The sequence below is a fragment of the Cololabis saira genome, chromosome 15 (genome assembly GCF_033807715.1).
Source record: "Cololabis saira isolate AMF1-May2022 chromosome 15, fColSai1.1, whole genome shotgun sequence".
NCBI lineage: Eukaryota > Metazoa > Chordata > Actinopteri > Beloniformes > Belonidae > Cololabis > Cololabis saira.
In genome coordinates, this window is record NC_084601.1 from 35,528,247 (window position 1) to 35,589,194 (window position 60,948).

Consider the following 60,948-nt stretch of genomic DNA (forward strand, 5'->3'; position numbering starts at 1 on the left):
CCAGTATTCACTCTATGTTAGATGTTTTGGAACATTACCACACTGACCTGCTTGGTAAGTATGAGGTCAGTATGCCGTTCACAGACAGCGATTCTTTAACTAAAAGCAGTCGCAAAAGCAACAAACTTGACCACAAACCACTTGCTGGACGGGTAACTTGACTAAAACACATAGAAGAGTGATTAGCAGTCCCTCCAGATAGACTGAAACTTTCGACTCTTACACCATATTTCGTAGTGTAGGATGTACCTTACATCTTCCTCACAGCTGCTAATACAGCGTACGTGGTACAGTAACTTTCTCATAGCTGCTAATACCAGATACAGAAGCTCATGGAGGGTCACACTCTTGGGGACCATGGTGACACGTTCTTATCTTATCTAAACGTGAGATGCTTCCTCTCTTATCTCAGCCTCTGCCCGTTATCTGCTCTCTATACGTCTTTACATGGCATTGATCCGGCCCTGGACTCGCTCCCAAGATCCCCACCGGGAATTACACGGTTCTGTACACTCAGGAAACTGTACTTTGTGTGTCCCCTTCATGAACTCCTTTCCTGTCCTCGTATTAACTTTTTCAGGCCTTACTGCATTTTTAAGCTTGTAATATTGTGTGAGCCTAGTTACACTTATATATTCTTTATAATGCATTTGTGAGATTAAATACACTTCTATGCTACTTGAAATAAGATGCCTCCACACTTGTGGCAACCATATAAGAAACACTTAAATACATGAGAACCACACTCTAATATGAGTCTTTTGTTAGTAATCACATCTCTAAAAATCATCGTTATGGTTTTTGCATTAATATCTGTCATACTAATCCAAAATCTGCCACTGCACACGTGAAACATGTACTTTACCTTCAGGAAAAAGGTTTTTGGAGCATTCTTGTGGCGTAAATGTGTATATACTAATATGACACCCATATACATTTTAAAATGAATTTATAATATGATTTCATCTTATTTTAAGGGTTCTGTGGCCCAATATATAAAACCTTACCACATGTTCAGCATGTGAATATCTGTGGATATCGTTTTATCCGTTTGCAATTTCTATCTAAATTTGACTAATTGTTCAGTGCTGATTTGTATTGGTTAAAAGCATTTTATTGCAATAAAGGTCTGAAATACTTTAATCAATCATCATAGAATTTTTAACAGCAAAAATGCAATTTACTTGCACATTCTGACTTTTTAAGATTGAATGCTTCAGCGTTTGGTTTCAGAAAGATTCTACAATGACAACACACACTTAAATGAAAGCGTCAGCATAATCTCTATAAAATATAAAAGTGATTTTCATGAAGGTTTGGCATGTTGTGTAGCAACCAATCAATTCAAAACGTCACTGCTAGTCGCACTAGTAGTGGAAATTGCTTTTACTTACCTTTTCAGCTCCGACTTTAAGAGCTCTGTCGATGATCTGATCAAAGTCATCTGGCAGAAAAACACAATTCAGACAATTATGATCTAATCAGTCCTAGAATATAGATAACGGTGAGGAAGTGGCTCACCATCATGTTTCTGCTTCCCTCTGTACAATCCTCTGAACATCGGATCTGTCAGGTTCACACCGATATCTGGACAGGGAAAGGGTGATTGATTACTGTGAAGTCAGCAGATGTATCAATACGTCTTGTAATAACCATGTTATGCACATAGTGGTGCACAAAAGCATAGCACGATACATTGGTGGTGACTGCAGGTACAGACTCCAGAAACTTACTTACAGCTTCTTGCATCAAACAATACATATTTGTAAATGATATAGATAAAATGTGAGTAGTTACCAAAGCATTTCTGAGCAACTAAATCATTAAAGCACAGTAATACTGCAAACTTCCAAAATCCAGACAGGATATGAAAAATCTTGTTTCTGTAAACATCACTTCATAAAGTAAGAAGATCAAGACGACAAAGAGACTCAAAAGTAAAACTAAGAAAGAGAAATGTCAATTCCTTCATGAATAAGTTGCTTCAATATAAACATGTCTGTACATTTACTTATTAAGAAGCAACAAAACTGAAAAGACTACTACTGTAAACTGGACTTTATTCTTCTGTCTGTGTCAACAAATACACAAATACCCAGTTAATGTCTCATTTATTTTGAGATATGACTTGCCAGCAAGAAACATTACAAATGTTGAAGTGAAAACGTGACATTTTAGGTGGTTTCTCTTCAGTTTAAGTAACTACTGTTTTTCTTTATCTGTGTTTATAACAGAATCCACAGCTGCACTAAGGCTGAAGAGCTGAACTGCTTTAAACTAAAACTAAATCTGTTGTGAATCCTTGCACAGCTGAAAGTGTTTATGTGTTGCCAGGTTTTTAAGCACTAATTCATTAGCTCCCACGCTAATTCAACCCTCAGGTTGCTCTTTTTAGAAACATGCGCAAAAAGTAATGACACCCACGTTTTTATCCTGGTTTGTTTTCGTTCAGCTTGTCAAAAAACACAGATCTTACCAATGAATTTGTGCCGTGCCATGTTTGTAATCGTCCTAAAGAGCCCCACGCCTGCAGCCATGTGTGACCGTAATAACTGTAGCTCGAGAGAACCTCATAAATATACCAGCTTGTTGGCAAGACCTCCCATCTTATCCAAGCATTGTGAATACGTTTTAAACTCTGTTGCATTTAGGTAGGTATTTTTTATATATATCTAATATATATAATACTTTGCTGTTGTTTTATTCAAAAGATTATAAATTCAAGTGCGCGTTATTTGAGCATGTACGGTTTTCTGACGTCCGTACCATAGACATATATTACATAGACGCCTCATCGACCGCTGCTGCCTCTCGGCGCTGGCGAGCCGTGCGGCCGCCATCTTGGAGCGGGCACCCGCTCCACTCAGTGTCATCCATAGATATCTATAACGCCTTTATATATATCTACCGTATTGTGTCATCTGTCTGGCTGCGTAATTAAGTGTCGGCGTATTTAGTCAGTAATAACTCGCAGAATACAAAACTGATTTTCACGGGGGGAAGGGGTTCTGCAAACGTCATACATCTAAGCATGATACCGGACAAATGATTCGGCGTATTTTAATAATCTTAGTAGGCTTAACAGTATTAGAATATTCTGGCATGTGAGTGTGATAGGTAGGCTATTTTTCAAGACACACACACACACATATATATATATACACATATATATATATATATATATATATATATATATATATACACATATATATATATATATATATATATATATATATATATATATATATATATATATATATATATATATATATATATATATATATATATACACATATATATATATATATATATATATATATATATATATATATATATATATATATATATATATATATGTATATATATATATATCCACACTATGGCATGCCGTTCAGGAAATTAATTAATTGAATTAAAGATTAACTACCTTAACGGCATGCCATAATAAATATATATATATATCTCACAAACCATATTTAAACATATTCTAAAAAGCCAGGCTTTGCAGAGCTTCTTTCTCATGCTCCCTTTCTGCAGGTCAAGAGAGGTGAGTTTGGCAATGTAGTGTAGCCTTATTGTGGCCAGGTGGAAGATTTCCATTGGCCAGGTGTTTGAGGCAGGGCATAAATACCTGTGACACCAGGTGGGGTTGAGGAAACAAACATTTCCACCTTGTGGCGGCGGGTGCAGTTGCTGGTATGCATGCGCCGGTGTTGAGCAGGTACTACTTTTCAATGTGAAGGTTTCTGTTTTGTTTTATTGTTAATCTAATTCAGAGCTGATGCTTCTATATGTTTATGTTAAACAGTAAGAAGCCAGACCAAGGTCCTGTTTCCCAGTGTGAAGCGTGTGTGTGTAAACTAGTACACCGTACTGAGGTGAGTGTGCACCAGGCCAGTGGTGTATTTATGTATATGCATCCCTGGCAAACGGTATATTTATAAGTGGGTCTTTGTGTCTGCAGGAGTCGTGGAGCAAGTAGACTGCTCCAGTCCACTGTAGTCTATTCAGACCAAGCTTGTGCACCTTGTGATAATCACTGTGATGTTTACTCAACCTAGTGAGTCTGGGAACCTCAAAGCACTACATTTTGTTGGCAGGATCTATCTAATACAGTACAGCAGTCAGTGTTAAGGAGACAAGCTTGGTATTGCGTAGTGCTTGGGGTGAGGGTGTAGTTGAGGTGCAAGTGGACTGGAGCAGTGCTGGAGTTGGAGCCATCACAGCAGGAGAAGCAAGGCCAGCCACCACAGAAGTCTTCAGCTACATTTTAGAGTTGTAATAAGTGTCTGTCTGCTTGAGTAACCATGGCCAATGAGTTACAACAGATGGTAAATGCCCTTAAAGCCAGAGCACAGCTGGATAAGGAAACCATTGCTAAGCTAAAGGATGCTAATGACATCCTAAGAGAAGAGTTAACGGATAAGGAGGATGCTCTTAGGGGGCAGGCAGCAGGGAGAGAGGGTGTATCTTTGAGTCGCACAGAGCGTATTGTATATTTGCCCAAAGAAAAGAAATGTCCATTTTCACCGGTGGTACAAGTTCTGCATTTTACGACTGGTTAGATGAGTTGAATGCCACTCTGAGTTATTGCTACTTTACTTGTGTTGAAAAGGCAGCCTTTATGAACAACTGGGTGGGAAGGCCAGGCAGGAGTTGAAGTACCGACCTCAAGCAGTAAGGTCGGATCCTGACCTGGTGTTGGAGATCCTGGGGGAGATGTATGGGCAGCCCCCGTCGCTCACTAAATTACAAAAACAATTATTTGGGAGAAGGCAAAAGCAGGATGAGTCGGTGCGCAAATATTCTTATGCGTTGATGGCTATTATGGAGGAAATTAACCATTGTGATGATAGTGAGGCATGGGCGGGGGGGTTTGCTCTGCGTGATCAATTTGCTGAGAATGTGTGCGATATTAGTCTCCGCAGGGAGCTTAAAAAAAATAATTAGACAACAGCCTACTATATCTTTCTTTGATCTTCACAAGGAAGCTTTTCAGTGGGAGGAGGAAGCCGGATTCGGGGCAGGACGACAGAGGGCAACCGTGGATTTGTGCGAGGCCGGAGCTGTAGTAGGGCGTTCAGGTGCTGTGGTAGCTGCAGTGGAGGTGAAAACCGATCCAACTCTGACCAAGGTTCTAAGTATGTTGCAGCAACAACAAACTTTGATAAATGATCTGTCGCAGAAAGTAGCTAATTTACAGATGTCAGGAACGCGGCCGGCACCTAGTCGGAGGAGGGAGCCTAGATTTGATTCCGCTGGCCAGCCTATAGACCCTTTTTCAGCCTACGTCACATAATGTTGCGCGCATGTTGGCAACAGAAGTGGCATTGTTCTCCTGCAGTTCTGACTGAAAGATGAGGTAGCAACTGGTTAGCAAGCATTTAACAAACTGTTCCCAGCATCAACATGTCTGGTTGTTGCGTATACGGTTGTGCGAATCGCTATTCCACCGGCTGACTAAAGTTTTATAAGATTCCGACAGGATGACGACCATTTCAGAGCAACCGGTGCTCCTGCGGCGGCTCGTACCTTCAGGGACAGCGGTACATCGAAGTCTCTGGCCCGCAGGAACTTGAGGAGGAAAGCGGTCGGAGAAGCCGGCGGGGTCCCCGGACCCCGGGGGGGTTCCCGGGGACCCCTCCGGACCCCGGGGGAGACCCTGCACACCCACTCCGCCCGCCGCTGCAGGCTTTCCAGGGCCGGCCGGAGCCGCTCCGGATCCTCCGGGACCCGCTCCGGATCCTCCGGGACCCGCTCCGGATCCTCCGGGACCCGCTCCGGATCCTCCGGGAGCTCGAGGATCCTCCGGGAGTTTGAGGATCCGCTGGCCACTCATGAACCTCTCAGTCCGGGTTCGAGGCTCCGCAGGGAGGGGGGAGGGACCGCCCCGGGACGACAACCCATTTGGCTACCTGCTAACGTCTTTAACCCACTCATTAATAGAACACGGATCTGGAAGTCGGACACCATTTGTCAAAGTCAACTTGTTAAGGTAACATTCGCGATCTTTAGTGGATAATCCTCTTGCATAGCTTGACAAGCTGTTCATCTCCGCCATCTTCTGTTGCCAAAATGCGCGCGCATACGTTCTACGTCATCATTGTTTACAAACAGAAAAAGAGTCTATCTGTTTCAACTGCCAGAAGGTTGGTCATATCGCCCGGTATTGTGGTAATGCACGAGACAGTGGTAGTCAGGGCTGTCAAGTTGCTCTGACAACCCCCCAGGTGAGCGATGGGGCTGTCCAGATATCTGAGCAGGCGGGAAACTAGTGCCCCCTGCGGTGGAGAGCCAAACCACAGGTAGGGCACAATTGGGCTCATTAGCTAATGTTGATCCTCGGGTTTATGAATGTTTAGTGGGAGAAAGCCCCATTGTGGAGATCTCCGTTGGGAGTGTTTTTTTTTACCAATATTGGGAAGGGGGCTAGGTGACTGTGGCTGGTTGCATTTGAGTGCGGCTCAGGGGTTGGACATTCCATACATTGGGTATGTTGAGACCGTCATTGAGGCTGTGGCGCTGGGTAGGACTATACCAAGCTGAGGTATAGTGGTGGTAAAAGATACAGTTGGGGACATAGCACAAGAGCGCAAACAAAGAGTGCCCGGCTTAATTGGTATGAATGTGATTAAGAGGTGTTTTGAACTTGTGCTATGTGGTAAAAAGTCTGGCCCACTGCCGCCCTTTGTGTTTGGTACGGGCTGGGAATATGCCTTTGCAGCGTGCCTTAACGAGCAGGCAGTATCTTTTGAAAGTGAGGGTAGGAGTTATATTTCTGTTTCATCCCCAACCCTAGTTCCTGCAGGTTCGATGTGCTTTGTAACAGCGTCCGCACCCAATAACAAGTTCACCGGTGGGACTTCAATGTTGGTTGAGCCGTTGGGTTTCAAGGAGGGGGGCTTACCTGGGGACTTAGTGGTTTTCAGTGCCTGTGTTGAGGTTAGTCATGGCCATCTAGCTGTCCCAGTTATCAATGCAGGAAGCACTGACGTTATGTTGAAAGCTTATTCGCGTTTAGCTTCACTGCAGCCTGCGGAGGTCATAGCTGGGAAAGGCATTTCAGTATGTTTTGAGCGGGTGGGACCCCAGCAAGAGCGAGTCATGATTCGGGAGCAACAGGTAGCTTCAGGGGTTCGACAGGTGCCCCCAGAGATAGCTGCATTGTGCTTTCCAGGGCTTTCGGATGGTCAGGCAGAACAAGCTAGACAGCTTTTGCATAAACACTCACATGTGTTTTCTTGTTCTGAAAGTGAATTGGGGTGCACAAACCTTATTCAACATGAAATCCCTGTGAGGGATGAGGTACCTGTGTGTGAGAGATATCGTAGAATCCCCCCTAGCCAGTATGAGGAGGTGAAAAGTCATATTAAGAAGCTGTTGGAGCAGGGGGTGATAAAGGAAAGTGGTAGCCCATACTGTTCTCCCCTGGTGATTGTTTGAAAGAAAGATGGGTCAATTCGTCTGTGTGTCGATTATCGACAATTGAATGCAAAGACTCTGAAGGATGCATATCCACTTCCGCGCATCGAAGAATCCCTGGACTCCCTCAGTGGTGCAAGGTCGTTCTCTACGTTAGATTTGACCAGCGGATATAACCAGGTGGAGGTGGCAGAAAAAGATAGGCAGAAGACAGCATTCTGTACACCGTTCGGGCTGTATGATCAACCAGCCTTGGGGGATCAACGGTTCCAAGCCTTGCTGCTCTACCTGGACGATGTTTTTTTCATCAACATTTGAACAACACCTGCAACGGCTAGATCTGGTCCTCTCACGGTTCGAGCAGTGCAACCTGGGGGTGAAGCTTAGTAAATGTTCCTTCTTCCAATCCAAAGTGGCCTATCTGTGTCACATAATTTCAGCGCAGGGTGTGGAAACTGACCCAAAGAAGGTTAGAGCAGTGGCCGAGTGGAGAAGCCCTCGTTGTGGGGCTGAGCTGAGGTCATTCCTTGGATTTGCAAGCTTCTATCGAAGGTTTGTGAGGAACTTCGCAAGCATTGCTGCCCCCCTCCATGCCCTCTCTGCCTTGAGCTCATCCAAGAAAGGCCAGCAGCGACAGCCCCTGGCAGCACGCTTGTTCCTCAAACACTGCAGCCCTACGTGTGAAACAGCCTTTCAAACCCTCAAACAGAGGCTTGTATCTGCCCCGCTCTTGGCATATGCAGACTTTTCCAAGCCCTTCACCCTGGAGATAGATGCCAGCCATCAAGGGCATCAAGAGACATCAGCGTGGTTCTGATGAACCCGCAGGGGGAGGACGTGGCGAAGAGAACCACCACATACAAGACGGAGGAGGAGGAGGAGGAGGGAGACCCTCATGCAGCCAAGAGGGGCTGCTCCATCATGTGACCAGGCCACGCCCCCACCGCCTCTCTGAGCCCAGCAAGTCTGCTGCCAACCACAATAGTGCTATTTTTCTACCTTTTTATAGTGTTACTTACTTCAGCAACATGTTTGAGTTTGTTTGTTTTTTTTTTTCTTTTGTTGGTTAAAATTTAAAACTGGCTTTTGATAGTTTTCATGTGAAGAACCAACAGAACCTGGAGGCATTTGTTAGTGGAGCAGCTGCGCGTTGAACCGAAGCTTTGGATCAAAATGACGACTTGTTTTGAACACCGATATTAAAGGAAGTTAAATTTATGTTTTCTGTTGTTGATGGTGTATTTTAGGCCTTTTTAAAAGGAGTGAGACAATGACTAGTTTAGGTCAGGGGTCGTTGAAGTCGGTTTTGTTTCTCCAACAGCATTGGCGCCGTCGCCATCACTCTGACAAGTGACCCGACGTCGGCCTGAACGTGGAGCCGAGTGTTCAGCGGTGGTAAAACCCGTCAGAGCTCCGGTTGTTGGGGGACTGAAGCATCGATGACATGAGCCACTACATAAATGAACTTTTATGGGATGCAGACTGTTGAAAATGGTTTCCTTCTGGTCTTCTATTTCAGGGTTGTCAGTGTCTCCTCACACAGATTTCCTCTTCGCTGACTTTGTTGAAGCAAAGTAATCCACGTGTTGATTGTAATAACTTTGATATTTGAAGTGTTTTAAGTTGTGTTACTCTGCATGCAGTAGCTGTCTGTTATCTTCGTAGCCGAATCATTAAAAGTCTTCTTTTACTCAAAAAAAACAAAAAAAAAAACATTTTGCTACACAACAAAAGAAAGGAGACAAACTAGATATCTAGATACCGATAATGACCAGATCTCTAAAGTGCAATAGTGCTTTGAGGTTCCCAGACTCACTAGGTTCAGTAAACATCACAGTGATTATCACAAGGTGCACAAGCTTGGTCTGAATAGACTACAGTGGACTGGAGCAGTCTACTTGCTCCACGACTCCTGCAGACAAAAAGACCCACTTATAAATATACCGTTTGCCAGGGATGCATATACATAAATACACCACTGGCCTGGTGCACACTCACCTCAGTACGGTGTACTAGTTTACACACACACGCTTCACACTGGGAAACAGCACCTTGGTCTGGCTTCTTACTGTTTAACATAAACATATAGAAGCATCAACTCTGAATCGGATTAACAATAAAACAAAACAGAAACCTTCACATTAAAAAGTAGTACCTGCTCAACACCGGCTCATGCATACCAGCAACTACCACCTCAGTGAAACTGCACGGCCGACAACAGTGACACAACGCTGCTGCACCCGACGCCACAAGGTGGAAATGTTTGTTTCCTCGACCCCGCCCAGTGTCACAGGTATTTATGCCCTGCCTCAAACACCTGGCCAATGGAAATGTTCCACCTGGCCACATTATTTTTGATAAATAATGTAAATAAATGCCAAATTTCATTTTTATGCTGATGACACGGTTATATATTGTTGTGGCTCCACTCTTGACGAGGCTCTGGGCAACTTACAGACTGCTTTTAACCTCATGGAAAGTCAGCTCATTGAACTAAGACTTGTCCTAAACGCTGCTAAAACCAAATTGATGATATTTTCCAATGGCAGGGAAGTACCTGTATCTCCCCCCAGCATTTTGTCCTTACAAGGTTGTGAGATTGAACTTCTGACCTGTTGCAAGAATCTCTGCATTTTAATCGATGATCGGCTTTCTTTTTAACCACATGTAGAAAACCTGGTAAAAAAATTACGACTGAAACTGGGATTTTTTTTCCGTCACAGATCTTGTTTTTCTTTTTCTACCAGGAAAAAGCTGGTTGCTGCCACTTTCCTCCCTGTACTTGATTATGGTGATCTCCTTTATATGTATGCCCGTGCAAATTGGCTACGCTCACTGGACACCGTGTATCATGGTGCCTTAAGGTTTGTTACTGGATGTAAAGCCCTTACTCGCAACTAACTGGATGCAAGCTGCCGTTAAACCCCAAAGAAGAAGAAGAAGAAGAAAGCCCTTACTCACCATTGCACTCTATACGCCCGAGTTGAATGGCCTTCATTAGCAGCACGGCGCCTTTTTCATTGGCATATTTTTATTTACAAAGCTATCCTGGGCCTGCTCCCCCCACTATTTATGTAACTATTTCTCCAAATCCCTACCACCTACGTTCCAACAAGTTTTATTTACTAAATGTGCCTAAAGTTAACTCAGAACTTGGTAAGCACTGCTTTAAGTACGCTGCACCTGTTGCCATGAATTAGGGTTGCCACCCGTGCCGTAAAATACGGAATTGTCCTTTATTTGAGAAAAAAATGTTGCGTCCCGTATTGAACTAATACGGGACGCGATTTGTCCCGTATTTTCATTAATTTTTACACCATATTCTAGTTGAATTATTGAAATAAATTAACTTTTACACCATATTCTAGTTGAATTATTTAAATAAATTAACTTTTACACCATATTCTAGTTGAATTATTGAAATAAATTAACTTTTACACCATATTCTAGTTGAATTATTGAAATAAATTAACTTTTACACCATATTCTAGTAAGTTCAATGCTATTAAAGCACTTTAAACTTTAAATGCAAACATTTTGTTTTTCATATAAAATAAACACATTTTTATGCAGTTTAGAAGTTTTAGGGCTTTTTTTTTTGGCTCCTGCGCTGCTGAAATCAGGGCTTCCCTTATTTCTATTTCTGAAAGGTGGCAACCCTACCTGGAATGCACTGCAAAAAACTCTAAAGCTAAAGGAGCTCATCAATCTTGGAGCTCTGAAAACTTGTGTTAGAGAAATTGGATCAGATTCATATCGTACTTGTTTCTGTTTTTAATGTGAATCAAGAGCCTTAGCCCTGTTGCTTCCTCCTTGAAATGTATTTTATCTCTGTGTTGTGATTTCTATACCTTGTAATTGTTGTAATTTTTTGTTGTGTGACTTGTGTGTTTGCAATTGTAATTTCTTTTTTGCTGCTGTGTTGGCCAGGCTTCCCTTGAAAAAGGTCAAAATAAAAATAAAAAAAATATATTTTTTTTAGATTTTTTTATTTCATTTTTTTATTTTTATTTATTATTTTTATCCCTGGTTGCAATTGGACAGGAATACGCGGCACAGCGCTCTGGCATCTTCAATCCTGTCCTCACCTCTGCTGGTGTGGGTGGGATCATAGACATATATACCTAGACGCCGCATTGACTGACGCTTCCTATTGGGACCGACGTCGGGGGTGGCCGCCATCTTGGATCGGTGGCGCTTTGACTTCAGTGCGTTCACTTCTATTGAGGAAGGAGGTGTCTGCATAAGTAAAATAACTATAACTCACTTAATTTTCAACCGATTTTCACGCGGTTTCTTTGTTACAAACGGCAGACATGTAGCTATGACACAGGATGCTTGATGTACGTAAAACATTCAGGCTTTCATGCTAAAATACGTTCTGCAGGTAGTCACACTACTGGTTATGTTATTCAGGTATACACACACACAAAATACAGTATAGCATATTAATGAATGTATTAATATATTTTAATAACAGACAAACTTAAAAACAAAAAACATAACGGATGACAGCATACAATTGTCTTAATGGAGAAAAAAAAGAAACATTTGGTGTTATAAATGAAAATTATATAATAATGCAATCGCTATGATATATAATTTTATAATATAATACAGTCAAAAATATAGGAAATGAAGCAACATACAATAAGATAATACAATATGCTATAGCCTATTACTGGGTACGCTAATATGATATAATAACATGTAATATAATATGGTATAATAGATTAATATAATATCATAAATTCTGTTATACTATGACATGTAATAAGGGGTAACAAAAAATAAGGTACACTATGATAATAATGATAATAATAATAAAAATAATAATAAAAAGATTGTTGAGTTGAGTTTATTTCACTTACACTATTTACATTTTTACCAACTGTTCTTCACACTTCACAACAGTTGTTTGTCTCTGTCTATTTCTCTCTCTGTCTGTTTCTCTCACAGAGCCACTGTATTTTCAGTGTTTTTTTAAATGAGGAACTCATAAAAACATGACTCTACTTGCTCACATCACACACACATACAGAGACAATCATGGCGGTACACATGAGAGGATAGTAGTTAAAATCAGATCACTCAAATGAATGACTATCATACAGCACAGCTGTATCTCATGGTCCAGAATGTATGATATTATATTAATCTATTATACCATATTATATTACATGTGATTATATCATATTAGCGTACCCAGTAAGATAGTATATTGTATTATCTTATTGTATGTTGCTTCATTTCATATATTTTTGACTGTATTATATTATAAAATTATATATCATAGCGATTGCATTATTATATAATTTCATTTATAACACTAATATTCAATTTCTCACACACACACATGCCTTCCAAATGTTTCTTTTTTTTCTCCATTAAGACAATTGTATGCTGTCATCCGTTATGTTTTTTGTTTTTAAGTTTGTCTGTTATTAAAATATATCAATACATTCATTAATATGCTATACTGTATTGCAGGGGTAGGCAATTCCGGTCCTTGAGGGCCGGTGTCCTGCATGTCTTAGATGTTACCCTGCTTCAGCACACCGTGATAAAAGTACCTGTGTCATTAACAGAATTGTGCAGCCCTGGATGACAAGCTGATGACGATGATTAATTAGAATCAGGTGTGTTAAAGCAGGGAAACATCTAAAACATGCAGGACACCGGCCCTCGAGGACCAGAATTGCCTACCCCTGCTGTATTGTGTATATATATATATATATATATATATATATATATATATATATATATATATATATATATATATATATATATATATGTGTGTGTGTGTGTGTGTGTGTGTGTGTGTGTGTGTGTGTGTGTATATATATATATATATATATATATATGTATATGTGTGTGTGTATATATATATATATATATATATATATATATATATATATATACACACACACACATATATATATATATATATATATATATATATATATATATATATATATATGTGTGTGTATATATATATATATATATATATATATATATATATTTATATACACACACACACACACACACACACACACACACACACACACACATATATATATATATATATATATATATATATATATATATATATATATATATATATATATATATATATATATGTGTGTGTGTGTGTATACCTGAATAGCATAACCAGTAGTGTGACTACCTGCAGAACGTATTTTAGCATGAAAGCCTGCATTTTTAACGTATATCAAGCATCCTGTATCATAGCTACATGTCTGCCGTTTATAACAAAGCAAACCGCGTGAAAATCGGTTGAAAATTAAGTAAGTTATAGTTATTTTACTTATGCATACACCTCCTTCCTCAATAGAAGTGAACGCACTGGAATCATAGCGCCACCGATCCAAGATGGCGGCCACCCCCGACGTTCTCAGGCAGTCAATGCGGCGTCTATGTATATATGTCTATGGGTGGGATGCCCGGACCAAGATGGCGGCCGTATTTCTCGCGCCCCAGCGGTCTATATTTTTTATGTCTATGATCCAAACGCCAGAAAAGTCCCGCAATGCACCGCGCGCGGAGAGAAGGTGACAGGGGACGCCGAAAATGGCTGCCGCCTTTCTAACCCACCAGCAGAAGGTCCTGCGGCTTTACAAGAAATCTCTGCGACACCTGGAGTCATGGTGCATATTCAGGTACGAGGACGCTTTTGTACTCTAACCCCTGTGTGGAGTGAAGCTCTTGCTTCAGGGGACTTTATCGCTTCGTTGCTGGGCTGTCTGGTAGCTGCCGTCAGGCAGGTCACCTGAAGTCTGAAAGTAATAATAATAATCATAATAATAATATTTATTAATGCTTCTAAGTCCCTCTTTAGGAAAACATGCGCACAATCCTGGTCTAGTTTTGTTATAATCAGTCACCTTAAACTCTACCCTTGGGGTTTCTGATGTTTATACTCGCTTTGTCGCCACCTATCGTCCAAATAGGGTAGTGCAATTATTATTATTCCAATTTTACCCCGTTTTTATACATTTAAATCGACAGAACAGTTATATAATATCACCAATCATATTTTATCTCGTTAAGACAAGTGTTTTTCTATTATAAAAAAGTCTAATACGATTTGCAAATACAGTACTAAACGTTTTGTCAAATATTTTTTATTTGTATTTATTCTTTAATTCATTCAAAAATAAAACAAACAATTCAATACAAACACAAACGTTCCTAAATTGTGAATGAAAGGGAGCAGAAAGAAGAAGAATCTTATTTAATCTGCCCCTTTTTCCCAAGAAGTCAAATTACAAAGAACGTAAATTAAAAAACTAAAATGAAATAAAATAGCCACCTCTATGGGTATGGCAATCAAACTTAACTAACATTTTTCATTATATTTCCTTAACATACTGGTTTTAATTGTTCTTTTGAATGTAATGTTTGATTTGGATTCTTTGTTTTCTTTGTTCAGATTGTTCCATAAACTGATTCCTTTCACAGAAACACAACGTTCCATCAATTTAGTCCTGAATCTTGTTTTTTTTAAAGATCTCTGTTCCTTTTAAGTTACACTTGCTTTCTCTTTTTTCTATAAATAGAATGATAAAGCAAAGGCTAAATCCCTGAACTGACTAGGTAAACGTATACTAAATATGACGTTCAAACGTTTCGATCGTGTATTTGGTCCTTTGTACGGTGTTAATACATTTCAAAAGCAAATTATTCCCAATAATTCTGATAGATTCCTTAGAATATAATTTTAGATTATAACAGACATTCTTGCAAGTTTTCAGTTTTGTTTTTCTGCTTCGTATCGATTATGCCCTCTCATAAGGTGTTATTGATACTGAATGATTGATAGGCAAATATTCTGTATTGAAATTTAACTGTGTAAAAAGGTAATGAACCTCTTTGTGCAAATCAGAGCCATTGCGTCAAAGACTTGAATATCATGATAATAAATCCTAAAACCAGTTAAGAAACTGGCTCACCTTTATATTGGGGGGAATGCCTGTTAGAGTAACAATAGTATGACGTTTTAAACCGAACAATTAACATAAACCTAAATATTTCCGTTTATGAGAAATTACTGGATCTTTGAGTAAATGCCATTAAATTGTAGGAAGCATGATTATTACATTATATTTAGCAGATGCTTTTATTCAAAGCGACTTATAACAGAAAAATACAAAAATAAAACTAAGAAAGTATTTAAATACAAATCTAACTGTTGTGGCATTTTTCTCCCATAGGGACAAATACCGTTTCTACGCCTGCATGATGCGGGCTCGCTTTGATGAGAACAAGAACGAGAAGGACATGGTGAAGGCCACCATGATGCTGAAAGCAGGAGAGGAGGAGTTCTGGACCAATCAGCATCCCCAGCCCTACATCTTCCCCGACTCTCCTGGAGGGACGTCCTACGAAAGATATGAGTGCTACAAGGTAAGACGGGAGGAAAAGTCATTTGAGAGTGGCAAAGACAAATGTCTTGAAATGTCTAATACTCTTATCAATATGACGAAGACAAACATTTTCTTGAATTGTCTTGTACAGCGGGAGAACCAATAAGATAAAGGCAAACCGTGAACTACAAAACATCTCGTGAGGGGGTGGTATGGGGTTCGTACCTCATCAAGAAGATTTAAGGGACATTTTACATCAAATTTGATTTATATACTTGTGGGAAGGTAAACAATAGTTGGTTAAACTTGTTACGGCTGCAGAGTGAAGGTATGAGGAGCTGGAAGAATGCGATGAAGCTGAATCTGATATCACACGGTAACCGTCCTGGTCCCTGAATTTGTTTTTAGCCTGTCAGCTGAGCGTAACAGTCACTCACCAAACACGCAGATTAGGGCTGTTCGATTAATCGATTTTAAATCGTAATTGCGATTATGTAATTAGAACGATGTTAAAACGTGAAAATCGTAAAATCGATTTTTCACTTTTTTTTTTCTTTTTTTTTTTTTTTTATTAATTTTTTTTTTTTTTTTACCTTGTCTGCACACATATTAATGATTGATGGAAATACCTCTCAATACCTGCGACAAGTGCCCCATGGGAGAGGCTCTTTAGTGTAGGAGGGGGCGTTGTAACATGCCACCGGGCGTCCCTCAAGCCAGATGCGGTAGACCGGCTCGTGTTCCTTGCAAAAAACTTGCAAATGTGAATAGCAAATGTAAAGACTGACATTACACACCTCTACCTCCTTCATGGGTTGCATTATTATTTAGCATGCAAAGACCCAGTTTAGTTTAATTAGAAAATGTCTTGTTTTATTTAATTGGAAATATAACTTACTGTATGTTTGCAAGTGCTGATTTGCTGATTTTTTTTTTTTCAGAGATAAAACTTTATATTTTATTATATTTTTTAAAACTTTTTTTCAACTTATTTTACAGAGTTTTGCACTTTATTCATTCATTTTTGGTTTAATAAGAGCAAAGTTTGCACTTAAAGCCCAATGGGGCAAATGTTCAATAAAAAAACAGCATATTTGAAATCATTTCTTTGCCTTTTGTCAATTCACAAAATAATCGTAATCGTAATCGAAAATCGGATTTTGAGAGAAAAAAATCGAGATTTTATTTTTGGGCAAAATCGAACAGCCCTAACGCAGATACATCAAGAATGAGCTTTTAACTGAGCTTTTTTATAAGTGATTTTTTAAAAATTAATTAATTAATTAATTAATTAATTGATTTGAAGCGCACATCTATTCATTTGAGATCTATGATCTTCCTGCCGACTTCTCCCATGACGCTGCGCCACAAACTTAACTCCACAAACTTGTTTTTTTCTTCTAACAAGTGTGTGATTCCTTTCGCTGTTAAATGTCTAAATCTCTTCTTGAATTTTTTGAATGGTAAACTTGTGTTAAACTCTTCTTCACTTCAGTTTTTGAGGTTAGACCAGAAATGTCCATGTCTGCAAACCCCCCAGTTCCATCCTCTCACGTGATGTTTTGTGGTTCTCATGGTGACCACATTGAAGCTTGTCGACCGTAGGACACATTTAATTAATAAACAGCTTATATTGAAAAACCCTCGAGTGGCTGAATCCGTCGTAAACATCAAAGCTCAGACGTCACACATGGTCATTCTTTAGCGTTCTTTAGCGAGCCTGAGACAAAGCAGATGTTTTAAAGTGTTGTGACCTGAAGGTACAAGAAACTCGGGAAAGAAAACACATTTTAGAAGAGGACGTGGCAGAAAAAACCAGAACAAAGTCGAGGCGCGACTGGAGATTTATGCAGAGGACAGAGGTAGTTTGTAAGAACATTGCACATGTCTAATACATTGGACGTGCCTTGAAAAACATTAAAAGGACTTTAATGGTCATGAATTCTCACTAAAGTGCAGGAGCAATAGCAAGAGAGATGAATATTTAAATGTTTTCCGTTCTATGAGCTGTAGGTCTGTTTGACAGTTCAGATGATGGCTTACATTTTCTGTCTCCAGCTGTTTTGTAAACTGACAAATAAACCTAAATAGGATTTGAGCAAAAGCAATATATTTATACATTACAGACAAAAACCAGATGCTCATCAATGACTACGTTTACATGCAGTCAAAATTCGGATTATTGCTAATATTCCGGTTACTGAAACATTCGGAATATTCCGTTTACATGCGTGAGCAAACAGGGTTATCCCTGTATACACGGTAATTAATCATTTGGGACATCAATATCTCCATCAAATTAGCGACGCACGGAGAACATCACGACGCAATTCCTGTAATTTCCGCTTCTTCTTCCTGTATCCAAATCCAAAACAAATGCTGCTTTGCGCAACTTTTCGCTCACCTTCTTGTAAATCTCGCTATCCCGGTACTTTCTACCGTCTACAAATGCCAAAATGTTCATATCCTTCATTAAATTTATAAAATGATTAGTCTCCTCCTCACTCCAAAAGTGTGGCGTAGTCCTGCGTTTCTCCATGTTTAGAAGTACGTCATGTTTTTAAAAAGTCGAATAGGAGCAAATTCGGGTTATTCAAAGGGGTTATTGGTGTTTACATGGCCGTGCAAAACCGGGTTATTGCTAATATTCGTGTTTTAAAAGGGTTATTGACTGCATGTAAACGCAGTCAATGCTTCTGGTTTTCATGTGTCGTCCGTGACAAAGCGGCCGGCGAGTCTACACCTGGTTTACATAATAAACACACTCACCTCTTCAGTAGATACACCTGGTGTGCCTAATGAAGAGGCCGGTGAGTGTAGCGTGGACTCTGAGCTCTGCTTGGTTCTCGCAGGTCCCAGAGTGGGTTCTGGACCACTGGCACCCCTCGGAGAAGGCCATGTACCCCGACTACTTCGCCAAGAGGGAGCAGTGGAAGAAGCTGAGAATGCAGAGCTGGGAGAAAGAGGTGAGCGGGAAGAAAGAAGGACTGAAAATTATTTTTCATGCTGTTTCTGAAAAAAAAAAATCTCTCCACACTGGAAGACCTTCACCACTCCCGTTGTCAGAAAAAAGCCCAAAATATAATAAAAGATATTCATGAAAACAAGGACAAACGGACTCAAACACAGCTTTTATCCAACAGCAATAACCACTCTCAACAAAATGTAATTGTACCTGGTGTTAATGACAATAAAGATCTATTCTAGATCCAGCAAGGAAAACATTTTCTATGTTATGTAGTTTTTGTGTGTCATGTAGCAATTAAATATACGGAATACGGAGTATTAGGGCCATGGAGTAGAAAACATATTTGAGAGGGGAACATTTTTTTTTATTGTGCACTTTGAGAAAAAAGTCGAAATGTCAAGAATAATGTTGAAATACAATTTCAAGAATAAAGTCAAAATTTTGTGAATAAAGTCGAAATTTTGCCTTTTTTCTCAACATTTCAACTTTATTCACGAAATTTTGACTTTTTTCTAAACATTTTGACTTTTTTCTCAAAATTGTACTTCAATATTAATCTCGACATTTCAACTTTTTTCTTGATATTTTGACTTTTTTCTCAACATTTCGACTTTTCTCGAAATTGTACTTCAACATTAATCTCAACATTTCGACTTTTTTCTCAACATTTCGACTTTTTTCTAAACATTTTGACTTTTTTCTCGAAATTGTACTTCAACATTAACCTCAATATTTTGACTTTTTTCTTGACATTTTGACTTTTTTCTCGACATTTCGACTTTTTTCTCGAAATTATACTTCAACATTAATCTCGACATTTCAACTTTTTTCTCAACATTTCAACTTTTTTCTCAACATTTCAACTTTTTTCTCGAAATTGTACTTCAACATTAATCTTGACATTTTGACTTTTTTCTCGACATTTCGACTTTTTTTCTCGAAGTGCACAATGAAAAAAAAATCTTCCTCTAAAATATTCTCCTACATGGCCCTAATACTCTTCTGTATAAATAAGATTGATTCTGCTAGAAATAAAAAGTGTGTTTTTTCTTTTTTTTTTTTTTATCTTTTTATAAATACAAATGATTATATCAGTATGGTATTTAAAAGCTGGAAAATCTGTGATTTTAGTGATAAAATCCCCTGTGACTTCAGCATTCATCTCGTTCTCTTCCAGGTTGCTCAGCTGGAGGCCGAGACTCCGGCCGGCGGCCCCAAGAACGAAGCTCTCCCACCGGCCCGCAAGGAGGGCGACCTCCCCCCTCTGTGGTGGCAGTACGTCACCCGTCCCAGGGAACGCCCCATCTAAATACTTTATCTCCAGTCAGGCGACCCCACGGTGGGAACACCCGAACAGCAGAACCCGACTGGCTGGAAAGAATCATTTCTCCACCTGAGCAGCAGCATGACGATGTTAATCCCCCTGAATTCAATGAGTCTTCAGTCAGTTTTGGGTTGTGGGAGTCTGAAAAATCCCGTACATGTTCCAGTGACAACCTGTAATTGTTTCAATAAATAAATAAATAAATAAATCTTTATTCAATGCTGCATACGTGTGTGTTTTCTACATGACAACCTGTAGTTTTTTAGATATATTTTTTAGATGTTTCAGGCATCTGATATAATTTAGATTACTTTAAATGTTACTGATGAAACAATGCAAAACAGGTTGACTAATTGCAAAAGGGACTTTATTTGACTTTCAAATATACAAGACTGTTGCAGAAAATTAGAATATTATGATTTTCTGTAATGCAATTACAAAAACAAAAATGTCATACATTCTGGATTCATTACAAATCAACTGAAATATTGCAAGCCTTTTATTATTTTAATATTGCTGATCATGGTTTACAGCTTAAGAAAACTCAAATATCCTATCTCAAAAAATTTGAATATTCTGGGAATCTTAATCTTAAACTGTAAACCACAATCAGCAATATTAAAATAATAAAAGGCTTGCAATATTTCAGTTGATTTGTAATGAATCCAGAATGTATGACATTTTAGTTTTTTTAATTGCATTACAGAAAATGAACGTTATCACAATATTCAAATTTTCTGCGACAGTCCTGTACAGTATTTTCCTTGTTGCATGTGATAACAGTAATAAGTGTAATTTACACTTTACAGTGTTAATTCCTCACAATGCTGTGGTGATGTGTGGAAAAATACAACTTATTTGCTTTATAATTAAACTGCAATTCCAAAAAAGAAGTTGATTTGAGTTTTTGCAGTGAAGGAGGTCAGGTTAGTGTTAGGTACCAGTACTTTGACTGTAGACATAAATAACAGCTTTATTTTGCTCCGACACATTCTACAACTGTCTACATATTTGAATTCTTTGTCATTTTTAGCAACAAGTTAATACTACAACTAAACTGTTGTTTTGATCAAAGTAAGTAAACAGTTGTACTCAAATGTTTGCCCTTCCTTCACAAAAAAACACGTTTTTCATCCATCCATCCTGAAGTTCCTGGAGAGATTTTGGGGTCATCTGATGGGAATTACTGGTAGAGCTGTGTATCATCTGCATAACACTGGTATGAGAAGTCGTGTGATTGAAATACTGAGGAGCTCATACACCGCTGGTGTAGATGGAATATGTAATAATATCATGAAAGCCATTGCCAACATCATTGTAGAGCCACTGGCCCATTGTATTAATCTTTCTTTACTTACTGGCACTGTACCCAAAATGACCAAAATAGCCAAGATAATTCCCATTTTTAAATCAGGTGACCGCAATGATATGAGCAACTATCGGCCCATATCAATTCTACCCACCCTTTCTAAAGTAATGGAGAAGGTGGTATACAATAGACTCAGTGGCTATCTTGAAAAACTAAATATTCTTGTTCCCTCCCAATACGGTTTCAGAAAAAAGAGCACAACCTGTATGGCAATACTTGACCTAATAGAACAAATTCATGACTGCATTGAAGAGGGCAAATGTGGGGTTGGTATTTTCTTGGACCTATCAAAAGCTTTTGATACCATTGACTTTGATATATTGCTGGATAAATTACATCACTATGGTATCAGAGGTTTGGCACTTGCATGGTTCAGAAGTTATTTATATGAGCGGGAACAGTATGTCCATGTAAATGATCATAACTCTACCTGTAAGCCTATAATCTTTGGGGTCCCCCAGGGTTCCATTTTGGGGCCACTCCTATTCATCCTATACATAAATGATTTTGTAAATTGTTCCAAAATATTTCATAAAATAATTTTTGCTGACGATACTAATTTGTTTACATCACACAGAAACCCCCTTATTCTTCAAGCTATAGTAAACTCTGAGTTAACCAAAGTGGACTCTTGGTTCAAATGTAACAAACTGTCATTAAATGTCAGTAAAACAAATTTCGTCTTATTCAAATCAAACAAAAAGTTTGTCCACACTGGTTACTGCCTATTTAAAATAAATGGGCAGGAAATAAAAAGAGTATATGCCACTAAATTCCTGGGGGTCCATATTGATGATTCTCTCAATTTCAAATGTCATATTGACCATCTTGAAAACAAACTGTCCAAGTATGTTGGTCTGTTCTACAAGATAAGACACTTCCTTCCTCTGTCTGCCCTTCTTACTTTGTACAAAACTCTCTTTGAACCTCATCTCAACTACTGTAATGTGATATGGTGCAACACCTTCACATGCCATCTTAAAAAATTAGCATCTTTGCAAAAGAAAGTCATACGGGCTCTGTCTTGGTCAGAGATAAATTCCCCCACCCACCCTCTATTTCACCGCTTTGAGTTACTAAGACTGGCTGAGTTAAACAATTATCATAATGCTTGTCTTATGTTTCATATTGTCAACAGGCTCAACCCTAGACTTAGTAGTCTTGTGCCAATCTCCAGTCCTCAGCACACGTACCAAACGAGAATCAAACCACTCATATTAGGGAAATGTCGCCGACATGTGCGCGCCAGTATGAGTGTTGTTTGCAGGGGGCTGCAGATTTGGAATGGGATTGATGATGGCCTCAAGGTGTTGCGTTCTATCTCCAAGTTTAAAAGACAACTAAAAAATAATCTTTTACTAACCTATATATAATTTAAAATGCTTCTTCATGGACTGCTGGGACGTATGTGTGTGTGACTGTATGTGTATGTAATGTTAAGTATGTATGTTAAGTGTTTTTTTTTTGTGTACTTGTATGCATTTAGCCATCACCATCTCTTTACGGATGGTAACTGCTTATACCATTGACTGTACCCTCACCCTTATACGAACTATGGGCCCCCACCTATAAGCTTAGCTTCCTTGGGGGACCCATTCACTTTACCCGTTTAATTCAATTGTATTATTATAATTATTATTCTGGTATTGTGAATAAACTCAAACTCAAACTCAATAATCTGGTCCAGAGAGCTGGTGTATTTGTCAGAATGAAGAGGCCTCGGTACTGAGTCTAGGCCTGTGAAGAGGTAAAGAAATGATAACTCTAGGTTAGAAATAAACCTTCTGGGACATTATTAGCTGTGAAACAAAGATGTTACCCTTCAAGTGAATTCATTTAAGTTCTGTCAAACCAAATGCCCCTTTCTGCAGTTTTATATGCACCTAGCATTCAAAATGAAATACAATATAAATCTAAAAGTGCATCCACAACAACCAAAATTCTTATTCATTTCTTTCTTTATTTTTTCTTAAAAACTGGTCACTGTACATTTTTGATAAAATCAGTCATAAAAAGGGAAAAGTAGCATGTGAGGGACTATTTACAGCAGCAGAGGAATGTGTAAATTGCATCAGGGCTTTTGGCAAGTATCTTTAGAAGCAGTTAGAGCTTCAAACTGTTATTGTTGACAGTCCTCCGTCACTACGGCGACGGACGCGGTCTGAAGTTGCGCGGCCGTATCATCATGGTGACTGCTTTCAGGGAGTAGAAGTCCGAATCCTTCCACGAGAACCAGACGATGCCATCCGGCCCCAACAAGTTGTGAGCTTTCAGCGAGTAACGGCCACCCTGGTGGAAACACAGTTTCAGTTTTTGATATTTCAACCTTCTGTTATTCCAAACAGGTCCACTCGTGGGGCTCACTGGTAGATAAACACATATAGATAAACATAAAATCATCTATACCAGGGGTTGGCAACCCGCCGCCCTAGTGGCTCCCTGGAGCTTTTTCAAAAATATTTTTACCTTTTTTTTCTTTTTTCTTTTTTCCTTTTTTTCTCTTTTTTCTCTTTTTTTCCTTTTTTCTCTTTTTTCTCTTTTTTCTTTTTTTTCTTCTTTTTTTTCCTTTTTTTCCTTTTTTTCTTCCTTTTTCCTTTCAACTTTTTTCTCGACATTTCGACTTTTTTCTCAACATTTAATTTTTTTTCTCCACATTTTTACTTTTTTCTTGACATTTTTACTTTTTTCTTGACATTTCGACTTTTTTCTCTACATTTTTACTTTTTTCTCAACATTTCAACTTTTTCCTCGAAATTGCACTTCAACATTAATCTCGACATTTCGACTTTTTTCTCAACATTTCAACTTTTTCCTCGAAATTGCACTTCAACATTAATCTCGACATTTTGATTTTTTCTCAAAGTGCATAATGAAAAAAAGAATCTTCCTCCTCTAAAATATTATTTTGATTTTTCTCCTGCCTGGCCCTAATACTCTTCTATAGATTTGCGTAACAAAAAGAGTCATGTGGAAAGACATTAACATGCTACATTTGCAGCCGAGGACCCAGTTTTAACTAATATACAGTAGATACATGCAGCATGTGTTGCCTTCATTGTAAGGCTTATACAAGACATTTTTTGCGGCTCCAGGTCCAATATGGCTCAACATTTCGGGTTGCCGACCCCTGATCTATACAGCTGTAAAAACGGTAGTGGATTTCAAAACAAAGTAATTTAGTCAGAGTAACAGGCTTTTCCATCTTTCTCTCTCAACATATTTTAGTTCTGTAATATTCTACTAAATGGTTTTGTTCAGTTACAAATATTCAGAAACATAACAAACACACAGTTTTTTGTTGGGTTTTGTTTTCTTCAGATTTTGCTCCGTGAGGTTTACCTTGTAGTAGACGCCGTTAAGGTTGGCGTAGAAACACTGGTGGAACCACCAGCCGGCGTGGCTGATCTCAGCACAGATGTTTCCGGTGTCAGGTGTGCTGAAGCTGTGTTGGTCATGATACCAGCCGAACGAATCCTCCACCGTTCCACTGAAACCAGACACGTGGAGGCGGTACCGGTTCTCCTCATTGTCTATCCTGCATAAGGACGACAATAAACTACAATATGGAATACTCATAATATAATACTCATTAGTTCACAGTAGCATCACACAACATCCTCAGTTATCATCCGCTTGTACAGTATAGTTATGTTAACATCGCAGTGTTGTCCATTTCCTACTTGGATGGTTGCCTGCTTAGGTCCAGGAAACCAATAATTTAGACCGTTGAAGTCTAGCCTAGTGAGGCTGCCTCCATTCTCATAATCATCATAACAATTAACATATAGCTCAACTATGTAAAACCTGGATCAATGCACTGGTCCATTCTCTCCTGAAGATTTACGATTCTGCAAAGATCTGATTAAGTACCTGCGGTAATCTGACTGTGGACATAAAAAGGGTCAAAACCTCCTCTACAGAAAATACAAAGACCCTTTTCTACCAATGACCCCTGAAGCACATGGAAGGGCATAAAGACCATCACCAGTTATAATATAATTATTGTAAGTACAATAATACATTTTATTAATTTCCCCTCAGGGACAGATATAGTATTTTTGAAGTGAATAGAATGGAAGTGAATAACACATGAGGAACCTGTCTCTTCTTGATAGTTTCTAGCTCGGGGGTTGGCAAACCGCGGCTCTTTAGCGCCGCCCTAGTGGCTCCCTGGAACTTTTTCAAAAATGTTTTTCCTTTTTTTCTTATTTTTTATTTTTTCTTTTCCTTTTTTTCTCTTTTTTCTTCGTTTTTCCTTTCTTTTTTAATCTCGACATTTCGACTTTTTTCTCAAGATTGTATTTCAACATTAATCTTGACATTTCGACTTTTTTCTCGAAGTTTTGACTTTTTTCTCGACATTTTGACTTTTTTCTTGACATTTCAACTTTTTTCTCGAAGTGCATTACGAAAAAAAAATCTTCCCCCAGTTATAACTAATATAGATACATACAGCATGTGTTGCCTTCATTCTAAGGCTTATACAAGACTTTTAATTTTTTGCGGCTCCAGACATACTGTATTTGTTTTTTGTGTTTTTGGTCCAATATGGCTCTTTCAACATTTTGGGTTGCCGACCCCTGTTCTAGCTGCTTCCCCTTAATCAGGTGAGCTGTCCATCAGTGTGGTCATCAAATAAGATGGTCCTGCTAAAAATCCAGCTGCTGAAGGCTGTGGGTCCAGATAACATCCCAGTCCCGGTTCTGAAGGACTTTACCTTTTTCTAACCCAGGGGTCGGCAACCCAAAATGTTGAAAGAGCCATATTGGACCAAAAACACAAAAAACAAATATATCTGGAGCTGCAAAAAATGAAAAGTCTTGTATAAGCCTTAGAATGAAGGCAACACATACTGCATGTATCTACATTAGTTATAACTAGGAGAAGATTTTTTTTTTCATTATGCATTTCAAGAAAAAAGTCGAAATCTCGAGAAAAAAGTCGAAATGTTGAGAAAAAAGTTGAAATGTTGAGAAAAAAGTTGAAATGTTGAGAAAAAAGTCAAAATTTCGAGCAAAAACTCGAAATGTCAAGAAAAAAGTCGAAATGATGAGAAAAAAGTCAAGATTTCGAGAAAAAAGTCGAAATGTTGAGGAAATAGTCAAAATTTCGTGAAAAAGTCAAAATGTTGAGAAAAAAGTCGAAATGTCATGAAAAAAGTCAAAATTTCGAGAAAAGTTGAAATGTTGAGATTAATGTTGAAGTACAATCTCGAGAAAAAAGTCAAAATGTGACGGAAAAAGTCGAAATGTTGAGAAAAAAAATCACAATTTCGAGAAAAAATGTCGAGAATGAAAAGGAAAGGAAAAAGGAAGAAAAAAGAGAAAAAAAGAAGAAAAAAGAAGAAAAAAAAGAGAAAAAAACGAGAAAAAAGCAAAAAAAGAGAAAAAAAAAGGTCAAACATTTTTACAAAAGCTCCAGGGAGCCACTAGGGCGGCGCTAAAGAGTCGCATGCGGCTCTAGAGCTGCGCGTTGCTGACCCCTGTTCTAACCTATTATTTTGTGTTCGCCTCATCCGACGCCGGCGTGCCCACCTGAAGGTCTGGTACAGGGCGTGTCTGTGGACGGGGCTCCAGTCCTGCAGGTGGATGCGGAGGCTGTGGTGGCCCTGGCTGGAGAGCAGGTGCAGGTGTTGGTTTCCCAGCCAGTGTTCTCCCCGGGGCTCTCCGAAGCCATCGCGGTATTCCGACCAGCCACGGTTAAAACTCACAGAGCCGTCGCGCCGACGCTGAAACACCGTCCAGCCACCGCCTGGTGTGTGCACACATGGATATACAATGTTTAATTGTGATCAAATGTTTTTATTTATCGTTCATAATTTTCTTATTATCAACGGTGGCATCCACAATGATGTTAAACAAACATTAACACATACAGTATTCTCACCCCCTTCCAAACCCTCCCCTTGGACCTAAGCATTCAATGAAAACAATTGATAATAAAGAAAAACAGAAAAATACAAAGATAATAGAACAAAGGACAAAATAAAACAAAGGCAAAACATAATAATATCAAAAACTGGACAAGGATAGCTGCAACAAAGTATCAATTTTAAATACATCTTTCAAGTTTGGCCTTAATTTTATCTGCTGCCATATGCCAAAATAAAATATTTTGTTGTTTTGCATTATGGATTCGGGCTGTAGATATTTCCAGATAGATAATGTCAAGAAAAGTCAGATACCAATGGGAGATGTTAAGCGTGTTGGTGGTTTCCATCTTACTGCTATTATATTTCTTGCTGCTGTTAGGCCAGCAAGCAAAATTAGTTTTTGACATAGTGAAGCATTGATTGTTGATAAATTATTTAAAATAAATGTTTGAGGATTTATTGGAATATTCTGTACTGTTATCGAGGATAAAGCAGATGCAAACCTCTTGGCATTGGCAGGTTGGCATTCCCAGACCAGATGCATGAAGGTTCCTGGTTTATTCTGAAAGTATAATGTACATAAAGAGCTAACCAGGATGTTCATATGGTAAAGCTTGCGAGGTGTTAAATAAGTTCTGTTTACAAATTGAAAATGAATAAGCTGATGATCTGGGTTTCTGGAAGATGATATTATATTAGTCCATACTTCATTCCAATTGAAATTTGGATCATGGATATACAATGTTATGTAAGTAATGGTATTGAAAGATCCTACGTGTTCGTTTGTCTGGTGCACCATAAGAAAACCAGTGAAACAGAATTAAAGTTAATACAAGCTTTTATTATATCATGCACAAAGTTTTCCGGCCAAAGGTACACCTCTCTCAAACCACATAGGCAGGAGAGAAATGCACACGGTGGTCATGGATCCAGTCTTATTTATACTAAAAAGGGAGGTGTTCTTTGTATGTGAACCCCATCTGCCAAACATATCAGACCTTCAGCGTCCCTGTTTATTGCTTCCTACTTAGGATGTCAACCCTACGGAAGAGTATTAGGGCCAGGCAAGAGAAAAAGAATTTGAGAGTGGAAGATTTTTTTTTATTGTGCACTTCGAGAAAAAAGACGAAATGTTGAGAAAAAAGTCGAAATGTCGAGATTACGGTTGAAATACAATTTCGAGAAAAAAGCCGAAATTTTGTGAATAAAGTTGAAATTTCGCCTTTTTTCTCAACATTTCGACTTTTTTCTTGGCATTTCAACTTTTTTTTGGAAATTATACTTCAACAATATTCTCGACATTTCAATTTTTTTCTTAAAATTTCAACTTTTTTCTCAACATTTCGACTTTATTCACGAAATTTTGACTTTTTTCTCTACATTTCGACTTTTTTCTCAACATTTCAACTATTTTCTCGAAGTGCATAATGAAAAAAAATCTTCCTCCTCTAAAATATTATTTAAATTTTTCTCCTGCCTGGCCCTAATACTCTTCCGTACAACCCAGATAACGGATAAGAACCATCAGTTTTTGAAAGATCTGTTTCTCTTCATTGTCTTCACCTAACGAAGAGTAAATATCTAAACTATTTTAACAGCCTAGTCATAAGCCCTGCAACTAGAGAAAACAGTCGAGCCATAAAACACGGGCTGACTCTGCGACTAGAAAAAACAGCTGAACTATAGCTGAATTCCTGAATAGGAGATGAAAAACCACCAGTGTAGAATCTTGTAGAAAAACCCTTCAAACTCTTAAACTATTTCATAAAATCCCAACAGTATGAAAATATAAACCTACACATTCAAGCTCAGTTGGATATCATGGTACGTCATCAATTTAATCAATACCGTCAAACCCCCATCACAAATTGGAAAAGCAGAAGTGATGCTGTACTTTAAATAATGAGCAATTAGCTGATCAGATGAAATCCAAGGTTCTATATGTTCATTTTCAAAGTTTAAATGAACAGTTCTTGGCATTGCTTTGGATGCTGTTATACTGTACCTGAATGATTTCTGCTGCTAATTAAGGCACCATTGTAATACCTCCTGATGAGTAACCATGACAACAGGAAAGCCGCTCAAATTGAGAACAACTGATTGAGCTTTAAAAAGACCCACTAACTGCCCGAGTAATCCAGGCGAGCTTGTGTTGATAGGGAGACAACAGGCGGATAAGGACCGCAGTATTGTTTGTTTGTCGCTGAGACGTGGCTGGAGGAACATGTCGCTCTCTAGCGCTCGTTAATGCAGATTTCAGATATTACAAGCAGAGAAAAGACCTCAGACTGACCAGCAGAACTGGTTCAGGAAAGCTGGCGGGTCCTGGATGTGTTGCTACACCCCAAATACTGAGAGAATTCACTGGAATCACCTGCTGTCGCTGCATGTGATGTCATCAGCTCTGTCGTTGCCAGTGGTGGACAGTAACAGAGTAAATTTACTTGAGTACTGTACTTAAGTACATATCCAGAGGATTTGTACTTTACTTGAGTATTAGATTTCTTTGGTACTTATTACTCTTACTTGAATACATTTCCAAGACAAATATTTTTACTTTTACTCGAGTAAATTTCTAGGAAGGCTGAAAAGTACTTGTTACTTTCAGGTCTGCTCTTTTTTCTTCTTCCCTAAAATCCTATTGGACACAAGCTGTTTTTGTCAAAGGAGGAGACCTATCACAGTGCACGCTCTCCACTGGGATGTACGTAAAGCGGAAATACGTCAAGCCTCCTCAAAACGATACCGCCAAAGTAGCCTGTGTTTGTCAAGACAGAGTCGCAACAATGGCTACGCCTGACAGACAGACAGACATTGGGAGACAGTTTGTTATGCTCTATATTGCTATATTGTACTGGTACATGTCCTTCCTGTAAAGTTAAGTGACTTCAACATTGAGTTATTGAAAGCAGAGATGTAGTTTTTTGTAAAGCAGTGGTCTTTGAGGGGGATCCAGACTTAGTTGGATGGTGCAGGTTCATTTGGTTTCAGTTCATGATTGTTAATAAACTCTGCATCATCTGCTGTCCTCTTATGATCCCATTCATTTGATTTGTTTTTGGTGTTTCTGCAGGTTTTATATAACATTGTGGTTCTAAAAGCAGCACATCAGTGCAGCTGGTTTCAAAGAGTTAATTCTCAGAAACAAGAGTTAACTCTTACTCTTACTTTTACTTAAAGTAAATTTAAAAGCATTTACTTTTGGATACTTAAGTACCTTTAAAAGCAAGTACTTTTCTACTCTTACTCGAGTAATATTTTGACTGAGCTACTTTTACTTGTAACGGAGTAAATTTTGACCAGTAGTATTTGTACTCTTACTCAAGTACTGGGGTCGAGTACTCTGTCCACCTCTGGTCGTTGCCAGGTTACAGGCACCAAACTGATCAGTGGGATCTCCATCATGTCCATCATCTTACTACTCTCTGAAAAACTTTATTGTTTGTTTGTCACCTGATTTGGCCTTCATTTTTCTTCAGTTATTTGGCGATATTTTGTTTTATATCCTTATGTCACTGTTGGCATCTTTCTTCTGCCATCTGGAAACATTTTAAGATGTGTCTGTTTGTCTTAAAGCAACTGTCCTAAGAGGTTTAACGCTAAGAAGAGAACTGAATCTGCACCTAACCAACTAAACTTGAAAAGAATGAGCTACAAAACCATTGTGGCTCCTCAGAGCTGAGGGGTCAGCTTTGGGGTTGGCGGATAATCAATTCCGAGCTCTAATGCATTTTCCCTTTTCATCATAATTTGCCTCATCAAAATGTTTGTGCAGTAAAACCCATTTGTGGTGGAAACATGAAGACTCATAGTCTCATACTCTCGGTGTGCGTCTCACCCTCAGTCTCCATGTCGCAGTAGACGGGCAGCGTCTTCCCTGGTGTCATGACGACAGTGTAAACACCGGAACGACGAACACCGTTGTGATAGAGAGATGCACAGTCTGACGGACAGAGAGACAAGTGCTGTCCATCTGAGGGAGACACACATGTGAATGCAAGTCCTTGAATTTCATTATCACTTTCTTAAAGATAGAAAAAGATTAAAGTGCTATTTGAACACTGTGATGTGATAAAACATTTTTTTTAAAGCACAAACAGAAACATCAGCAGTGGAAAGTTTGTAACTTTCAAAGGCAGGGCAAAGCGGCATCTACTAACTGGCAATGCTGGAAGAAGAGAATTGTGCATCTATTACTGGATTCATAAGATTCATAAGATCATGAGCATGACAGCATGCATCACCCCAAACTGAGCAACAGCATCCAAGTTTGGCCCAATCATTGAAACCCGTTCTGGTAGCTCCAGTCAGGTTCTACTGTAGGTGTGAAGCTAACTAGAAGGTCCTGGGTTCATGTTCACTTTGCTAAATGAACCTGGGTCCATTCGTTATTTTCTTTAGAGTTATATTCTTGGTGTGTTTTTTACCCTATTATTGTTATATGTATGTCTCATTATCTTTGTTATTAATTTTTCTTCTTCTCTCTCACCTGTATGACATGTATTAGGATACTTGTTTTTTTATCTTTAAATGTACACATTCCTGGAGAATGCCATTTCATAAGCCCCTGGAGGGTTTTTAGGCATTCTCCATCACAGTTACTAGAATCTATGTACATTTTTTAGATGTTTTTGTATATGAAAATAAATAAACAAACTGGGGGGGGGGGGGATCTCGTGGGAAGCCGCCCCGGTGGGTGGAAAGAAAGGCCTGCTCTCTCCTCAAGTTAAAGGGGACCTATTATGAAAACCAGGTTTTCTCTTGCTTTAACATGTAAAAAGTGGTCTCCCCTCAGCCTGCGAACTCAGAGAAGGAGGAAAGCAACCAAATTCTGCAGTGTCTGTACAGCCGCCCGGATGATCCGTCCAGTGTGATGTGGATCTACGAGCCGTTCAGATTCTGTGCATTTTTGTTACGTAACCAAAATGCAAACCACGCCCACAACTAAACACCGTGTCCTAATCCAGCCTTCTGCATGCGAGCGTCTGACTATCATGTAGCACTGCGTGACATCGGACGCTCTCTGTCCATCTCCCTCCAGCAGCTGCCACTGCTTTATTGAGGTTTTTGTAGTGAAATGAGGAGGAATCATAGAGATAACTTCTCATTTCAACTAACTGGATCAGCCGTTCCTCATCATGACTGTTTCCTACAGCGCTTTCTACCGGCTTTCAACGTGAGCGACAGGAAGAGAGTAGAAGCAGGGCGTCCGACAAATGTTCAGCTCTAAAAGGCTGCGCCGCGTTGTGCTGCGCAGCGCTGCGTCGCTGTGGCCAGTTAGGACAGTCCCATAGAAAATAAAGCAATGGAATTGATTTTGTACACGGTTTAAAGCCTGAATTATGGTTACGTGTTAAATCGTCCCAGAGCGGCGTAGGTTACTCAGCGACGCACGACGTACGGTGTGCTTCGTCGCGTACCCTATGCCGTAGGCTCTGCGTTGGTGTAACGCGGAACCATAAATCAGCCTTAATTGTGTACGCAGCCGGCTGCTCTTCTGCCCAGATCGATACTTTGTGCCCTCCCCTGCTACACGTCATTCAGGCAGCCAATCAGCACAGTGCCTCATTATCATAGCCTCCTCGCCCACTCAGAATCCCTCATAGAGAAGGAGGTTAAAGAATGGGAAGATAAAGACATAGTTTAGAGGCTGAATTTCTAATTTATTTAGCAAAAACAATCAAAAGCTTGTTTTTAAGACATTCAAGGCCTGTTTAAAATAGGGATTAGATGCCATAATAGGTCCACTTTAAGAAGGAGACCTGAGTTCAGTGCAGGGTCCTACCGGGGTTGGCAGAGGGGGAGCAATGCCCAGGACTGGTACTTGGGTACGAGCACTGGGTGAAAAAATGGGAATCAGGGGAAAAAGATGTAATAAAAATATATATATATTAAAAAAAAAAATGGGAAAAGGTGAAATGTTTACTTTTCAGTCAACTACAATGTTCTGGGAGTTTCCGTTCGCTGCCGTGTTTAGTGCAGGCGTACCTGGAGGCAGCGTGTCCCTCATGCCGAGAGGTGGCGTCGCCCTGACGACGTTGACCTTGCAGCCTGTGCTGCGACTCACTTGCTGCACGGATGCCGACAGGTTCCGGAGCTGCGCCTGCAGTTCGTACAGCAGCGCTGCGTGCACGTGCAGCAACGTGTCGGCCTCCGCGTAGCGCAGCTCCAGAAAGTGGAGTCGCTGTTTGACGGTTGAGTTTAAAGCTGCACTGTCTTCGCCCTGAGAGATGGAAACAGAGAAGAGGAGAGAAGTTACTTGGGGTTATGGGATTAAGAAAAAAAGAAAGAAAACTACCCTGAAAATGCTAAAGGCTGTAAGGAAATGGTACAATGTTTAACATGGATCAACTTCTAGACTCACAAACCGGTAAAATAACCAACATCTAACAAGCAAACTATGTTGATCAGCTTCTCAGCCCTTCTGAATTCCCATAATGACACAAAAACTATGCCAAATTGGACTTTTTGAGTGTATTTGGTTTTTACTCTAAGGTAATGAATGATGGGGCTGCAGTGGCTGCAGGTGGGAGAGCGGGTGAGCAATAATTGAATGATTGGCCCCAGTCATCTGTTGTGTGTCCTTGGTGAAGACTCCTCACCCTCCTTACCTCCAGTGAGGGCCTAACATGTGTGTGAATGTGAATGAATGTTCCAGTGGTGGTCGGAGAGGCTGAAGGCGTGGATCGACTGCCACGTCTCCGTCTCAATTCTCTCCATCTGCCCCAGGGCAGCTGTGGCTACACATGGAGTTTACCACTATGAATTTTTTACTTTATTTTTTTAATTGAACCTTTATTTAACCAGCTAAGTCAGTTGAGAACAGTTTCTCATTTACAATGACAACCTGGGCAAGAGGCCAGGTTGTCAAGCACATACAATCACAGTGAAACAAACAATCAAATACGATATATAAAAAACACACAACACATAAAAAAAATATGAGTAAAAAGTGGTAGAGCTGGTAGAGTTACAAACATGTGCAATGATCACAGATGAATGTTGGAAGTGTATTTTTTAAGGAGGGGAATGGGATGAATGTGTGAAGTTTAAGGTTTTGTTGCAGATGATTCCAATCACTAGCAGCAGCGAACTGAAATGAATTATGGCCAGACTAGGTGCGGGCTTTTGGAAATGTAACTTTGGTTAGAGCAACTGCTTTAACGTAGGTATTGATTACTGATGTTGATAATAAGTAGTGATCCAAGATATGAAGGGGTGCGTCCAGTGATGGTTTTGTAGATGAAGTGATACCAGTGATCGGTCTACGGGAGTGAAGGCCAGTGGACAGGTGAGTAGAGGTTACAGTGATGGGAATGATGGGTGAACGAGGAGTGTATGAATAACAGAACCATTGTGAGCACTTTGAGTGTCCAACAAAAGCACAATACACATGTAATCCATTATTATTATTGATGAAATACATGGTTTCAAAGGTTGAATTACATTTCTGCCAACAGATCACTCTGTCTCTTACCCACTAACTCTTACTAAGGCCCTTGTGTGGACAACCTTTGGGTGGGTGATGTTTGACTGATCTACAGTGTTTATTTTGGGTTCATGTGGTCAGGCCACACATGTAGGCATCATGCACGTTAGCCCAAGCAGTTGTGGCCTAGCTTGAGTTTCTGGGAGCATCCTAATAGGCAGACCTGCCCACAGAAACCCCACCTGAGCTCCACCGAGTCCGTAGCAGAGATTCTACTTTATTCAGGGACTTCTGCAGGTATCTCAAAGTAAGAGCGCTGCTTTCTTTGGTCTAACTACAGTTGTCTCACTACTGTCTCATCTCTAGCCGCACTGAGGCTCATGATTACCCTGCATTTCACACTGGTTTCAGGGCCCAAATGGACTCACACAGGCCTTAAAAGGGTGCTTTATAAAAGTGTGGTTTTGATGCACTGGGAACCAGAGAAAGGTTCCTTTTTTATTTTAACAGTGCAACTTTTGTTGCAGTTAAGCCTGGCATCCACACCGCTCCAGCAATTTAGACCCTCGTGAGCGTAAAGTGTTCTGCTGCATCGCAGAGCCCGTCTCCCTTCATGGCCTGAAGTCGATGGGCAAAACCAGAAACATAAAAACCGTGACGTAGTCGCATCGATTTGCTTCACGATTTGATGGATGACAGTTTAGCCACGATCCCCCTCTCCCCCAACACCTCCACAGGGTTCTCCACTAGTACAACTACTACAGCCCAGGACAGAGCTAGTACTACTACTACTACAGGACAGAGCTAGTACTACTACTACAGTACAGGACAGAGATAGTACTACTACTACAGTACAGGACAGAGCTAGTACTACTACTACAGTACAGGACAGAGCTAGTACTACTACTACAGTACAGGACAGAGCTAGTACTACTACTACAGTACAGGACAGAGCTAGTACTACTACTACAGTACAGGACAGAGCTAGTACTACTACTACAGTACAGGACAGAGCTAGTACTACTACTACAGTACAGGACAGAGCTAGTATTACTACTACAGTACAGGACAGAGCTAGTACTACTACTACAGTACAGGACAGAGCTAGTACTACTACTACAGTACAGGACAGAGCTAGTACTACTACTACAGTACAGACCAGAGCTAGTACTACTACTACAGCCCAGGACAGAGCTAGTACTACTACTACAGTAAAGGACAGAGCTAGTACTACTACTACAGTACAGGACAGAGCTAGTACTACTACTACAGTACAGGACAGAGCTAGTACTACTACTACAGTACAGACCAGAGCTAGTACTACTACTACAGCCCAGGACAGAGCTAGTACTACTACTACAGTACAGACCAGAGCTAGTACTACTACTACAGCCCAGGACAGAGCTAGTACTACTACTACAGTACAGACCAGAGCTAGTACTACTACTACAGCCCAGGACAGAGCTAGTACTACTACTACAGTACAGGACAAAGCTAGTACTACTACTGCAGCCCAGGACAGAGCTAGTACTACTACTACAGCCCAGGACAGAGCTAGTACTACTACTACAGTACAGGACAGAGCTAGTACTACTACTACAGCCCAGGACAGAGCTAGTACTACTACTACAGCCCAGGACAGAGCTAGTACTACTACTACAGCCCAGGACAGAGCTAGTACTACTACTACAGCCCAGGACAGAGCTAGTACTACTACTACAGCCCAGGACAGAGCTAGTACTACTACTACAGCCCAGGACAGAGCTAGTACTACTACTACAGTACAGGACAGAGCTAGTACTACTACTACTACAGGACAGAGCAAGTACTACTACTACAGTACAGGACAGAGCTAGTACTACTACTACAGTACAGGACAGAGCTAGTATTACTACTACAGTACAGGACAGAGCTAGTACTACTACTACAGTACAGGACAGAGCTAGTACTACTACTACAGTACAGGACAGAGCTAGTACTACTACTACAGTACAGACCAGAGCTAGTACTACTACTACAGCCCAGGACAGAGCTAGTACTACTACTACAGTAAAGGACAGAGCTAGTACTACTACTACAGTACAGGACAGAGCTAGTACTACTACTACAGTACAGGACAGAGCTAGTACTACTACTACAGTACAGACCAGAGCTAGTACTACTACTACAGCCCAGGACAGAGCTAGTACTACTACTACAGTACAGACCAGAGCTAGTACTACTACTACAGCCCAGGACAGAGCTAGTACTACTACTACAGTACAGGACAAAGCTAGTACTACTACTGCAGCCCAGGACAGAGCTAGTACTACTACTACAGCCCAGGACAGAGCTAGTACTACTACTGCAGCCCAGGACAGAGCTAGTACTACTACTACAGTACAGGACAGAGCTAGTACTACTACTACAGCCCAGGACAGAGCTAGTACTACTACTACAGCCCAGGACAGAGCTAGTACTACTACTACAGCCCAGGACAGAGCTAGTACTACTACTACAGCCCAGGACAGAGCTAGTACTACTACTACAGCCCAGGACAGAGCTAGTACTACTACTACAGCCCAGGACAGAGCTAGTACTACTACTACAGCCCAGGACAGAGCTAGTACTACTACTACAGCCCAGGACAGAGCTAGTACTACTACTACTACAGGACAGAGCAAGTACTACTACTACAGCCCAGGACAGAGCTAGTACTACTACTACAGTACAGGACAGAGCTAGTACTATTACTACAGTACAGACCAGAGCTAGTACTACTACTACAGTACAGGACAGTCACCACCTTGTCCAGTCTGTTCCTCTCTGCTGCAGTGATGCTGCTGCTCCAGCAGAGCTCACCATAAAATATAAAAGTACCAGTAGTACCAGTTATAGTACCAGTAGTACCAGTAGTACCAGTTATAGTACCAGTTATAGTACCAGTAGTACCAGTTATAGTATCAGTAGTACCAGTAGTACCAGTTATAGTACCAGTTATAGTACCAGTAGTACCAGTTATAGTATCAGTAGTACCAGTAGTACCAGTTATAGTATCAGTAGTACCAGTAGTACCAGTTATAGTACCAGTTATAGTACCAGTAGTACCAGTTATAGTACCAGTAGTACCAGTTATAGTACCAGTAATACCAGTTATAGTACCAGTAGTACCAGTTATAGTACCAGTTATAGTACCAGTAGTACCAGTTATAGTACCAGTAGTACCAGTTATAGTACCAGTAGTACCAGTTATAGTACCAGTTATAGTACCAGTAGTACCAGTTATAGTACCAGCTATAGTACCAGTTATAGTACCAGTTGTAGTACCAGTAGTACCAGTTGTAGTACAGTAGTACCAGTTGTAGTACAGTAGTACCAGTTGTAGTACAGTAGTACCAGTTATAGTACTAGTAGTACCAGTTATAGTACCAGTAATAGTACCAGTAATACCAGTAGTACCAGTTATAGTACCAGTTATAGTACCAGTAGTACCAGTTGTAGTACCAGTAGTACCAGTTATAGTACCAGTTATAGTACCAGTTATAGTACCAGTAGTACCAGTTGTAGTACCAGTTATAGTACCAGTTATAGTACCAGTAGTACCAGTTATAGTACCAGTTATAGTACCAGTAGTACCAGTTGTAGTACCAGTAGTACCAGTAGTACCAGTTGTAGTACCAGTAGTACCAGTTATAGTACCAGTAGTACCAGTTGTAGTACCAGTTATAGTACCAGTTAAAGTACCAGTTGTAGTACGAGTTGTAGTACCAGTTATAGTACCAGTTGTAGTACCAGTTATAGTACCAGTAGTACCAGTTGTAGTACCAGTAGTACCAGTTGTAGTACCAGTTATAGTACCAGTAGTACCAGTTGTAGTACCAATAGTACCAGTTGTAGTACCAGTTATAGTACCAGTAGTACCAGTTGTAGTACCAGAAGTACCAGTTGTAGTACCAGTTATAGTACCAGTAGTACCAGTAGTACCAGTTGTAGTACCAGAAGTACCAGTTGTAGTACCAGTTATAGTACCAGTAGTACCAGTTGTAGTACCAGTAGTACCAGTTATATTACCAGTTATAGTACCAGTTATAGTACCAGTAGTACCAGTAGTACCAGTTGTAGTACCAGTAGTACCAGTTATAGTACCAGTAGTACCAGTTATAGTACCAGTAGTACCAGTTGTAGTACCAGTTAAAGTACCAGTTATGGTACCAGTTATAGTACCAGTAGTACCAGTTATAGTACCAGTAGTACCAGTTGTAGTACCAGTAATACCAGTTGTAGTACCAGTAGTACCAGTTATGGTACCAGTTATAGTACCAGTTAAAGTACCAGTTGTAGTACCAGTTGTAGTACCAGTAGTACCAGTTGTAGTACCAGTTGTAGTACCAGTTATAGTACCAGTTGTAGTACCAGTTATAGTACCAGTAGTACCAGTTGTAGTACCAGTAGTACCAGTTGTAGTACCAGTAGTACCAGTTGTAGTACCAATAGTACCAGTTGTAGTACCAGTTATAGTACCAGTAGTACCAGTTGTAGTACCAATAGTACCAGTTGTAGTACCAGTTATAGTACCAGTAGTACCAGTTGTAGTACCAGTAGTACCAGTTGTAGTACCAGTTATAGTACCAGTAGTACCAGTTGTAGTACCAGTAGTACCAGTTATAGTACCAGTTATAGTACCAGTAGTACCATTTGTAGTACCAGTTATAGTACCAGTTATAGTACCAGTACTACCAGTTGTAGTACCAGTTATAGTACCAGTAGTACCAGTTGTAGTACCAGTTATAGTACCAGTAGTACCAGTACTACCAGTTATAGTACCAGTTATAGTACCAGTAGTACCAGTTATAGTACCAGTTGTAGTACCAGTTATAGTACCAGTAGTACCAGTACTACCAGTTATAGTACCAGTTATAGTACCAGTAGTACCAGTAGTACCAGCTATAGTACCAGCTATAGTACCAGTTATAGTACCAGTTGTAGTACCAGTAGTACCAGTTGTAGTACAGTAGTACCAGTTGTAGTACAGTAGTACCAGTTGTAGTACAGTAGTACCAGTTGTAGTACAGTAGTACCAGTTATAGTACTAGTAGTACCAGTTATAGTACCAGTTATAGTACCAGTAATACCAGTAGTACCAGGTATAGTACCAGTTATAGTACCAGTAGTACCAGTTGTAGTACCAGTACTACCAGTTATAGTACCAGTAGTACCAGTAGTACCAGTTGTAGTACCAGTTAAAGTACCAGTTATGGTACCAGTTATAGTACCAGTAGTACCAGTTATAGTACCAGTTGTAGTACCAGTTAAAGTACCAGTTGTAGTACCAGTTGTAGTACCAGTAGTACCAGTTGTAGTACCAGTTGTAGTACCAGTTATAGTACCAGTTGTAGTACCAGTTATAGTACCAGTAGTACCAGTTGTAGTGCCAGTAGTACCAGTTGTAGTACCAATAGTACCAGTTGTAGTACCAGTTATAGTACCAGTAGTACCAGTTGTAGTACCAATAGTACCAGTTGTAGTACCAGTTATAGTACCAGTAGTACCAGTTGTAGTACCAGTAGTACCAGTTGTAGTACCAGTTATAGTACCAGTAGTACCAGTTGTAGTACCAGTTATAGTACCAGTTATAGTACCAGTTATAGTACCAGTTATAGTACCAGTAGTACCATTTGTAGTACCAGTTATAGTACCAGTTATAGTACCAGTACTACCAGTTGTAGTACCAGTAGTACCAGTTATAGTACCAGTACTACCAGTTATAGTACCAGTAGTACCAGTTATAGTACCAGTACTACCAGTTGTAGTACCAGTTATAGTACCAGTAGTACCAGTTGTAGTACCAGTTATAGTACCATTAGTACCAGTACTACCAGTTATAGTACCAGTTATAGTACCAGTAGTACCAGTTATAGTACCAGTTGTAGTACCAGTTATAGTACCAGTAGTACCAGTAATACCAGTAGTACCAGTTATAGTACCAGTTATAGTACCAGTAGTACCAGTTGTAGTACCAGTACTACCAGTTATAGTACCAGTAGTACCAGTTGTAGTACCAGTTAAAGTACCAGTTATGGTACCAGTTATAGTACCAGTAGTACCAGTTGTAGTACCAGTTATAGTACCAGTAGTACCAGTTGTAGTACCAGTAGTACCAGTTGTAGTACCAGTTATAGTACCAGTAGTACCAGTTGTAGTACCAGTAGTACCAGTTATAGTACCAGTTATAGTACCAGTAGTACCATTTGTAGTACCAGTTATAGTACCAGTTATAGTACCAGTAATACCAGTTGTAGTACCAGTTATAGTACCAGTACTACCAGTTGTAGTACCAGTTATAGTACCAGTAGTACCTGTTGTAGTACCAGTTATAGTACCAGTAGTACCAGTACTACCAGTTATAGTACCAGTTATAGTACCAGTTATAGTACCAGTTGTAGTACCAGTTATAGTACCAGTAGTACCAGCTATAGTACCAGTTATAGTACCAGTTATAGTACCAGTTGTAGTTCCAGTAGTACCAGTTGTAGTACAGTAGTACCAGTTGTAGTACAGTAGTACCAGTTATAGTACTAGTAGTACCAGTTATAGTACCAGTTATAGTACTAGTAGTACCAGTTATAGTACCAGTTATAGTACCAGTTATAGTACCAGTAGTACCAGTTGTAGTACCAGTACTACAAGTTATAGTACCAGTAGTACCAGTTATAGTACCAGTAGTACCAGTTATAGTACCAGTAGTACCAGTTGTAGTACCAGTAGTACCAGTTGTAGTACCAGTTAAAGTACCAGTTATGGTACCAGTTATAGTACCAGTAGTACCAGTTATAGTACCAGTTGTAGTACCAGTTAAAGTACCAGTTGTAGTACCAGTTGTAGTACCAGTTATAGTACCAGTTGTACCAGTTATAGTACCAGTAGTACCAGTTATAGTACCAGTAGTACCAGTTATAGTACCAGTAGTACCAGTTATAGTACCAGTAGTACCAGTTGTAGTACCAGTTGTAGTACCAGTTATAGTACCAGTAGTACCAGTTGTAGTACCAATAGTACCAGTTGTAGTACCAGTTATAGTACCAGTAGTACCAGTTGTAGTACCAATAGTACCAGTTGTAGTACCAGTTATAGTACCAGTAGTACCAGTTATAGTACCAGTAGTACCAGTTATAGTACCAGTAGTACCAGTTATAGTACCAGTAGTACCAGTTATAGTACCAGTAGTACAAGTTATAGTACCAGTAGTACCAGTTATAATACCAGTAGTACCAGTTATAGTACCAGTAGTACCAGTTATAGTACCAGTAGTACCAGTTGTAGTACCAGTTATAGTACCAGTTATAGTACCAGTACTACCAGTTATAGTACCAGTTATAGTACCAGTACTACCAGTTATAGTACCAGTAGTACCAGTTATAGTACCAGTACTACCAGTTATAGTACCAGTAGTACCAGTTATAGTACCAGTACTACCAGTTGTAGTACCAGTTATAGTACCAGTAGTACCAGTTGTAGTACCAGTTATAGTACCAGTAGTACCAGTACTACCAGTTATAGTACCAGTTATAGTACCAGTAGTACCAGTTAGAGTACCAGTTGTAGTACCAGTTATAGTACCAGTAGTACCAGTAATACCAGTAGTACCAGTTATAGTACCAGTTATAGTACCAGTTATAGTACCAGTAGTACCAGTTATAGTACCAGTTATAGTACCAGTAGTACCAGTTATAGTACCAGTTATAGTACCAGTTATAGTACCAGTAGTACCAGTTGTAGTACCAGTTGTAGTACCAGTAGTACCAGTTGTAGTACCAGTAGTACCAGTTGTAGTACCAGTTATAGTACCAGTAGTACCAGTTATAGTACCAGTAGTACCAGTTATAGTACCAGTTATAGTACCAGTAGTAGTACCAGTAGTACCAGTAGTACCAGTAGTACCAGTTATAGTACCAGTAGTACCAGTTATAGTACCAGTAGTACCAGTTATAGTACCAGTAGTACCAGTTATAGTACCAGTAGTACCAGTTATAGTACCAGTTATAGTACCAGTAGTAGTACCAGTAGTACCAGTAGTACCAGTAGTACCAGTTATAGTACCAGTAGTACCAGTTATAGTACCAGTAGTACCAGTTATAGTACCAGTAGTACCAGTTATAGTACCAGTAGTACCAGTTATAGTACCAGTAGTACCAGTTATAGTACCAGTAGTACCAGTTATAGTACCAGTAGTACCAGTTATGGCGCTTTTGCATTAGTCTCACTTCTCCCCGGTTCTACCCGCTATGGCCCCGTTTTGCGCTTTCGCACTAGGGCTGAGACGGGTAAAGCCGCTCCAAGTCGATACTTTTTTCTGTAACCATTTCAGCCAGGTTCTTTGCGGGCTGAGAAGGGACTATTTCTGACGTCACCACCTCCTCGCCACCGATTGGTTGGGGGGCGGGGCCGTCACCACCCTCCTCGCCTCTGATTGGTCGGGGGGCGGGGCCGGCAGACGTTTGAATCAGGAAGCTGGAGTCAGAGCGAGGCGACTCGCGGCTCACAGCGATTTTATTATAAAGCGCAAAACGTCTGTTTGGTGATCCAACTCTGAGGTGCAGATAAACCTGGTGGCTGAGGAGAAAAAATTTAAAAAGGGATGCAGACGGGCTGTTTTACTCTCAGCCGCTCCCGGCTCCAGCTGATTTCTGATCAGCGGCGACATGAACAAAGCGGTTGCGCAATCGAGTACGTCACAGCAGCTTCACCCAAACCTGCCCGCTTCTCCCCTGGCAATGCGAAAACACACGGGTGGAACTGTGCCGTACCGCGCCGAGCGGAGCCGGGCTGAACCGATACTAGTGCAAAAGTGGCATTATAGTACCAGTAGTACCAGTTACAGTACCAGTAGTACCAGTTGTATCATTCCCTGATTTGTTAAGCTGAATCATGAGACGACTAACTTTAATGCTACGGATAAAACAACATGGACCAGCAAACACTGCTGACTTCACTGTTTCCTGCTTGCATGCATAGGAAATGTATTGTGAGGTATTTTAAGAACACTCTGCAGCAAAGCTTATTTCCATGAAGATGAAGAGCTTTTCTGAAATGGAGCAGAAACGTCAGTGTGGATGGGAATCGGATTTGCTTTGAAACAGCGTTTTGAAGCGTAGCCTCAAACAAGGAGCAACCTTGCGGCTCTGTATCCTGGAAGGATCCTCAGTGGGTCAGGCAGACGCACACGGATTTAAGTGTCCTGGTCAAAAGGCCTGCAGCTAATCCTGTTAGCACTCAGGGTTAAGGAGGGCTTAAGGGGTGTCAAGTCAGAGAGATAACCGGAGGCAGAGATAAACAAAGAGAGACGGAGAAAGGGTTGTGTTTATAGGCTTTGAATAATATTTCTTACCCAAATTATTCTTAAATACATTCTTTGTTTCATCCTGTATCTCATGCTGACCAGATAAATCTGCTCGTCCAACTGAAACACTTCTACACTTCACTTATTCAAGCTTGTTTAGAATCGCTGCCATTCTCTTTTTAAGCTTTAAAGTTCCTGTTATGGCATAAATGTACTGCCAGCATCAGATATATGACATAAAGTCCTCCTTCATGGCTGAGTTCAGGTCAGTTTTGCGGAGGGAAAACAGTGTTGCCTGCAGGTTCAAGTCTGACATTGTTCTGCCTTTGTGGTGGTAGTCCATTGTGCCACCTCTAATTATACATATGCTGGAATAGTGATTACGTTTACATGCAAAATTCGGGTTATTGCAAATATTCCGGTTACTGAAACATTCGGAATATTCCGTTTACATGCGTGAGCAAACACGGTTATCCCTGTAAACATGGTAATTAATCATTTGGGATATCTGGATCAAACCAGCGACGTATGGAGAACGTCATGACGCAATTAGCGTAATTTCCGCTTCTTCTTCCTGTATCCAAATTCAAAACAAATGCTGCTTCGCGCAACTTTTCGCTCACCTTCTTGTAAATCTCGCTATCCCGGTACTTTCTACCGTCTACAAATGCAGAAATGTTCATATCCTTCATTACATTTATGAAGTGATTAGTCTCCTCCTGGTCTTGCATTTCTCCATGTTTAGAAGAACTTCCTGGACTCAAAAGACCAGGATTCCTTGTGAACAGAGCATGCGCAGAAAACAAATTCATGTTCCGTTTGATGGGGATATTCCGTTTGGTGTTTAAATGACCGAATATTCAGGTTTTAAAAGGAGTAACCCAGGGCTCATATTCGGGTTTTTAAAAACTTGAATATGAGCAAATTTGGGTTATTCAAAGGGGTTATTGTTGGTTACATGGCCGCGCAAAACCGGGTTATTGCTAATATTCCGGTTTTAAAAGGGTTATTGACTGCATGTAAACGCTGTCACTGACACAAGAACAGTATATGCAAAGAACATACAGTGAACTTGTAGTTTTCATCTTGTGTACCTGCATCTCCAGGGCCTTGACTCGATGGCGGTGGTTCCTCAGCTCCTCCTGCAGCTCCGACATGGTCTCCCCCATCTCCTCCAGCTGTTCCTTCCTGTTCTGGTTCTCGTGAAGCCAGTGGGAGATGTCGTCCGTGCAACGGAACATGTCCGGGCAGCGCTTTTGCGTCGTCCCAACGGGCGGCAGCGTCGCCTTGAGTCGGCAGTGGCCGCCGGGCGTCAGCTGGCTGCTGTACTCCCCGCACTGCGTCTGCGAACCGTCGATGGTCTGGTTCAAAGTTTGTCTGGAGCCGTGGTCAGGATCAGTCTCGTCAGTGTTTATGACCCCATCAGGGGTCAGGACAGTTTCCTGGATGGAGGTGGAAGGGTGCCAGTCAGCATCCTCATAGTTGCCCTGGTTCATACCTGGAACGTTCCAGACGGTTTCCATGTTTGTGTCTGGTGCGTCCCTGGGTGTCCGGATATTCACATTCACCTTGTCCTGCGTCGCTTCTGTGAGAGGGTGGAGTTGAACATCCTTGTGGTGTTCAAGGTCATTGTTTTTGTCTGAGGTCTCCAAGTCTCCACCGACGAGTTGGAAAAACCAGCCAGAGAGTAAGACAAACGTCAATAATGTGGATTGCAACTTCATCCTGAAAGTTCGGTACGTTTCTCTCCCTGGCTTTTGGGTACTTTTATCCACATTACGTTCAAGTCACCGGTACAATCCGTTTCACCCTCTGGATCAGCATCAGAATCCGACATCATAGCAACGAGATCTGGACCAGATTTTCTCCCATTTCAGCACAATTCATTGCCTGAGATGTAGGATGGTGAAAACCAGGTGGATATCTGAAACAATAAGGAGATAAAGTTTAAATTGCGGTAGAAATCATTGTACAGAAATGTTGACCACAGATGGAAGATGAACATAGCCTCCTTGTTTGAAAATGAACCTGTTTTGGAAGTATTTAAACCCAGTATTGGATATAACAGTCGGCGGGGGAAAGGTATTGGACTCCAAATATGAACCTGGTTGCACATAAGCCTGCTTTTACACAACATGTATACAGTAACTAATGAGTTTTTATCTTTCCCATCGATGCAACCCATATTTTTCAGGGCTGGATAGACAGAGACGTCCATTTATCAGTTATAATTTTAAAATCAGACTCTCACTTCAGTATGGCATCCTATATCATGTGTATATACATGTATATGTATATGTTCATATGCACACATATATGTACATGTGTGTGTGGGGCATGAATAAAAACAGACATGTCAATGCTTTTTTTTATTCATGCCACTTTTAGCTGTACACATGAGAAACATGCTGCACAACGGGGGTTTATTTCAAAACAGTCAATCAGCAGAGTTGGAGGAACGTGGCGGTCCTCACTGTTGATTACTTTCATTATGTAATATTCTAATGCCTCCTAGGGGTGGGTATTGGGAAGGACCTCACGATACGATACGCATCACGATACTTGAGCCACGATACGATACACATTGCGATATCCCGATTATGCGATATCCCGATTATTATATTCTACATAGTTCACCGAAAAATTTAAAAATGCATTACACATCTTAAAATCCAAGTTGTATATATGTACATCAGATGATAGTGATGGATCTTAAAATCCGAGTTGCACGTTCATCAGATTATAGAGACAATTCATGGGACAAACTGAGTCAAAACAATGTTTTATTATAACTATACAAGCTAAAGTTACAACATATTTGTATATGTTTTTCATATTATTTACATCATATGAAATTAACATTAAATTTAGTATGAGGTTGCTTTAATTATGTGGCAAATGATAATAAACACAAGAAAGATGGGTACTAAAGCCAAGGACAGGCACAGTGATCAGTCAGTATAGATATAAATCCATAAATAAATAAACCTCTGTCCATTATTTTTCATTTTTTAAGGACAGGCAATTGTGTTGTATAAAAAATAAATTATAAAATGAAATAAAACGTGAAATAAAACCTGAGCTCAGTACAGGGCCCTCCCGGGGTTGGTAGAGAGTGGCAATGCCCAGGACTGTCACTTAGGTAGGAGCGCTGGGTGATAGAATGGGAAAAAAATCGGGGATAAAAAAAAAAAAAAAATCGATATTAAAATTCTGAATATCGATATTGAATCGGCTGGAAAAGTATCGCGATATATTGCCATATCGATATTTTTGCCCACCCCTAATGCCTCCTGTTTCAATGTGTTCTCACAAATATCATTTTTTTCCTCATATGTTGTTGTCCAAACAGTTTCTGGTGGACAAGTGTGGGATTTCAGAGTGCTGTCACACTCACATGCTGGTGTCGCATCCCAAACACTGGTTTGCTTCCTGAGTTCCTAGTTTTCACTCTGGGTTTGTGCCACTTCAGTACCCGATCTTAACTCCAGTCTGCCTCGTCCAGGTAGACCAATTATGCCTACGATATACAGTATTCACATATAGCCATCTTTACTGTGATTAAATTGTGCAGAAGCACTTTTAGATCTGGATCTGATGAGCAGATGTGCTGCTTTGAATGGAAACAGACATAAAAGTGAAGGAAAACCTGCCACATTCTGATAGGCACAAAATACTCTGTGAAATGTTTGAGCAGTTGGCTGACCAAAATAATAAAAAAAGAATAAAAACTTATGAGACTGTACATAATTATCATATCTTGTTTTCAAACAGCAGAAAAAGGGGAAAAAAGAAGATGCAAACATGTGAAGTAAATAAAAGTTTGTTGAAACCCTTGTTAAATTAAAAATAAAAAAAAGGGGGGGGGGGGTGTCTATTAAATTAAAACCTCTGTAATGAAGCTTAAAATTCAAAATGACATTTAATGATATTAATTTCATATTTAGGGAAAGTAAATATTGAAACCACGTTCCTACCTGCCGCCATGTCCGAGTGCTGAATCCAGCTCAATTGGAAAGTATCAGGACAGTCTGAGTGTGTGTCTGTGAGTGTGTGAGTGTCTGTGTGTGTGGATTCAGCAGGGGGGATATCTTATCCTGATAATCTGCTAAGTGGATTGGTGCCATTTGCATAGAAGGAATACAATACATGTAGGCTCAGAGTAATACGCCTACAAGTTGCAAATAACCCCTTTAGAGCAAACATAGAAAGTAAAGAAATACTGTACATGCAATGTGAGAGTTTTCTTTGGGAAATATTTTGATCATTCCTTTAATTCACTGCTTTGCTGTGTTCCTTCAGTGTTCTATCTTTTTCTTTTTTGACCCTAAATTCTTGTGTTTTATTAACACTAATCTTGTATTTTAAGTATTTTAAAATCCCTCCGCTGTGTGAACTGGGCTTAATCAATGATTTGTGAGCAATGTGACAGCAAGCATGTACTGCTAAAGCAAACAATAAACCACTTTAAGGTCCAAACAAGTTTAACAGGCTGTTTTTCAGCCTGGACTTCTTAATAGGACCTCGAGAAGTCAGTGCAAACCACCAACTCACCAGAAAGACAATAGAGAAACAACCACACACGCTCACACTGGACACACAGGAGTCGTAGAATCATCAGTCACCGAGCATACCTGTTGTTGGGATGTGGGAGGAAGACGGCGTACCCGGAGAAAACCCACGGCAGCATGAGGAGAACATGCACACTCCATCTTTTTCCATTAGAAACAGAGAGAGAAAAACCTGAAGGTGTGGCTTTTTTCCACTGATGGGCAAGAAATTCACTGTAGTTTGAACAGATCTCATTTAAAAAAATCTAAAGCAACGATTCTTAAATGTAAATGTCCTTATATAAGAGATCAAACTGTCATCAAACAACTCTCCTGAAATCATTGTGGCTTCTACAAAATACAAATCTTTAGTATTTTTCCTTCATTTTAATCCTATCAATTCAAATTGAAACTGATATTCAACAGAAGCTTGAAAGGATATATTTGGAAACTCACAAACTTATAAAAAAAATGATAATATGACCTCAAGGGTCACACAAATTTTGAATTTCTGTCATTCAGTGAGGTGTTGAGATCTGCAAGGGTTCTGTGACATGAGAAACCTCATTCGGAGGGTATTCAGCCGTCCCATCTTTATTTTAACTGAATAACATCAGGCTGCATTTGCTGTACCTCACAAGTGGGTATTGAAACATGCACATAACGTATTTGTTCCTGGTCTGTAGGTGAGAGATTTCAAAGTTAAAGCACTGAATAGTCAGATCCTTCAAGTCTGTAAGACCTGTAAGATCTGAGGGGGGGAAGTGACCTGGTTAGAGTTGCTCATATTTGATTATACTCATAGCGCCACCGTGTGGCTGAGAGGAGGAAACTGCCTTTTTGTTTGGACGTTGCCGTGCTTCTCAGAATGATCAGAGACATATGAAACATCCATCCAGGGCCGCCGCAAGGGGTGTGCGAACCGGGGCCTCGCGCCCCAAGGGGCCTCGCGCTATGGGCCGTTTTTTTTTTTTTTTTTTCAAATTTTCTTTTTTTCGTTTTTTCCCTTATAAATATCAACAGTCACGTTCCATTACAGACCTAAATGTGTACTAGTCTGTGCATATCAATAAATATATGTGCAATGATGCGCGTGTCTGTTGTTCAATACAACTGGTCAGACCAAGCGCGGACACAAGCTGCTCTGATCCAGACGGGGGGAGTGTGGAACAAACTGTCACACAATGTCGAGAGAACGAGACAGATTCAGGAAATTTCCATCAGGGAATGAAAAAAGAAAAAAACTAAAGAAAATGGAAGAGTTTAATGCCTCTCTGAAAGGCTTGTTTGATAAATTTGTTACAAAAATCCCCGATCCAACCGGGTCTCAAGCAGCCGTGGGGCCCCGCGTCGAGGCAAGAGATGATGATGAGGCAGGGGAAGGTATCCAGTATTTTGCTAATTGGAGAGTTAAAATTGCGCATATAGACACCCGATCGGACCCGAAAAACCCGAAAAATTTAGCACGCGTGAGCGTAGCGAGCGCGCGAGGGCCCCCCCCAGCCATTTCGCACAGGGCCTCGCAAATCTCCCAGGCGGCTCTGCATCCATCCATCCATTTCACACGCAATATCTTTTGCTTCACAGAAAAATGAGAAGTGTTAGGGGCGTGGTTGTCATGGTGATATCATAGGACCCAATGAATGTAAATAGGATTGTGTGATGGAGCAGAAAAGTGTGGGAAGGTGGTGGCATTGTGGGCCGGCGGCCATAGGTGGGAGAGGGCTGACCATCGCTGCTCCCAGCTTTAATTTGGTTTGATTTCAAAGAAGTTCACATTTATTGAGACAAGCCTGAGTACATTTACAAACATATATACAGTACATTAAAAAAGATGAAGATGAAGACAGAAATTTACTGTTGAAATTTCCGTCGTCTAATAATAAAAAAAGAAATCACTGACTTCTGAGAAATCTGTCATTTGATGTTTTTTTAGCTATAACATTTCCAGGAGAGAGCTACAGCAGAGTCTTTTATTTTATTTTATTTTTTTTTTGCCTGTGTGCAGATTTGGTAACTATTATATTTCCAGCATCTCTTGTACAAATGGAAAAGGTCTCAAAGCTTAGATCTTAGTTCTAGCGCCTAATTTCTTGACTGTTAAAGCTAGTTGAACATTAATAATACAGAATAGGCTGCATCCTAAAACTGGTGTTGAATATGTGGGTTTCGTAACCTTGTCTAGTCTAGAAGTTTCACGTTTGACATCTGTACAAAGACAAATCCATCAATAATTCTTTTATTAGATAATTACAGTCAATAAACATTAAAAAAAGAATATTACCATCATTTCTTTGTCCAAAATGATGAATTCAAGATGTTGACTGTGGGCCTGGTGTTGGGGTAGAGTCAGGGAAGAGGGACAAGGTACGAGAAAATGTTTTCTATTCTAATTTATGGAAATAACATTGTGAATAATCGGGTTTGCTAACTCTCTGTCGCTCTCTTCTCGATGAGTGTGAAAAAAAGGATGGAAAAGACTGCCCTGACACCAACTTTTAAAGGTATAAAAAAGATTTATTACAATAAAAGAATTTATGACACTCATTCATACACGTTATGTGAGTATGCTCTGATTGTTCGGTATTTGCGCATATGTTTATAGGTTTATGCAAAAGGGTCAATTGTGTTCTTGCACCAAGTTATGGCCACCGCAGAGAACTCAGGTTTTGTATTGTGAAAGGTTTTAATATTTCCATCAACTTTAGACATCTCGTTATTGTTTAAGTGTGAAACATTTTGAATTCCCTTCACTGCATGCACTGTTCTTTATCAATGATATGTGATCAATTCATGTGAAGGCAGCAGGAGCTACTACAGAAAACATACAGCTCTTTATGGTAAAAGGAAGGGAAATGCAGTGATATCAAATGGCAAGTCAAGAAGTCGGCTCAAACCTGCCAAGAAGACAATAAGTGGTGTTTTCTTACTCAGGTCGTCATCCAGCCTGAAACACAGATTGATAGACATTATTTAATTGCAGACGTTGTTAATGGGAAAAGCTTCTGGCCTTGCTTCTATGATGGGATCTGTGTGAAACTAAAATAACCCTTTTTTTTGCCTTTTTTTATTTTCTCCTTGAACAAGAGTTTCTGTGTCTGTAATGGACTGAATGGACGCTCAAGGTTGGAGCCTCAGTTTAATGGGTTTAAGCCTCCTCAGGCTTCTCATGTTGTTCCATTATAGGGGATAACAAAACACTTTTTTTTATGGACCACTGATAAACAAGAAGTTCACTTTAGTCAGAAAAATGTAAAACACTGATTGATGAGATGTAAATTTCCTTTAATGTTAATATTATGTCACAGATATTTTATGGAGTCCAACTCTAACAATACAGTCAGACAAGGGATGTTATCAAATAATTAAAATCTGAACTAAGAGAGAAATCCTAAAGCAAAATATCAAACTAAACTGTCTCCAGCAGAAAACCTACATCCCTACTGAAATCATTGTTGCTGTAAAACCAACACACACACACACACACACACACACACACACACACACACACACACACACACACACACACACACACACACGCACACACACACGCACACACACACGCACACACACACGCACGCACGCACGCACGCACGCACGCACACACACACCTGATATACAGTGTACAGCTCTTATATTTTTTGGCAGTTTTTTAGTTCAACAACGTTAAGAATGTAATATTATTGGTCCATTCTTACAGAAATTATGTCATTTAACATTTAATTGTTCACTAAACCATACAGCAGGTCATTTTTCTCACTTTTATGAAGTTGTCTCGGAGCATAAAGAGAATTTTGAATTTCTGCCACTTGTCTTTTTGACCTAAATCAGAGTAGAATTATTCAGCTGCTCCATCTTTATTTCCACCAGCATTTGCTGTACCTCAGAAGTGGTAGAACATAACAGAAACACCAGTTTCGGACACAGGGACCCCAAGCAGATGCAGAATGAAGTGGAGTTCTGCTTAAAGCAGCTGCTATGAACCGAGCCTAATATACACGACTTCTGCAAACGTGAGTCTTGCACACAATTTTTTTTCCTGGTCTGTAAGTGAGAGAAATAAATATTTTTTAGCCCTGAATAGGTGTATCAGTATGAATAGCACTTGTAAGTGTGATTTGGTTGTAAATGAAACCTGATTCTTGTAAAGTTTGTGAATTTACGAGCCACAGTCTATGGTAATTTGTTTTTGAAGAAGTGTGAGACGGCAGAAGTGTAGGACAAGACTCTGTATAAGTCCAGAAATATATTAAATCATAAAGCACTACATTTAATTTATTGTTCACTAATACTACCTTATATATGGTATTGTGTGGGAGTTTGGGGCTCGACGTATAAGACAACAGTAAATGCTATAGTCCTCTTACAAAAACGAGCCATACGTATTATTACTGTAATAGGGTGGGATACTATGAACATACAAATCCATTGTTAATAAAATCCCATGTTATGACATTTAATGATTTGGTTTATTATAAAATAATGAAAATAATGTATAAAGCTAGATTAAATGACTCCCTGTCTGTGTACAACGGTTTTTCACCGTTGTACACAAGTTGTCTCTGGAAAGCAGAGACAACTTGTGTTGTAATAGACGCTATAGAAATGAATTGGAAACGTAATTGATCATCACTACGTGCAACTTTGATGTTGAAGTTTTATATTTATCGAGAGAAGTGCGAACTACATTTATAAAAGTGAGAAAAAAACATGGGGAAAAGGTACACAGAGAAATTCAGTGCTAACATGGCATTTGTTCATCATAAATTAAAAAAAAAAAAAACTGAAATTACGACTTTTGAGAAATCTGGCTTTTAGAGACTCCAGAAAAGTTCTCTTCAAGCTTTGTAAAGAAGATTGACCTTTTAGTTTTCATGTTTTTTAGCCATTAAGCTACCAGGAGAGTGCGAAAGCAGATTTATTTTTTTTCTTTTTGCCTCAGATTTGGGTAACTATTATATTTTGTGCATCTCTTATAGAAATGGAAAAGCTCTCTGAGAGCGGGAGAGATGGAGATGACGTCATCACCTGTCTGTGTGTGTGTGTGTGTGTGTGTGTGTGTGCGTGTGTGTGTGTGTGTGTGTGTGTGTGTGTCTTTGTCACATAATATAAAGTACAAGCAGTGGATCAGAGGGACACAAGTGAAGAAACATCAGAAATCTTTGTTGGCCAGACGGACAGAAGTCAAACAGCAGAGACAGACAATAAGGTGAGTACTTTTGATACAGTTTTTAATATTATTTTTATTTTAAAAACATTTAGCATAAAATAATGCATTTTTATCAGTCAAGTGTAGGATACCAAAAAGCAGCAGAGGAAAAAGCTCAGCTTAGAAAGGTCATGATTTTTTAAACCAAATTAAATAAAGATAAATAATAAAATAACTCACAACTAAAGCTGTAGTAATGAACAGAAATGACAACAGGAAGAAAAGGAAAAAAGAGATGTCAAACACACATATTAAAGTTTACTGATTGATAGACCATTCAAGGATTTCTATGAAACCAATTCATAATAAAGAACAAGGATTAGTTATTAATCTTTTTAATCAAGTCAAACCAAAGCAGTAATAAAATCAACTTTAGTTTACATTTACAACAGAATAATAATAAATAAAAGAAAGTACAGAGGAAATATTGGGCAATCTCATTCACAGTGAAACTGAACTGTAAAAGTTTGAATTGCAGAGATGCTCAACTCTTTAACTTGCATTAAGGTGGTAAAAGCTTCTGGGAAAAAATAATGTTTAGTCAGTAAATATCCTGCATTCATTTTTTTCCTGGAAAAAAAAATGTCATACATTTAAACCCCAAATGTATTTTGGCAGCTTATTTGGTCATTTCAGCATCACTGGAACATGTTGAGCATGTTGTGTTTCACCTTCACCTGTTTGAAGATACAATTGTGGTCCAGATCATGATGTTTTTGAAACATCTTCTGTATGTATAACTTCTTTATTAACTTTTTTTAAACACTAAAGGGAGATGAAGAGGTTTCAGGATGAGCTTCAACACTGAAATAAGAAAGCTATGAATTGAAGAAAAAAACAAAACAAAAAAAAATAGGACTCAAAACTATTATTTTTTCTCTCTCTTTCTTTTTATCCTTATGATCACTAAATGTTTTTCTTTCATGAATTCATTCTGAAAAAAAAAATATAAATCAGATCAAGTGTAGGACACAACAATCAATTAAAAACCTACTTTTCTTTCACCATTCAGTCATCTGTCAGAACCATTTGATGGTTAACAGCTAGTTGCTCTCTCAGCACTTCATAATAACTTAATACTTTAAGATTTTAGTTTTTTTATTTTTAACTCAGTGACAAGTTATTTAATATCAAATAATGTAAAATGTCTTTTGCTTTGAAAGTGAATGATTTCCACAAACATGTTGTACCTCTATTTCATTGAAAGAGAATTTGAACCATTTAAATAATTTTTTTCACATATTGAGTTATACTATTCTGTCATATTTCAGTAATGTCTGCGATTATAATTGTGTGATTATACTATGATTAAATGATTGAAAATATTCAAGGCTGTTGTATATTTTCTTATAAAACATATTGTTTTTCCTAAATTCCAAGTTGAGGAAGGATCTCTAAAACATCCCTGTACTTTTCTCCTTTTTTCAATCTGCAGCTGATCGCGGGAGAATGTGTCCCTCCTGGCTATTGGTGGCTGCAGTGGTGGTGGACGTGGTTGCAGGAGAGACCTGTACGTGCTGGGAGGATCCCAGCTGTCTCACCTCTAAGAGCAGGATGATGGTAAATACTCACACACACACACACACACACACACACACACACACACACACACACACACACACACACACACACACACACACACACACACACACACACAGTCCATCCACATTTGCCCCTTAAACTTTACATTTAGGAGCAATTTAATCCCTTTAAAGTTGTACATGAACACCAAGGTTGTATCCTATGTGATTTACTGTCTTAACAGTCATAGAAAACTAGGGGTGTAACGATACACTAATCTCACGATACGGTACGATACACGATATTGAGGTCACGATAACGATACGATGTTATAGCAGTATTTTTTTAACAACCTTTAATGAGGAACATATGACTGGAAAAAAATGGTCTTTTATTTGAAAGACACAATAATACAAAACAATGCTGTGCGTTTGCCCTATTGTTACCGTTTGTAATGCTTTATAAATGTTTAAGTTTTAAAGAGAAAGCCAGGCCAACCATTTTCCACAAACTGAACTAAAAGTAAATGTCAGGTTTGCATTATGCATCTTCAGTTTCATACAAGTACAAATATTTTGCCACAAACTGAATAGTTTCTCTCATGTATGACTTGACTTTTTTCTTTTCCAGAAATTTAACAACTACAATTAAATAAATACACTATGAAAAGTCCCAAACTCCAAATGCAACATGACTGTTATTGATCTTCTGCCAGAGCTCAGAGCTTCACATGCTCCGTGAGGCCGTAAGGGGATCCCCGTTATCGTTTCATCGCTCCCACCTTTGGGAACGACACAATCTTTACATCATAAAAAAGATTGATTCATGCTCACCTTATAAGTAAAAGTTCGGAGCTCAAAACCCCCCAAGAGTCTCGTGATCGGAACCGCAAAACGGTACTAGTTTCTTCTGAGCGTAGTGAGATTTTGGTCCGCGGGTCGAGGCGCGGTCGTCACGTGATCCCGCTGCACCAATAGGATGTTACAAGTAAACACAATATATTAATATTAATAACCCAATATTACCAGTAGACAGATTTTGCATGGACTGGTTTACACAAATAGCTGTTTTTTATTGGACCTGAGACTAGTTTTTTGGTAAATCTGCTATGACTGGCATCCATGTGTTAGCTGCTGTCCATGTTGTGGAGACATGTGTGCTTGATTAGGTCAGCATGTATTTCTCAGGAAACTGTTGAAAGTGTAACATCAAACACATGTGGGTGGGTTGGTCAGGGTACGCAGTAGCCTTGAGAATCCAGTTTGAGCCTGTCTTCTGCAGAGTTTAACAAAGATCAAACCACAAGGAGGATGCTGTTGGGGCAGTTAATGTGTAGCTACAAGGTTTGTACAAGTACATGTTCACGCACCACGTTTCTAAAAAATAAGGAAAGTATACATTTGCATTAAAGGGATTGTGACATGAAAAACACATTTTTCTTGATTTTTTGTGTTTTGTTGGGTGTCTTGACATCAATTACACCCAAAAAACAACGAACTTTTAACATTCAGTGTATTGTGTGCTTTCTGGGATTTTCCGCATAACTGTGCAAAAACGGCGCATGTGGTTTGGTGGCGGGCCGTTACGTATAGACCCGCTAAATCACTGCCCCCTCCACCCAGCTCCCTGCCTCCTCTCCTCTCCAGCGCACCATAAAGGCTGATTTATGGTTCCGCGTTACACCGACGCAGAGCCTACGGCGTAGGGTTACGCGGCGACGCGCACCGTACGCTGAACCCTACGGCGTATGCTCTGCGTCGATTTAACGCGGAACCATAAATGAGGCTTAACACGGAGCTGTTTAGAGGCTCTTTTGTTCTAATTACCGGAGGAAAACTGCTAAGAAGACCCGCGGCCACTGACTGGACTTAAGATAAGGGGACACTGCTGCTTGCATGCCTTTATTTTTATGATTGTTTGCTGTGGTTCGCCCTCCTGCTTTTCCGTGCATGCTTCGCCTGTCGCTCCCGGCTTAAAACTCTCCGACGCCGCTGTGAGCGTATGGCTGGAGGAGGAGGAGGTTTGGAGGAGGAGCGGAGCAATGATTGACAGGAAAGGGGGGAAAGGAAGCATTTTTCACGGCGCAAAAAAACACTGTCATAAAAAGCCAGGAATGGAGTACTAGAGTGAAGTTTTTCTTGTTACACCCTTTTAGACACATTTGAGGGATGTTGGCCAAGACTTTTAATAGTGTTAAAAGCATGTTAAAAATGATGTCACAATACCTTTAACAGCACTGTGGCGGTCCATGGTTGTTGTCTATATTTATAGTTATAGTTTATATTTATAGTTGTCTACAGTTTGCCTCTGTGATGGCATCTCCACTCCAGGGGCTTCACTCGATCTTGACCTTCCCATTTTTCCACTGTAAACCGTTCCCAGTACTTTTTTTGACTACAGTCTCAGGTACGGTTCCTCTCCAGATGAGCCAATACCTGCAGGGATCTGGACAGACAGAGGCCTAAAACTGGTAAAATCAGGAGCTACAAATATAAGCCATTTGTACTATGAACTGATACAATCTCTTAATTGTCTTTTTATTCTGCCAGCTCATTTCAACAAGGTTACACTGCAAAAACTTAAAATCTTACCAGGAATATTTGTCTTATTTCTAGTTAAAATGTCTCATTTTTAGTCAAAAAATCTCATTACACTTAAAACAAGAGTCATCACCAGAAAAATAACTTGTTATTTGACAATTTTTCACCTGTTTCAAGTAAGTTTTCACTTGAATAAGTAGAAAAATCTGCCAGTGGGATAAGATTTATCTTCTCATTACAAGCAAAAAATCTTGTTCCACTGGCAGATTTTTCTATTATTTTAAGTAAAAAAAAAAAAATATATATATATATGTATATATATATATATATATATATATATATATATATATATATATATATATATATATATATATATATATATATATATATATATATATATAAATATATAAGATTTTGAGTTTTTGCAGTATATAAATATTTCCTCTCTTAAGTGTTCTGTTGGATTGTAACAAGTTAAGTCTGACTCTCGATATACTTGTCCTGCCTGGAGTTGGATCAATCCACGCATCAGCATCATCAAAACCTCTGTATTTCTTCTCCTCTTCCCCTTTGCTTCAGCCCAAAACCTCCTACTCCATGAGCCATTTCCGCTGGGGAAAACCCGGTGATCAGAACCAATGCCCAATCAAAACCGACACCAATGGCGGGGAAAAGGAGCCGGCTGAGCTTTTCTCCGGAGAAATAAGAAGACGTGATCTTTCCAGGGAAATGACTGACGCTGAGGACAAGGAGAAGGTTGCACAAAAGGAGATGGAGCAACATCCCGGAGACGACCACAGGAAAAACGACAACTGGAAGCCGCTGCTGACCCTCCTCAGACAGGTCATCAATAAAGGTGGCCAGTATTAGAGGAATAAATAGTGAGGGAGAACAAAAACACGCAGGAAACAGAAGATGATTTGTTGTCAAATGCCTCAATAGAGTAGAAATACGTGTTTGTCAAAATCTTCAAAAAATATCCGTGTTTTTTTAAAAGACTAAACTCTGCTACTAGAAATGTGTCAAATGTGTTTGTTTATTTAAATTCTGCAAGAAACTGTCTGCTTTACAATTATAATAAACATTTCAATATTGTCGATCATCCTATATAACCAACATCATCAGTGTCCAAAGTTATTTTTTATTTCTTTCATTAAGACTAAAAAGCATCCTCACTGCAAAGATGTTGAACAGAGAAAAGCATTAAATATCCACAACTTAAATTTGCATTGTAGCTGTAATCCACGGAGCCTGTAAGAGCTGAAGTGAAGAAAAAAAAGTAACTTAGTGGCCACGTTCAAGTTAATCGAGAGCACGTTATGTGTCATCGTCAGCACAATTTATTAAAGCGTGGGTACGATTAACAAAGTGTGCGCACATTTTGGAAAATTGTGCGCACAATATATCATAAAATCATGCGTATGATTTACTTACCCTTGATCAAAATTTAATAAACATGCGCACGTTATATTCAATCGTGCTGTAATGCGTCCCTTATCAGCCATAAGGGCATTAAGATCCTTTAAACATGGATCTCCTAAGAATTTACCATGGGTAGGCATGGCGCAAAAAGAAATGCTGGCAACTCTAGCCACCCAACATGGTATAGTGATCAGTCTAGCCACTTTAAAAAGAATGCTTAGAGCAAGTAATCTCCGCCGTCGGAATTATGATGATCTTGGTCTCATCATTGATTTTATTTTGGGCCAACTCCAAGGCCCAGGAAGCCGCTCAACTGACGCTCCTCCCAACGAGCTCCGACCAACCGCCACACGCATGCGCACACTCACAACTCCCGTGCTTACCCCGCCCCTACCTGCTCTCTACCCACACATTAAATTGATTAAATCGTGTTCATGATTTAATAACTCGTGAGCACGTTATATTAACTCGTGCGCACAATGTAATTAAACGTGCACACGAGTTAATAGAACGTGCACACAAGTTGATAAAACGTGCACACGAGTTAATTAAATGTGCTCACGTTTTATTAAATCGCGCGAACAAGTTAATAAAACGTGCGCTCGATTCTGTCAACATTAAAAATATATTGCATGATCCTTCACAGGCTCCGTAGTAATCGCAGTCAAAACAAAAACATTTCTGATTAAGATTGTTAGCAGTTAGCTTAGTTCTAGCACCTCATTTCTTGTTTGGTAAACAGCTAGTTGAACGTTAATAATGCTGACTAGGCTGCATCCTAAAACTCGATTCAGTTAAGGGGTAATAAAGTACGCAATGTCATCAACATATTTCAAAAGTGCCATACATTCGGTATGGACCAAGTCCTGAACAAAGTCTAGTACTGGTTGCTAATACGTGCGCCCCGAACATATCAGACGCATTTTAACCCGTTTAGCTGTTGTTTTTTAAAGAATTCACCAACACCGCGTCCGCGAGACATCCCGACAACAGAAAAAAGCGTTGGGAACGCGGCGCGGTGGAACGTAGCGCCGCTGGACACTGTTTGTGTGGGGACTGTTCAGTGAGCAGAGCCGGCAGGGAAAAGTCAACAGTGCGGCGTGTCCGCGTGTAACTTAAATCTACCATGGTCTCAGCGTTAGGGCTCGGCCAAGTGAGGCTTTATTAATATATGGGCTTTATACATTTATTAAATATATATGAGCGCGGAGTCGGCGAGGAGCTGCGCGCGGCGAGGAGCACGAGCCGGGCTCACAGTCAGTCGCGCTGTGAGAGCGGATTTATGGTTCCGCGTTAAATCGACGCAGAGCTTTCGCCGTAGGGTACGCAGTAGTTCGCGTAACCCACGGCGTATGGCCTGCGTTGGTGTAACGCGGAACCATAAATCAGCCTTAAACCACACCTGCAGCCCATCAGGAGGAGAGGTTAAAACAGCTGCGAGTTGTTGATTGCTGGTTCGTTTTGTTAACTCTGAGAGCTTTATTGGTTTGTTTGTTAGCTTGCTGGTGTTTTTTTTCTCTCTGGGAGTTATTTATGAAGAAGTTCTGAGTTCCGTGTGAGCAGTATTCGAGTTGAGGGGGGATGAGGGGTGATGTGATGGCACCCCCCCTGAAATTAAA

The 60,948-nt window shown here is 39.8% G+C and overlaps 3 protein-coding genes across 4 annotated transcripts in view; 1 reads left to right on the forward strand and 2 right to left on the reverse strand.

The window, feature by feature from the left end:
* Positions 1 to 2,552, reverse strand: part of tatdn1 (TatD DNase domain containing 1) — a 10,380-nt gene extending 7,828 nt beyond the window's left edge. The window contains exons 1-3 of the mRNA XM_061741449.1: positions 2,477 to 2,552; positions 1,522 to 1,587; positions 1,395 to 1,444 (exon numbers count right to left, since the gene is read on the reverse strand). Of these exons, the coding sequence (XP_061597433.1) occupies positions 1,395 to 1,444; positions 1,522 to 1,587; positions 2,477 to 2,537 (177 nt within the window). The 5' untranslated portion in view covers positions 2,538 to 2,552. The remainder of the gene's footprint in view (positions 1 to 1,394; positions 1,445 to 1,521; positions 1,588 to 2,476) is intronic.
* Positions 2,553 to 13,971: 11,419 nt separating this feature from the next.
* ndufb9 (NADH:ubiquinone oxidoreductase subunit B9) lies at positions 13,972 to 20,320 on the forward strand. The gene is made up of 4 exons (XM_061742157.1): positions 13,972 to 14,102; positions 15,657 to 15,849; positions 18,662 to 18,775; positions 19,955 to 20,320. The coding sequence occupies exons 1-4, from the start codon at positions 14,014 to 14,016 to the stop codon at positions 20,084 to 20,086; spliced, it is 528 nt and encodes a 175-aa protein (XP_061598141.1). The 5' UTR covers positions 13,972 to 14,013; the 3' UTR covers positions 20,087 to 20,320.
* A 3,112-nt stretch (positions 20,321 to 23,432) lies between these two features.
* Positions 23,433 to 48,145, reverse strand: LOC133461300 (angiopoietin-related protein 7-like). 2 transcript variants are annotated; one of them, XM_061742159.1, is made up of 7 exons: positions 48,065 to 48,145; positions 45,182 to 46,011; positions 33,331 to 33,565; positions 31,181 to 31,315; positions 27,005 to 27,221; positions 24,810 to 25,005; positions 23,433 to 23,759 (listed from the first exon to the last, which is right to left on the reverse strand). In XM_061742159.1, the coding sequence occupies exons 2-7, from the start codon at positions 45,809 to 45,811 to the stop codon at positions 23,613 to 23,615; spliced, it is 1,560 nt and encodes a 519-aa protein (XP_061598143.1). In that variant the 5' UTR covers positions 45,812 to 46,011; positions 48,065 to 48,145; the 3' UTR covers positions 23,433 to 23,612. The 2 variants fall into 2 exon arrangements, with proteins under 2 accessions (XP_061598143.1, XP_061598142.1); XM_061742158.1 differs by having other exon boundaries at positions 24,810 to 25,026.
* Between the last annotated feature and the right edge of the window lie 12,803 nt (positions 48,146 to 60,948).

Bases quoted from the DNA above. Each gene is read 5' to 3' on its own strand.
- LOC133461300 (XM_061742158.1), bottom strand. From the start codon at position 45,811: ATGAAGTTGCAATCCACATTATTGACGTTTGTCTTACTCTCTGGCTGG. The intron at 33,566-45,181 runs GTACACAAGATG...TCCATCTCTCAG, and splicing joins TCAAGGCCCTGGAGATGCAG to GGCGAAGACAGTGCAGCTTT. The intron at 23,760-24,809 runs GTAAACCTCACG...TGTTTCCACCAG, and splicing joins TTAACGGCGTCTACTACAAG to GGTGGCCGTTACTCGCTGAA.
- ndufb9 (XM_061742157.1), top strand. From the start codon at position 14,014: ATGGCTGCCGCCTTTCTAACCCACCAGCAGAAGGTCCTGCGGCTTTAC. The intron at 14,103-15,656 runs GTACGAGGACGC...TTTCTCCCATAG, and splicing joins GAGTCATGGTGCATATTCAG to GGACAAATACCGTTTCTACG. The intron at 18,776-19,954 runs GTGAGCGGGAAG...GTTCTCTTCCAG, and splicing joins TGCAGAGCTGGGAGAAAGAG to GTTGCTCAGCTGGAGGCCGA.